We start from the raw sequence: 72,089 nt of genomic DNA on the forward strand, positions 1-72,089 counted from the left end.
TCTTGGGTTTGGTGACCTGCGTGGCTTGGTTGAGTTGGAGAGATTCAGTCCTAATGGCTTGGTTGTGCAAATGGATTCCAAAGTATTCTTGATGGTTTCTACCGGTGTGGAGAACGTGTTGTGTATTGTGATTTCCTCCTGGAAAGAAGCAAGAGAAAGGTTTCTAACTAAAAGGGTATGCAAAATATTGGTGACTCAAAGTTGATAATGGGATTCTTGTGCTTGTCACATGATGGCATAATGGATGTGGTGTGTTGTGTGGGATTAAGGTTGGCATGTGCAAGGTCATGGTTTGGCTTTTAAAGGGAGGTCGTAAATTCTTAGAAGGCATAAACAGTTTCAATGTTTAGATGAATGCTATAATTATTTTGTATTGCGTGAGTAGAGTGCACATTTCAAAAGGCGCACTATGTTTTGAATTATGGATATTTCATAGGTATCGCGGCATTTTCCTGGTTGATCGACTGCTGATGTTCAAATTTTGCCTTGTGGCACAGAAGAATTTTAGAAATATTCCTCGTGGGATGATCGTGTATGAGAGATGTGTTAGACATTCGGGTGGTGGAGATGGGACCAGAAATGGTGGTGCGTGTGTTCTATGGATTTGGAAACTAGGAGTTGTCAGGAACAATTTGTTTCATGGTTGTGGACTGTGAAGTTGTGGTTGGAGCTAGCCAGATGATATAATGTATTATGATTCAGTCATTATGGATTTTTGGGGGGATTTTTATCTATTTGTGGGTAACCAGAGTGATTTGGGGGTACATTGATAGGCCCAATTAGGATGTGTATACTATACCGAGCCGGGATGGTTGGCTCCATACTACTATTATTGAGGGACGTGTCATTCGATTGATGTTGAACTTATTCGTGTTCTGAAATGATTTGTGAGTTACTCCTTTATGCTACGAGGAGTTGTGATTCATTGGTTATGTGCACAGATGGTGCGGTTCTATTTGAGCCTTATAGCGAATTTTGAGCGTGATGAGTATTTGGGTATTGCATGAGCGATAGCGTAATGGTTATGTCCTTTCAGGTTTTGTGTGGCATTTTTGTCATTTGCCTCTCCGTCGTTATTAATTTGGAGCAGGGTGGCTCAGGGTATATAATATGAACCTTGTGTTAGAATCGGGTGATGGTTCTATGGTGTATGATGAATTTTCAACGTTTCGTTGTGGCGGTACTTGTTAATCTGGCAGGGCAATTCTCTCATTTGAGTCATTTTCCATGACTGGGTACATTTGAATTGTTGCTTATTGGTGCACGAATTGCACGGGTTGTGGCTCTGAGCTATATTGGTGTGGTTTGTCTGTGGAACAATTATGTTTAGTAATATAAGGTCATTGGACCTGTAATGCGTACAATCAGGTTTAATTTTGGTATATTCGGGAGTATAATATTAAAAGTCAGCTCAGAAAGTGATTACGGTTCTCGTTGGGGCGAGAGAGCTCCGTGACTTGTTGATCTGGTAAGGGGTCATGAAATTTCGCGTGTTTCTTTTATTATCAACAGGGTTATGGTTATGGATTGATACAACATGTTCAAACTCATACATGGTGTAAATGTAAGATTCGTGTCTTGAAAGAAATTCTAAAGGTTAGAAATTAAATTCCAAGGTTTATGGGCTAAAGTTAAAACAATGATTTCAGTTGTATTCTGTTGTCAAGCTTATATGGAATAGTTGTAACGACCCGGCCGTTCATTTTGAGAACTTAAGTCTCGTTCGGTGGCATAAGGCCCTGAGCAGCTTCATATTATGTGTATCGACTTACGTGCGTGGTTGAATTCAGTTACCGGATGATTCAGAGTGTTTTGGGACACTTAGTCCCTAAAATGGAAGCTTAAGTCTTAGGATTTTGACCGTAGTCGGAACTATGTGAAGACAACTCCGGAATGGAGTTCCGTCAGTTCCATTAGCTCCGTTGGGTGATTTTGGACTTTGGAGCATTTCCGGACTGTAAATCCGAGATCTATAGCCGATTTAGGCTTGAAATGGCGAAAGTCAATTTTTTGGAGATTTGGACCGGAAGTGAACTTTTTGATATCGGGGTCGAAATGCGATTCCAAGATTTGGAACAGCTCTGATATGTTATTTGGGACTTGCCTGCAAAATTTGACGTCATTCCGGGTTGGTTCGATTGGTTTCGGCACAAGTTTTCAAAGTTGGAAGTTTTGGAAGTTCATAAATTCGATTCGTGGTGCGATTTGTATTTTTGGTGTTGTCTGATGTGATTTGAGACCTCAAGGGAGTCCGTGTTAGGTTATGGGACTTGTTGGTATGTTTAGATGGGGTCCCGGGGGCCTCGGGTGAGTTTCGGATGGGCTACGGGTCTTTTCCCCTATTTTTGAACTGCTGTTATCTGTCATCTGGTTTCCTTCATCGTGTTCGCGTCCGTGCCTTCGCATTCGCGTAGTATTATTTTGGAGGGTGAAATATTTCCTCTTCGTGTTCCCAGTCACCCTCTCGCGTTCGCAAAGTGCAAACCAGGATCTGGGCACTGGTGATCATTTTCCTCTTCGCGTTCGCGTGTCACTTACGCGTTTGCGTAGCTATTCCATTACACTCTTCGCGTTCGCGTACTACTTCACGCGTTTGTGAAGAGCAGTCGTTGGGTCATCATATTTTTCCTCTTCACGTTCGTGAACGTGTTGTCACGTTCGCGAAGAACAACTGGGCAGCTTTGTTTCTCTTCTTCGAGAACGCATCCCTTTCTCCGCGTTCGCGATGCACAAAACCCCTGGGCAAAATATAAAGTCCTATGTTCTGAGGGTTTGCCATTTTCACCATTTTTGGAGTTTAGAGCTCGATTTTGAGCGATTCCTTGTGGGGTTTTCATGAAAATTGATTGGGTAAGTATTCTTCACCTAGAATTTATTTATTTTCATGATTCTATCTTTATTTTTATCATTTAATTTGTGTTTTGAGATGAGGAAAATGGTAGTTTTTGAAAGAAAAATTCAAAATGAAAAATCACGATTTAAGGTATGAAATGGTATCGAAATTTGATGATTTTTGTTTGGTTAGACTCGTGAGTGAATGAGTGTTCATATTTTGTGACTTTTACCCGATTCCGAGACGTGGGCCCGGGTCGACCTTTAGGGCGGATTTCGGAATTTTTGTTAAAGTATTAATTTTATTAATTAGATGAGTCTATTATGGTTGTATTCATGTTATGCAATTGTGTTTGGCTAGATTTGGGCCATTCGGAGTCGGATAATTGAAAAATAAGGGCATTCTTACGGACTGGTTGAGCTTGATTTGAGGTAAATATCTTGCCTAACCTTGTGTGAGGGATTTTCCCCTTAGGATTGAGTCTTCTATATTTATTGTAGTCCATGCACGCAAGGTGACAAGTGCGTGCTCGGACTTATTTGTGAAAAGTTGGGTTTTTAGGATTCTTCATATTCACTGAATATGAAGTTGTTCTTGATATGATTAAGTTCTTATTTATTAGTTTCACCTCTACATGCTTTAATTAGAATTAATTGCTTCCAGGATTCACTCTTATTGCCTATTTGACTTAACTGAAGATTTTACCTCTTCTATTGTCATGCTATCTTTTCATAACTGCTTATCTTTATTTGAAATTATTATTATATCATCTTATAATTTGTTCAGTCTTAATTGAGGTTATGATTATCTTTTCGTTGCTTATACTTAATTAAATTGTTGAAATCCTTAGTAATTACTCAACCTTAAAAGAAGTTTTAGATATCCTATATCTTAGTCGACTCGTTTTATTTGGAATTATTTGGCTCATGTTAGTTTCCCTGTTGTTGAAATGTATATTGTAGGATCGTTGATACACATTAGTTTCCCTTTGTTGAGTTGTTCCCTTTACGCCTAGCATTCTTCATTATGGTTATTCCTTGTGAATTGGTTCTACCGTTTCTTTGTGAATTAAAGTTCTTGAGTTGATTTACTTGTCATACTTTGTATTATTGTCATTGTTGTTGTGGTACTTGTTGTGGTGATGCACGAGGTTTTTGTCATGCGGTTGTTATTATTGTGATGCACGGGATTTCTGCCGTGCGGTTGTTATTATGGGGTTGCATGAGGTTTCTGTCGTGCTATTGTTACCATTGATATTTGCACATGCGGCGTGACAAGGCGGGATATGTATATATATTTATGGGTTGCGCATATGGCGAGACAATATGGGAACATTATTATGCACGTGTGGCGAGACAAGGCGGGCATTTATGTTATTATTGCATACGTGGCGAGACAAAGTGGGCTGTGTCAGGGATTGATTTGCGATGATTTATGGCCTGGGGGCATTCTTGTTATTGATATTTGTGTAGTGGTATATATACCTGTGTGAGCTTTATCTTGTGAAAGCTGTGAGAAAATATTATATGTGTTGTCTGTTCTTCTTCTTCCTTATGCTTATTTGCTGGTACGGACTATGTTAGGACACTTGCAGAAGCATACACAGAGTTAAGCACTCTTATCGGATAAGAGGTGTTCTTGATATTGTTGAGCATAGATGCTCACCCTTGTTTACTTGCCTTCTATGTGAGAATGGCTCTATTTGGCACGTGAATCGTCAGGGCGGTTATGAGATGTTATGAGGGAACAGGATGCTAAGTATTAGAGTTCAGGTATTGAGACTCGTGAGTTGTGATTTGTCCGAGGTTCGGTACCTCGTGGAGTTGTTGACTATAACTTGATGTAAAAGTGGTTGGAGTTGCTGATTTATTAATTGTCCTTGTTGTATTTGTGATTTCGGATTTAGGTTGTGTTCCATTCACCTTTTTGCGTCATTTTCATGATATTCCGCTGATACTTGTTGTTTCCTTCCTTATTGCCATCATTGTACTGTGAGCCATAGTGCATAGTCTTTATATGACATCATACTTCTGTTGTTCATGTACTTATATATGTTCAGTTTATTAGATCAGTGAGTGTCTTGACTATTCCTCGTCACTATTCCACCGAGGTTAGTCTTGATACTTACTGGGCACCGATGTGGTGTGCTCATGCAACTCTTCTGCACATTTTTGTGCAGATCCAAGTACTTGTTCGTTAGCTAGCTGTGTGGACTGTTGCTGTGGAGACTCAAGGTACACCTGCTGCTACGTTCGTAGGCTTCGGAGTAGCCTTCAACCTTTTCGTTTTGAACTGTTTATTCTTATTCTGGAAAGTTGTATTTAGAAGTTTTCTAGAAAACACTCTATAGAGCTTATGACTTGTACTACCGGTTTTGGAAATTTTAAGAGATTCTATTTAAATAATGTTGTTTTAATTATTGTTAGGCTTACCTAGTCCCTAAGACTAGGTGTCATCACGATACCCAAACAGAGGGAAACTTGGGTCGTTACAATAGGGTGACGTGGGTTCACCCCCGAGTACGTGTGTGGTAAGATGGAATAGTGATTTGATGGCTTGGAAACAACTCTTGGCACGTTCGAGGACGAACGCATGTTTAAGTGGGGGAGAATAAAATGACCCGACCGGTCGCTTTGAGTATTACAACCTCGTTTCCCCATTTACAGCTCAAATTGGGCTTTACAGTTATTGTGTGACTTGCCGGGGCAATTGGTTCGGGTCCGGTGAGGTTTTGAATTGGAACACTTAGTTCCAAAGTTTAAAGCCTAAGTTAAAATAGTGACCGGATGTCGACTTATATGTAAACGACCTCAGAATTTAATTTTGATGATTCCAATAGCTTCGTATGGTAATTTTGGACTTAGGAGCGTGTCCGGAAAATTATTTGCAGGTCCGTAGAGGAATAAGGCTTGAAATGCCGAAAGTTTAATTTTTGAGAAGTTTGACCAGGGGGTTGACTTTTTGATATCGGGGTCGAAATCCGATTCTGAAAATTGGAATACCTCTGTTATGTCATTTATGACTTGTGTGCAAAATTTGAGATCAATCGGACGTGATTTGATAGGTTCCGGAGTCGTTTGTAGAAACTAGAAATTTCAAACTTCATTAAGCTTGAATTTGGTTGTAATTTATGGTTTTAGCATTGTTTGAGGTGATTTTAGGGTTTGACTAAGTCCGTATGATGGTTTAGGACTTATTGGTATATTTGGTTGAGGTCCCGAGGGGCTCGAGTGAGTTTTGGATGGTTAACGGATTATTTTTTACCTTTGTGGGATTGCTGATATCTGTTGCTGTATATTTTCCGGATTTTCTCTTTCGCGTTCGCGAGTGGGCCCTCGTGTTCGCGAAGAGGAATTTCAAGCTGGCAGGATTTACTCTTCGCGTTCGCGAAGCGGAGCTGGGTTGTGCATCGCATTCGCATTTGGGTATCGCGTTCTCGAAGGGAAAAATAGTGGGCATGAGTTTTTGCCTTCGCGTTCGCGAAGAAGGGCTCTCTAAAGCATCACGTTCACGAGCAGTGTCTCGCGGTAGCGAAGAGCAAATGTTGGGTAGCACATTTTGTGCTTCGCGAACGCGAGGGACCTGTCGTGTTCGCGAAGAAGAGAGGTCTGGACAGTGTGTTTAAGTTCAGAAAATGGGACTTCGTCCTATTTTTCATATTTAACGATTTGGAGCTCGGATTGAGGCAATATTTGGGTTATTTTCAGAGGGAACAATAGGGTAAGTGTACTTAACTCAATATTGGTTAAATTACCCGAATCTGTGGTTGTTTTTATCATTTAATTGGTGAATTAAGTTGGAAAAGTTTGAAAACCCTCTTAGTTTAAATTGAAGATTTGAAGGCCGAGTTGTGGTCAGATTTGAGTAATTTTGGTATGGTTGGACTCGTGGTTGAATGGGGGTTCAGATTTTGTGAGTTTTATAGGATTCCAAGATGTGGGCCCCATGGGTGATTTTTGGGGCGTAAATTTGTATTTTTGGAAAATATTAGTATTTTGATATGGAATTAATTCCTATAATATTTGTGGACTGAATCAAATTATTGTGACTAGATTCGAGCCGTTGGGAAGTTGATACGTGTAAGATGGAATTTTTGAAGCATTGCTTAGCTTGCTCAACATTGGATTTGGCGTGTTCGAGATAAGTAACTCTTCTAATCTTGGAGTTGAGGGTATGAACCCTGAATATATGTATTTTGTGAATTGTTGGGAGGTGATGCACATGCTAGGTGATGGGCGTGTGGGCGTGCACTATCGAAATTGTGACATAATTGTTTCTGTGGAATTTTATAGTTAAATAATCTTGGCATTTTCCATGCGGTTTTATGTGTTAAAGAAATTGAGCTGAAAAGCATATTAAAATCATGTTGAGGCTATGTGCTAGTATTTTTGGGAACCACAAAGGTCATATTGCTGTGAATTATTTGTTTTGAATTGAAAATTCATACTCAGTCATGTTTATACTTGTTTACCGCGTAACTCGTTTTATGACTCTATTTTGATGCATATAAATGTTTTGGGCCAAATGCCCTGTTTTACTGAAATGCCCGAGTGGCTTGAGAGGTTTATGACTGAGTGAGGCCGAGGGCCTGATTTGTGAGGATGAGTGTGGATCGGGGCTGCCCGCCTGCAGCATACTTTATTATTATAGCACGTGAGTTGCCCGTACAAATTATAACGCTTGGGCTGAAGGAGCCCCTCCGGAGTCTGTACACACCCCCAGTGAGCACATGTACCTATTGAGTGTGAGTGCCGAGTGCCGAGTGACTGGTAGGCATGAGTAATTATGAGGTATGCCCGAGTGGTAAGAGAGATTTTGAGGTATGACTGAATGGCAAGAGTGATTGTGAGGTATGCCCGAGTGGCACGAGTGACTGTGAGGCTTGCCTGAGGGGCTGTATTATGAGTGATGTTCTGCCCGAGGGGTATTTATGATTTTATCACTGAGTTGCATCGCATTGGCATGCACACATGACATACAACCATAGAGATATATTTTTCCTCATGTTGTACAACATCACATCATTCATGATTTCTCACACATTTTGACAGATGGGCAAACATTTTGACAGATGGGCATAGTGATGCATTTGTTTTACACGGGTCATCAGGAAGGAAAATGAAACATATTATTTATTATTTAAAAGATTTTTGGAGAAATTTATTGTTTTCAAACTATTCATATTATTGGTAACTTCGGCAAATGATTTGCGTTTTCACTAATGTATTTGAAAGAAAGAACTACTATTTTTGAAATCATTATTTGGATGAGTATTTTATCCCTGAGTTACTTCTGGTATTATTTGCTTTATATTGTTATGGATTGTTGTGGACTATTGGTTATGGACCCGACCTTGGTGGAAGCTCGTCACTACTTTCAACCTACAGCTAGGTTTGTTACTTACTCAGTACATGGGGTAGGTTGTACTGTTACCACACTTTTGCACATTGTGTGCAGATGTTCGCTGTTGTTGTTGCTGTGCTCGCTGGTTGCGGGACTTGAAGATATATTTGCGTTCCTGTTGTAGCTGCCTCTTGTTCAGGGTAGCCTTAGATTTTATAAAAAGCTCTGTTTATGTACTATTCAAACATACTATGTATTTATTTCATTTCCGCTTTGTATACTCTATTCTTAGAAGCTCGTGATTTGTACTACCAGTTCTTGGGGATTGTATATGATTAAGACCTTTATTTACTTAAATCTCTTTAATAATTATTATTGGAATTGGACAGTTGGTAATTGGCTTACCTAACGGGTTGGGTTAGGAGCCATCACGACTAGTTGGATTTTGGGTCGCGACACTAACCAATTTCAATAATAATTATTAAAGCAATTTAAGTGAATAAAGATCCTGATCTTATACAATCCCCAAGAACTGGTAGTACAAATCATGAGCTTCTAAGAATAGAGTATACAAAGTGAAAATAAAATAAATACATAGTCTGTTTGAATGGTACATAAACAGAGCTTATATAAATTTAAGGCTTCCATGAAAAAGAGGCAGCTACAGCAGGAACGCAGGTACATCTTCAAATCCTGCAACCATCGAGCACAGCAACAACAGCAGTCAACATCTGCACGCAATGAGCAAAAGTGTAGTATCAGTACAACCGACACCATGTACTGAGTAAGTAACAAACCTAGCCTTAGCTTGAAAGTAGTGACGAGCTTCCACCAAGGTCGGGTCCAAAACCAATAGTCTACAACAATCTATAACAACATAAAGTAAATAATACCAGAAGTAACTCAGAGATAAAATGCTCAGTCACCTCATGATTTCGGCAATAATTGTTCTTCCTTTCAAGTACATCACTGAAAATCCAAATCTTTTGCCAAAGTTACCAAAAATGTGAATAAGTTTGGAAACAGAAAGTTTTCCAAAATCCTTTCAATAATAAATAAAATATCTCATTTTATTTCCAGATAACCAGTGTAAAAAAAAATACATCACTATGCCCATGTGTCAACATGTGTGAGAAATCATGAATAATGTGATACCGTACATCATGAGGAAAACACATCTCTATGCATATATGTCATGTGTGCATGTCAATGCAATGTATCTCAGATATTCTACTCATGTACTCACACTCTCAGAGTACTCAATCTCATGGACTCGCATTCTCTCTCACTGTGCTCAGCACACTCAATCACTCGGTGATATACAATACATGCTGCGGCGTGCAGCCCGATCCCTGTTTATAGTCGACTGTGCTCACTGGGGGTGTACAGACTCATGAGGGGCTCCTACAGCCCAAGCGCTATAAGCACGGACAACTCATGTGCTGCACGGATAACTCACGTGCCATAATATAAATATCTGGATCCGCACGGCCAACTCACGTGCAATAATAATATAAGGATCCGCACGGCCAACTCACGTGCAATAAGAATATAAGGATCCGCATGTCCAACTCACGTGCTGTACGGCCAACTCACGTGCAATAATAATATAAGGACCTGCACGGCCAACTCACGTGCAATAAGAAGCCAATAAGTCCTGCTGCAAGCGGGCAGCCCCGATCCATAAAATATCCTCACAATCAGGCCCTCGGCCTCCCTCAGTCATCAATCTCTCGAGTCTCTCTCTCATGGGCTCACAATGTCACGAGAATAGCCCAAAATGATGATATGATGTATCAATAAATAACAACAGATACTGATATATGATATGCAATAAAATGAATATGACTGAGTATGAATTTTCAATTTAAACAAATAATCCAGAGCAATATGTCCTCAGTGGGCCCTAATAATACTGGCATATAGCCTCAACATGATTTTTAATATGCTTTTCAGCTCAATTTCTTTAACACATAAAACTGCATAGAAAAATACCAAGATTATTTAACTACAAAATTCCACAGAAATAATTATGTCACAATTTCTATAGTGCACGCCCACACGCCCGTCACCTAGCATGTGCGTCATCTCCCAACGATTTACATAATACATATATTCAGGGTCCATACACTCAGCTCCAAGATTAGAAGAGTTACTTACCTAGAACAAGCCAAATCCAATGCCGAGCAAGCTAAACAATGCTCCAGAAATCCCATTATGCGCGTATCAACTCCCAAATGGTTCGAAACTTCCACAATTACTTTCATTCAGTCCATACAGTTTATAGGAATTAATTCCATATCAAAATACTAATATTTTCCAAAAACCGAAATTGCGCCCTAAAAATTACCTGCGGAGCCCACGTCTCGAAATCCGACGAAACTCACAAAATACGACAACCCATCAAATTACAAGTTCAACCATACTAATTTCACTCAAATCCGACTCCAAATCGGTATTCAAACTTGAAAAATTCGTTTTGTGACATTATAGAAACTTCCTTCTATTTCTCTTGAAGATTCAATAATCTTACACCAAAAAAATGAAGAATAATTCATGGAACATAATCACAAGGGAGTTAAGAATACTTACCCCAAGTTGTGTGGAAAATTTCCTCTCCAAAATTGCCCAACCCGAGCTCCAAAATCCAAAACATGGGTGAAAATGTTGAACCCTCGAATTTAAGGTTCTGCCCCAGCGATTTCCGCATCTACGGAAAAGATTTGCGCACCTGCGCATCCGCTTGTGCGAGAAAAATGTCTCATTTGCGGACTCTACTCGCCTGCCCAGTTTCCGCTTCTACGCCCATCCGTTCGCATCTGCGCTCACGCATGTGCGGAATTTTCCCTCGCACCTGCGACCAATGCTTCACAGCCCTCTGCCAGCATCTGCGCTCCTTCTCGCGTAGGTGCGATTTCGCACCTGCGAAGCATCTTCCACACCTGTGCACCTCGCTTCAGCACACCCCTGCTCGCACTTGCGAGCTCGCACCTGCGACTACTTTTCTGCATGTGCAATTAAACCAGAAAGCTTCAGTTCCAGCAGTCTTCCAAATTCAAAAATCAGTCTGTTAACCATCCAAAACTCACCTGAGGCCCTCGGGTCCCCGTCCGAACATACCAACAAGTTCCATAATATAACACGGACCTACTTGAGGCCTCAAATCATACCTAACAACCTCAAAAATACAAACTACACACGGATACATGCCTAATAAATTTCCAAATTTCCGAATTCTACAAACGATGCCGAAACCTATCAAATCACGTCTGATTGACCTCAAATTTTGCACACAAGTCACATTACAGACCTATTCAAATTTCCAGAATCGGATTTCGACCCCGATATCAAAAAGTCAAACCCCTGGTCAAACTTCCCAAAAATTCAACTTTCAGCAATTCAATCCAAATTCCACTACGGACCTCCAAATAATTTTCCGGACATGCTCCTAAGTCCAAAATCACCATACGGAGCTATTGGAATCACCAAAATTCGAATCCGAGGTCGTTTACACATAAGTCTGCATCCGGTCACTATTTTAACTTAAGCTTTAAACCTTGGAACTAAGTGTTCCAATTTCTTCAAAAACATCACTGGACCCGAACTAATTACCCCGGCAATTCACACAACAACTGTAAAGTACAATTTGAGAAGTAAATGGGGAAACGAGGTTGTAATACGCAAAACGACCGGTCGGGTCGTTACATTCTCCCCCACTTAAACATACGTTCGTCCTCGAACGTGCCAAGAATTGTTTCCAAGCCATCAAATCACTGTTCCATCTTTCCACACACATACCCGGGGGTGAACCCACGTCACCCTATCCCACATAAGGCTTGACTACACAATGCAACTGAAAATCATTAATTTAACCTTAGCCCATAAACCTTGAAGTTTAATTTCCAACCTTTAAAATTTCTTTCAAGACACAAATCTTACATTTACACACCGTATAAGTCCGAACAAGTTGCATCGAGCTATAACTATAACCACAGATATAATCAACCAACATATTACACAACTCGCATGCTCGTAGTACCATTCCTGATCGCAGTGACTACTCCAAAACCAATCGCATACTAGTAGTAAACCCATATCGAACCAAACCTCATCCCAAAACCTTCGTACACTGTTGATAATAAAAGAAACACGCAAAATTTCATGACCACTTACCAGATCAACAAGTCACGGAGCCCTCTCACCCCAACCAGAACTATAATCCCTTTCTGAGCCGACTTTCAATATTATACTCCCGAATATACCGAAATCAAACCTGATAGTACCCATTCTAGGTCCAATGACCTTATATTACTAAACACAATTGTTCCATAGACATGACTCACCAATATAACTCAGAGCCACAACTCGTGCCATCCATGCACTAATATGCAATAATTCAAATGTACCTAGTCATGGAAAATGACTCAAATGAAAGAACTTCCCCGCCGGATTAGCAAGTACCTCCACAACGAAACGCTAAAAATTCATCATACACCATAGAACCATCACCCAATTCTAACACGAGGTTCATCTTATATACCTCGAGCCACCCTGCTCCAAATTTATAACAACGGAGAGGCAATTGACAAAAATACCACACAAAACCTGAAAGGACATAACCATTAAGCTATTGATCATGTAATACCCAAGTACTCATCACACTCAAATTCCGCCATAAAGCTCAAATAGAACCGCACCATCTGTGCACATAACCAATGAATCACAACTCCTCGTAGCATAAAAGAGTAACTCACAGATCATTTGAGAACACAAATAAGTTCAACATCAACCGAATGACACATCCCTCAATAATAGCAGTATGGAGCCAACCATTCCGGCTCGGTGTAGAATACACATCTTAATTGGGCCTATCAATGGACCCCCAAATCAACTCTGGTCACCCACAGTAGATAACTAACCCTCCAAATATTCACCACGACTAATTCATAATACATCTTATCATCTAACTAGCTTCGGCCACGACTTCACAGTCCGCAACCATGTACAATATGTTCCTGAAACTCCAAAATTCCAAATTCATAGGACACGTAAATCACCATATTTGATTCCATCTCCACTGCCCGAATGCCTAACACCTCTCTCATACACGATCATCCCACGATAAATACTTTAAAAGTTCATCCATGCCACTTGACAGAATTTGAATATCACAGTCTATCAACCATGTGAGTATCGCAATACTAATTTATACATCTGTAAGTCAAAATACAATGCGCCTTCTGAAGTCCGCTCCTTTATCATACAACACCAAGTAGTAATAGTATTCATATAGTTATTTGAACCGTCCATGTTGTCCAACATTCGTTACCTTCTCTTCAAGACTGTACTGCCACCTTGTACATGAAAATCTAGCTTTCGTACAACACATACCATCTATTTTGCCATCATTGAAAAGCACAAAAATCTTATTATCAACTTTGAGTCACCAATAATTTACATTCCATTTTAGTTAGAAACCTTTCTCTTGCTTCTTTCCAGGAGGAAATCACAATACACAACACGTTCTCCACACCGGTAGAAACCATCAAGAATACTTTGGAATCTATTTGCACATAATCAAGACCTTAAAACTAAATTTCTCTAACTAGACCAAGCCACGCAGGTTGCCAAGTCTAGGTGTATTTCCACAAAGCACCTGTAGAAAACCCCCACATCATAAGCACCCAAAGAGCCGATCATATCCATTACCATACTGATCCAACCTACTACCCAGTTGTCATATTTTCTCCGAGTCCCTTCCTAATTTGTCTTCAGATTGATACTTCTTCTTGCTAAAATACCATGATCTTTAACCACAACTCACCCTACAAACCTTAGCATAGAACCACAACGCCCTACGGCCCATAAGCAACTATATTCTTCTTAAGCACCTTCAAAAATACCACAACTATAACACTCACTTTGAGAATACATTATGTGAATTTGAAATTGTTCTTCTTACCTTCCTTACACAAAATGTAGAATCCATAGTCATATAGAATTTCCGCAAGTCCAGGCACCATCAAATGCAAATCTTGGATGTTTATCCATACATAAGTCCGGAAACATTCTCAATTGTTATATATAATTCTCAAACCCACTGGAATTTTCTCGGGAGTCACCCACTTTTCTCACATCTAACACCGCCCAAATGGGCCAAAAGACACGTGCCCCATTAGCACAACAACACTCAAAGAAGTAACTCTACTTTAACAGCACATATCAAATTCATACTCCGTGCGCACTACATCATTCACCAATAACAACTCACTCATCCCGCGAATTTCATTTACTCATACGTGCAATATAATCCTTAACCAGGAATTTCCTTATTTGAGTCATCCTCGATCTCAATTTCTGCAAGTCATAGCTAACCCACAAGTATGCCTCAGACCAAAACTAAAATTTAATATATAACCGTGAAATTAAGTTGTCTGCAGCAGGCTCCCCCACTTGGCTCAAAACCATAAATCATTTCATTCAATAAATCACAACACCCATACCGTATTACTGCCATGATACTATAGTGAGTTCAACGAAAATCTTTCTCAAGCTCATGCAACACCAACAATAAAATACATCAATCATCAGCTAAACATGCGTTTATTTCTCTTGACAGTCAATTCAACTTTCTCAACCAAATTCAAATTCAAACCTCAACACATACCCTCTGCTGGTAGAAAATAAACTCTTCACTCAACATTATAAGGAACACAGCTACGTAGATTACTCTGCAGGAGATAACCCACCTGCTCAGCCTCAAATTGGCATCTTGTTATACCCTTTCGCAACCACAATTACTATGCAATAACTTAATCTTTTTGAGTCCAAATTCATTAACAAGACATGAGAATTTAATTTGTCCCACAATTTAACAACGTGAAAGATCCTTCAAAACATTCATTACCCTAGACTGTTCGTCACATCAAATCAAAAATCAAGCACCCAATGGCCTTTTCCTTTACATTTCAAAGAAACACTTCTCGTTATATTCCAATCATCTTAACACATCTCGCGGTTACATCATACCCATCACCCTGCATTCCACCACTCATTGAGCCACAAATTCCACTGTAGGGTCATTACCGGGCATATAAGTCCAATTGAACGAGTTACAACTGAAGCTACCAAGCTTAAGCTATGGTCTAAAATCCTCCAGACTTGCCCATCACCAGAATACAGAATACACATCTCCAACATCGTTCATGGAATCACAAGTCGGCAATGCACAGCTGATACCGAGCGCTCATGTGCGCATACGAATACACAGAAGGAATTTAAAGAGTTATGTATCAAGTTAAATCAATCCCGCACGATAAGGAAAGAAAGATGGGAAGTATATATCATAAATGCCCTGTAGCCTCTCGAAGATAAGTATGGACGTCATCATACCGATCCGCAAGACTCTACTAGACACTTGCTCATGACTTGTAGAACCTATGAACCTAGAACTCTAATACCACCTTGTCACAACCTAAAATCCAACTAGTTGTGATGGTACCTAACCCATCTCGTTAGGTAAGCCAATTTCCAACTAACCAATTTCAATAATAATTATTAAAGCAATTTAAGTGAATAAACATCCTGATCTTATACAATCCCCAAAAACCGGTAGTACAAATCATGAGCTTCTAAGAATAGAGTATACAAAGCGAAAATGAAATAAATACATAGTCTGTTTGAATGGTACATAAACAGAGCTTTTATAAATTTAAGGCTACAATGAACAAGAGGCAGCTACAACAGGAACGCAGGTACATCTTCAAATCCCGCAACCATCGAGCACATCAACAACAACAGTCAACATCTGCACACAATGTGCAGAAGTGTAGTATCAGTACAACCGACCTCATGTATTGAGTAAGTAACAAACCTAGCTTTAGTTTGAAAGTAGTGATGAGCTTCCACCAAGGTCGGATCCAAAACCAATAGTCCACAACAATCCATAACAACATAAAGCAAATAATACCAGAAGAACTCAGAGATAAAATGCTCAGTCACCTCATGATTTCGGCAATAATAGTTCTTCCTTTCAAGTACATCAGTGAAAATCCAAATCTTTTGCTAAAGTTACAAAAAATGTGAATAAGTTTGGAATCAAAAAGTTTTCCAAAATCCTTTCAATAATAAATAAAATATCTCATTTTATTTCCAGATAACCAGTGTAAAAAAAAATACATCACTATGCCCATGTGTCAACATGTGTGAGCAATCATGAATAATGTGATACCGTACATCATGAGGAAAATACATCTCTATGCATATATGTCATGTGTGCATGTCAATGCAATGTATCTCAGAGATTCTACTCATGTACTCACACTCTCAGAGTACTCAATCTCATTGTCTCGCATTCTCTCTCACTGTGCTCAGCACAATCAATCACTCAGAGATATACTTGTTGCGGCGTGTAGCCCGATCCCTGTTTATAGTCGACTGTGCTCACTAGGGGTATACAGACTCATGAGGGGATCTTACAACCCAAGCGCTATAAGCACGGACAATGCATGTGCTGCACGGACAACTCACGTTCCATAATATAAATATCTGGATCCGCACGGCCAACTCACGTGCAATAATAATATAAGGATCTGCACGGCCAACTCACGTGCTATACGGCCAACTCACGTGCAATAAGAATATAAGGATCTGCACGGCCAACTCACGTGCTGCACGGCCAAGTCATGTGCAATAAGAAGCCAATAAGGCCTGCTGCAGGCGGGCAACCCCGATCCATAAAATATCCTCACAATCAGGCCCCCGGCCTCCCTCAGTCATCAATCTCTCTAGTCTCTCTCAGGGGCTCACAATGTCATGAGAATAGCCCAAAATGATAATATGATGTATCAATAAATAACAACAGAGACTGAGATATGATATTAAATGAAATGAATATGACTGAGTATGAATTTTTAATTTAAACAAATAATCCACAACAATATGACCTTCGTGGGCCCCAATAATACTAGCACATAGCCTTAACATGATTTTAATATGCTTTTCAACTCAATTTCTTTAACACATAAAACTGCATAGAAAATGCCAAGATTATTTAACTACAAAATTTCACAGAAACAATTATGTCACAATTTCTATAGTGCACGCCCACACGCCCATCACCTAGCATGTGCGTCACCTCCCAACGATTTACATAATACATATATTCAAGGTTCATACCCTGAGCTCCAAGATTAGAAGAGTTACTTACCTCGAACAAGCCAAATCCAATGCCGAGCAAGCTAAACAATACTCCGGAAATCCCATTATGCGCGTATCAACTCCCGAATGGTTAGAATCTATCACAATTAATTTGATTCAGTGCACACACTTTATAGAAATTAATTCCATATCAAAATACTAATATTTTCCAAAAATTCGAAATTGCGCCCCAAAAATTACCTCTCAAAATCCGACGAAACTTACAAAATACGACAACCCATCCAATTACAAGTTCAACCAGACTAATTTCACTCAAATCCGACTCCAAATCGATATTCAAACTTGAAAAATTCGTTTTGTGACATTATAGAAATTTCCTTCTATTTCTCTTGAAGATTCAATAATCTTACACCGAAAATGAAGATTAATTTATGGAATATAATCACAAGGGAGTTAAGAATACTTACCCCAAGTTGTATGGAAAATTTTCTCTCCAAAATCGCCCAACCCGAGCTCCAAAATCCGAAAAATGGGTGAAAATGTTGAACCCTCGAATTTAAGGTTATGCCCCAGCGATTTCCGCATTTGCGGACAAGATCTGCGCACATGCGCATCCGCTTGTGCGAGCAAAATGTCACATTTGCGGACTCCACTCGCTTGTCCAGTTTCCGCTTCTGCGCCCATCCGTCCGCATATGCGCTCATGCAGGTGCGGAATTTTCCTTCGCACCTGCGACCAATGCCTTACAGCCCTCTGCCCGCATCTGCGCTCCTTCTCGTGCAAGTGCGGAGCGATTCCGCACCTGCGAAGCATCTTCCGCACCTGTGCACCTCACTTTAGCGCACTCGCTCCGCACCTGCGAAGCATCTTCCGCACCTGTGCACCTCACTTTAGCGCACCCCTCCTCGCAGGTGCGATTACACCAGAAAGCTTCAGTTCCAGCACTCTTCCAAATTCAAAAATCAGTCTGTTAACCATCCAAAACTCACCCGAGGCCCTCGAGTCCCCGTCCGAACATAACAACAAGTTCCATAACATAACACGGACCTACTTGAGGCCTCAAATCATACCTAACAACCTCAAAAATACGAACTACACACGGATTCATGCCTAATAAATTTCCAAATTTCCGAATTCTACAAATGACGCCGAAACCTATCAAATCTCGTCCGATTGACCTCAAATTTTGCACACAAGTCACATTTCACATTACAGACCTATTCAAATTTTTAGAATCGGATTTTGACCCCGATATCAAAAAGTCAAACCCCCGGTCAAACTTCCTAAAAATTTAACTTTCGGCAATTCAATCCAAATTCTACTACGAACCTCCAAATAATTTTTCGGACACGCTCCTAAGTCCAAAATTACCATACGGAGCTATTGGAATCATCAAAATTCGAATCCGAGGTTGTTTACACATAAGTCCGCATCCGGTCACTATTTTAACTTAAGCTTTAAGCTTTGGAACTAAGTGTTCCAATTCCTTCAAAAACCTCACTGGACCCGAACCAATTATTCCGACAATTCACACAACAACTGTAAAGTATATTTTTCAGAAGTAAATGGGGAAACGAGATTGTAATACTCAAAACGACCGACCGGGTCGTTACATGAATAATCGCGGAATAGGATTTTTATCGATGTAAGTCAATATATAAAAAGATAAATATATAAAAAAACTCAAAAGAAATATATCTTAGAAATATTATTACGACGAAAGGTTGCTCCGCCACTGATAATAATCCTAACAAGTAGTAGCGGAGCCACTTTATAGCAAGAGTCGTCGACTGACACCTCTTCGCGGGAAAAATATACGGTGTAGGTGGGGAAAAAAATTTTATATGCATATATATTATATGTTGACTCCCCTTGATTTTTTCATATATTTATTTTTATATATTTTGACACCCTTAAATGAAAATGAGGATACCAACGAGAGTTGTGAGAGAGTCCAAGAAAAAATATAGGAGTAAAATGCTTTTGAGTTCTGTGGTAGACCTATGACGTGGACCAACTTTATTCGTACATAACATGTTGAATCTGGTATCTACTTGAAAAGGGGAAAAAAAGGTCATTAAGGTCATTCTTTTTCCACGTTTGCACAAGTATTTGGTTGGTAGAAAGATATTTCCACGTTTAAATGCATAGGATTAATTTCACCATTTGGCTCCTCTCTTCTATTTTTCCTTTTTATTATATTCAAGACTTCACCTAACCCAAAATTATTGAAAAATAAAAAGAATAAGATTCTCCCACGTCTAAATGCAAACATATAGATAGAGCTAATCCAGCTATATCACTATTGTCCAAGTACACCTCAAAAAAGAGACACAAACCAATGGAAGAATCTGCATTAGAAATCAAGACTCCTCTTTGTAAGAATCTTTCTCTAACTCAATTTTTATTTTATTCGAATTCTCAAAAAGTGTCACAGCACTCGTGTCGAAATCACAAAAGGGAATACCTTTTGTAGGATCTGAGAGACACATGACGAAGGATCCGAGCAACATAGCGTAATCTAGATCTTCAAAGTTCAAAGTTTATGTTTTTTTTCTAACAAATCCAAACACAAACTCTATGTTTTTGCAGTATCAAATCTTGACCATGGCATTGCATCAAGCTCAAAATCCAAAGTCAACGACTCTCTTGAACTCAAAAAACAAGAAGAAGATGAAGAAGAAAACTCACCAATTAAACAAGTGGCACTCACAGTGCCAATTACTGATGATCCTTCACTCCCAGTTCTTACTTTTCGAATGTGGTTTTTAGGCACACTTTCGTGTGTTTTACTATCATTTTTAAACCAATTCTTTTGGTACAGAACAGAACCATTGACCATTACAGCAATTTCAGCTCAAATTGCTGTGGTTCCTTTAGGCCAACTTATGGCTGCAAAGATCACAAAAAGAGTATTCTTTCAAGGGTCTAAGTGGGAATTTACTTTAAATCCAGGGCCTTTTAATGTCAAAGAACATGTTCTTATTACCATTTTTGCAAACTCTGGAGCTGGCACTGTTTATGCTATTCATGTTGTCACTGCTGTTAAGGTTTTCTATCAGAAAAACATCACCTTCTTCGTTTCTCTTATTGTTGTTATCACAACACAGGTAAATATTTTGATTAGTATATATGTTCAAGATTCTTTTTTCATATGTAGTTGGATTAAATTGTTGATAAGATATTGAAGTTTTGAATGGTAGGTGCTAGGATTTGGATGGGCAGGAATTTTCAGAAGGTATTTGGTAGAGCCAGCAGCAATGTGGTGGCCTGCCAATCTTGTCCAAGTCTCATTATTCAGGCAAGTTTCTTGCTTATTCTAGCTGGACTCTCGTTTGGCCATAGCTGGCCTGCCAATCTTGTCCAGCAATTGGGTGAATTGTTTTTCTTCCGCTCATAAAATTTTAATTTTCTTTCAAATAATATGTATGTGCAAACACAATTTCAACTTCCAAATATTATTTTCAAAACAACTTCAAAAACTATTTGTTCAAGTTTAAACCAAATTTATGTCCAAACACTAGCTAAGATCAGCTACATAGTTTGAAGTAGTTTATTGAACCTCTTTTGCCGAAAGTTAATTTTTAATATAAATATAAATTGTTGAATCTCCTATATAGTTAAGTGTATTTATTCAATGTGCGAGTTGCATTTTTTAAAATCCTTTTGCTAGAAATTTTCGCTCCACCATTGATTATAATATAACAATAATGTAAGAAATTTTACTTGCCGTAGTATATAGGTTAAATCCTACCCTTTCTCTCTCCTTCAAAATAAAATGAACTTCTTACTATTTGAGAACTCAAACAAGATTTTATTTGACAATATTTTTTGTAAATAATTTTAAATATTATAAATTATTAACTATTGTGATTTAAAGTATCTTTTATGTAGTTTCTAAATATGTAAATTTTATTTCAAAAAATTTAAAGAATTAATGTTCGAATTCACACTGAATTAATATGACTCTCGTATTCTGAAAAAGTTCAAACAAATTAAAACGGAGGGAGTAATATTTTAACTTAAAAAAAATGCATTTCTCAGATTATTAATTTTTGGCACTGTTCTTGATTGATTTTTTCCCCTTCTTTTCATCTTTCTGCAATTTGGTCTTCGTTGATTTCGTACAATAATTAGGCGAGGCTGATAATTAAGACAGCGAAACCTGGGCCCCACAAGTTATATAAGTCGTTTTTTGGGAAAATAATATCCTTCGCAATTAGGAAGAAAATGAAATACTAGAAGATATTTATGCAGGGTTAGCAAATGCAATTTTATTATGTTAGGCAGCTAGAGATATCAATATTCTTTTCTATATAAAAATTTAATATTATCAGAACTTTGTTTTTAAGTAGCATTAATAACATGTCAGCGGGACTGCACATCTCTAGAAAAGATCCATTTACCTTAATTTACCTTAAGGACTAAACCTCTTTATTCTGTTATAAAATAATTTCCCTCAAGACAAAGTTTTTTCCACGTTTTTCACGTAGGCAAAGGATCTTATCTGGATCCAAAATATGCAATATAGACAAGTATTTTTAAAAATATTTTTGCAGTAACAGTTTAACGTATTAACCCTTATACAGCATAGTGTAAAATATTTGTTGCACTAGCAGTAACAAACTTTTACGAGTATCTGCAGAGTTTGAGTCACGATTTAAATTTAATGGGTTCAATGTTCAAAATCCTGAATATTTGAAAAAATAGTTCAATTATAAAATTTTGCTACTTCTCATGGTATTTCACATATACATCTTTGGTATAAGTTAAAAATGGTGGGTTCAATTGAACCTATACTTAACTCTAAAGGTCCCTGATTTGTCTGTGCAAACTTTTAAAATGAACCTTAACAAATCTGGTCACTTTTTGAAACAATTCTGTTTCACATACCGCAATAGTAGAACCTTCTCGTCCGGCCCTTCCCCGGACGTCGCGTATAGTGGGAGATTAGCACACCGGGCTGCCCTTTTATGCAACAATAATATACTCAGTGCGGTCCCGCAAATGGAGTCTGCGGATGGTAGTGTACGCAAACCTTACTCCTACCTTTTGAAGGGAGAGATGTTGTTTCCGATAGACACTCGGAAATACAATTTTGTTTCACATAATTAACCAAAAATTAGAGAATGGCGAACTGACAGTGGTGATCAAGAGAATGTTAGTTCAAACTCGTAATACTATGATTCAAATTATAACCTTTTTAACGACTAATCTGTTTCACAGGACTACACTTTTTCTTCTACTTTTTTCTGTCAAGAGTAAAATTTTTCATTTCTAATTGAACATATGATTTATATTGCAGGGCTTTACACGAGAAAGAAGAACGTCCAAAGTGCGGATTAACGCGTACTCAGTTCTTTCTAATAGCCTTTATCTGCAGTTTCGCTTACTATGTTTTCCCTGGCTATCTCTTTTCAATGCTGACATCTTTATCATGGATCTGTTGGATCTTTCCAAAATCAGTTTTTGCCCAACAACTTGGTTCAGGTCTAAATGGGCTTGGCATTGGTGCTATAGGCCTGGATTGGTCCTCTATTTCCTCGTACCTCGGAAGTCCATTAGCTAGTCCTTGGTTTGCTACTGCTAATGTTGCTGTTGGATTCTTCTTCATTATGTATATTTTGACTCCAATATGTTACTGGTTAGATGTCTTCAAAGCCAAAACATTTCCTATTTTCTCTGATGGACTTTTTACTTCCTCTGGCCAAGTTTACAACATATCAAGTATCATTGACTCTAATTTCCATCTTGACATTGCTGCGTATGAGCAACAAGGACATCTTTATCTTAGTACATTTTTCGTTATTACTTATGGAGTTGGCTTCGCTGCTCTCAGCGCTACTGTCATGCACGTTCTTATTTTTCACGGAAGGTACATTAATTAGTAACAACTTAGTTATTACTGTTAATAACCGGTAACATTGAAGGGGAGTCTTGGCGTAACTGGTGAAGTTGTTGCCATGTGACCAAGAGGTTACGAGTTCGAGCTCGGGAAACAGTCTCTTGCAAAAATGCAGGGTAAGACTGCGTACAATAGACTTTCGTGGTCCAGTCCTTCCACGGACTCCGCGCATAGCGGGAGCTTAGTGCACCACGCTGCCATTTTTTAGTCATTAGTCGGTACTTGTTATATGTGTTCGTGAGGATTTTTCGATTGCAGGGAAATATGGGAGCAAAGCAAATCAAGCTTCAAAGAGAAGAAAATGGACATACACACTAAACTAATGAGCAAGTATAACCAAGTACCTGAGTGGTGGTTTTGGTGCATTCTTGTGGCAAACATTACCCTCACTGTCTTTGCTTGTGAATATTACAATGAGCAACTTCAGTTACCTTGGTGGGGAGTTATTCTAGCTTGTGTCATTGCCATTTTCTTTACTCTTCCTATCGGAATCATCACTGCCATTACTAACCAGGTAATCTCATAGATCTATAGTTTTGAGTGCTAGTTACTAAGCTAATAGTCTAATTCACATTTGCTTTTTGATATTCTTGGTCATTGTAGACACCAGGGTTGAATATTATCACGGAGTATATCATAGGATACCTTTATCCAGGATATCCGGTTGCTAACATGTGTTTCAAGGTTTATGGTTATATTAGTATGAATCAAGCTATTACTTTCCTCCAAGATTTCAAGCTCGGTCATTACATGAAAATTCCACCAAGAACAATGTTTATGGCTCAGGTAAACTACTCACTTTGTCAGTTAATTTTCCGAATACAGTAGAATGAATTCAGATGATTCATATAGTCGATCTCTACTAGTTCAGGATAGAACTCATTAGTTGATTGATTAATTTTTCTATCGTTGCACGTTAAGTGTCTTTATATATGGGCTTACAATCATAGAAAATGGACAACGCAGATTGTATAGGGACCATGGGTTTAGTCGATTGATTACTTATACTCTAGTTGCACGTTAAGTATCTTTATATATATGCTCACAATCATAGAAAATGGGCAATGCAGATAGTAGGGACTCTAATAGCAGGGTTCGTGTATTTGGGAACTGCATGGTGGTTAATGGAAACAATTCCAGACATATGCAACAAAACATTGTCCAATACCGTGTGGACTTGTCCTTCAGATCATGTATTCTATGATGCATCAGTGATATGGGGTTTGATTGCGCCAAGACGGATTTTTGGAGATTTAGGAACTTATGAGATGGTCAATTGGTTCTTCTTATTTGGTGCTATTGCGCCAGTTCTTGTATGGTTAGCAGCCAGGGCTTTCCCTAAGCAAGAATGGATCAAACTCATTAACATGCCAGTGTTGATAGGAGCTACTGGGATGATGCCACCGGCCACGGCTGTGAACTACGCAACCTGGATTATTGTAGGGTTTTTGTCAGGATATGTTGTTTATCGATATAGGCCAGATTGGTGGCAGCGACATAACTATGTTCTTTCTGGTGCACTTGATGCTGGTTTGGCATTTATGGCAGTTCTTTTGTATATGTGTTTGGGATTGGAGAACGTAAGTGTTAACTGGTGGGGAAATGATCTAGATGGATGTCCTTATGCTTCTTGTCCAACAGCCAAAGGGATTGTTAAACAAGGTTGCCCTGTTGTTTATTAAATTGTGTAATGAATAAGAACCACAAAATTTGCTTGTTCTAATTTTTTATTCCATCTGAATTTGTGTAAATCATGCAACTTAATTTTATTTCATTGATTTCTCTTGAATCAGTTTCTACAAGTTTTCCATGTCAATTAGCAAGCTCAAAGACAGGCAAAACTAGCTCATCAAAATCGTACATTAAACTGTTCTGTTTTTTTTCTTTCTTTTCTTTCCTGTCGTTGTGGATTGACAAGAAAATAAACAAGACTACAGAAGAGGGATAGAAAAGAAAATGCAGTACTTTGTTCTATTTTATTATCAGTTTTTCACTAGATTGTCAAAGACCAAGGTAGCAGGATTAGCTTTTTGGCTACTCGCGCGCCTAAGCAGTAAGCACATTGCATTGAACCACACAACAAAACACTGAAGACGAAGATATATATGTGATACTATTTAAGTTATATGCATCGCCAATAATAAAGCCAATTCGACCCCAATTTTTGGCATAATCCCAATTAGCAAAGTGTGTCAATATCACCATGTAAGTACGACACTACAGTTTAATTTTTTATTTTTTTTTCTGGTTAATTTGTTTCGCTTATGTTGTTAATTAATTGCAGTCTAGAACGGTTAGGAATGATATAATTGGAAATTAGTGTCCATTTTTGCTGTTAATCGTGTATACGGTCGAAATCGGGCATACCCAATTTCGTTAGCAGGGGAGTTGCCTCGAGGGTAACCTCATAATAAATCGGGCTCGAGCTCGAAGATAGAACATCAAGCTTGGAGATCGAAGTATTCGTTGAGATCGAGGCCAGCAACAATCTAGATCAAGCATGACTGACTTCGAGTAAGGCGTAATATCGGAATGGTGAGATATCAGTAACTGGTCGAAGATCACGGTGGGAATCCCGGAACAGATCAAATCGAAGCGGTTATTAGTGCCAATCATGGGATCTACTTCCGATATTAGAGTTGTACCTTATTTAGGATTCCTATATTATATAAAGAGGGATCTCATTCACTTGTAAAGATTCATTATTCACTGATAAAATATACACATACGCTGCTTTCTTTGTTTTACTTATTGTTCATCATTGCTCATCGCTGTTTGTTCCTCCATTGTTCTTATTAACTAACCTCGAGGCTATCTCGAATCGAAGTCGAGGTATTATTTGCAGACCGGTTTGATTTATTTTATTGTCCAATTTATCTATTTAATTCGTTGTTTATCAATTGGTACTGGGTTAAATCACATATCCTTAAAACCACAATATAATTTTAATTGTTACTCAATTTTTGAAGGTAAACAGTTTGGCACCCACCGTTGGGCTAAGGATAATAGTGATTGTTCGGTAGTGATTCTGGTAAAACACACTATTTTACGCTTGTTCTTGTCAAGTATCTTTGCTTTCAGGTTAAAACATGTCAAACTCACAAAACGCATCCACACATGGTGACAATGACCTCAGATTCCACGGTGAAAATGAAAATGTGAAAGCTCCAGGAGTCGAGGTGCCACAGGCTAATCTCGGGAGAGCACCGATTGTCAACCCAGTCGATGTCAGTTCGCATGTTGCTCTAAACGCGGACCTAGGCTCAGATCTCGATGGGAGTGTACGCAGAGAAGGCCGATCTAGTAGCCAAGAAACACAAGGCAGAAGACACGAAGGAGTCAGTCTCCAAGTGATATTCGAGATGCTTCAGGCTCAGCAAGCCGCTATTGCTTAGTTACAAAATCAACATAGAGCTCCGAATAGGGTGGACCCGAAAATTACTCGCCATACCGAGTCGGTACCGGAAAGGTCGAATGGTAACGAATCGGGGACTGATCCTGCGGTAATGAAAATGCTCGAGGAGCTCACCAAAAGAATTGAATTAGGGAAAAAGAGAATCGAAGCCAACGATAAAAAAGTGGAGACATACAACTCTCTAGTTGATCAGATACCGGGGGCACCGCCAATCTTGAAAGGGATGGATTCTAAGAAATTGGTACAAAATCCGTTTCCTACAAGTGCGGCTCCGAAGCCTATTCCAAAGAAGTTTCGTATGCCAGACATACCCAAATATAATGGGATCACCGATCCCAACGAACATGTTACTTCATATACACGCGCCATCAAGGGTAACGATTTAGAAGACGATGAAATCAAATATGTGCTGTTGAAAATATTCGGAGAGACCCTTTTGAAGCGAGCAATGATTTAGTATCACAACCTGCCACCAAATTCCATCGACTCATTTGCCATGTTAGCAGATTCTTTGGTAAAGGCACAAACCGGGGCCATAAAGGTCGCAATAAGAAAATCGAATCTTTTCAAGGTAAGACAAAGGGATAATGAAATGCTGAGAGAGTTCGTGTCCCAATTTCAAATGGAACGCATGGAGTTGCCACCGATAACAGATGATTGGTCCGTTCAAGCTTTCACCCAAGGGTTGAACGAGCAGAGTTCGATAGCATAATGTCAGTTGAAATAACATTTGATCGAATATCCAGCTGTAAGTTGGGCAGATGTGCACAATCGATATCAATCGAAGATCAGGGTCGAGGACGATCAATTGGGAGCCCCTTCCGGTTCAACACATCCAAATAGGTCGGCAGTTAAAAACCAGAGGGACGTCGACAGGGAGCCAAGGTCGAACATAGACCGATATCAACCATATACCGCAGATCGAAGGAACAATGGTTCAGGACGCAATTCCGCCCGGAACGATTGGAGAAATGATCGAGGACAGAATTCTCGGGGACTTATGAGCAAAAGTGGTTTTGATAAGTATGCCGATCCCACAGAAGCACCTCGCTTATCGGAATATAACTTTAGCATTGATGCATCGGGCATTGTATCGGCAATCGGAAGGATCAAAGATACTAGGTGGCCCAGACCCATACAAACCGATCCTTCCCAAAGAAACCCAAATTTGATGTGCAAGTATCATGGCACGCATGGTCACAAAACCGAGGATTGCAGGCAATTAAGGGAGGAGGTAGCCCGTCTATTCAATGATTTCCACCTTCGAGAGTTCCTCATCAATCGAGCCAAGACTCATTTCAGAGAAAGATACGCCAACAGGAAAAATGAACAGGAGGAACCCCAACATGTCATTCATATGATCGTCGGTGGGGTTGATATTTCACAGGGACCCATATTCAAACACACTAAAGTATCAATCACTAGGAAAAAATGAACCCGAGATTAGGTGCCCGAAAGAACTTTATCATTCAACGACGAAGAAGCAGAAGGCATTTCTCAACCCCACAACGACGCTCTGGTAATTTTTATCTTATTAAATAAAGTTCAAGTTAAGCGTGTTTTAGTGGATCCATGTAGCTCGGAGAATATCATCCGATCGAGGGTCGTGGAGCAGCTCGGCCTACAAAATCAAATCGTGCCCGCAGCTTAGGTCTTAAACGGCTTCAATATGGTCAGTGAAATAACTAAAGGGGAGATTATTCTACCGGTGAACATGGCTGGAACCATTCAAGATACCAAGTTCCACATAATCGGGGGCAACATGAGGTACAATTCCCCACACGGAAGGCCTTCCACAATCTGAGGTTAGTCCCTTCGACTCTCCACCAAATGATAAAATTCCCGACGTCAGACAGTGTAAAAACAGTATACGGGAGCAGCATGCTGTAAAATAAATGTTTGCAGCCGATGAGGTAACATCAATATCGACACTATCAACCTCAGAAAGGTTGAGCATCAAAGATAAACATGAAGTCAAATAGCAATCACAACCACTAGCCTCGACCGAATAGGGGTAGCAGGAGATAGAAGAAGAAAATGAGGATTTTCTGACCCCTCGAACTTTTATTGTTCCCGAAGATTCTGACGCCACCAAATCAACAGTCGAAGATCTAGAACATGTTATATTGATCGAGTACCTGCCCGAGCAAAAGGTATACCTGGGAACAGGATTAACCCTCGAACTTAGGAAAAAGCTTATTCAATTTCTTGTTGATAACATAGATTGTTTTGCTTGGTCCCATTTAGACATGACAGGGATCCCACCAGAGATAATGACGCATCGGCTAAGCCTGGACCCTAGGTTAAAACCGGTAAAGAAAAAGAGAAGACCCCAGTCCGAAGTAAAGCACGCATTCATAAAAGACGAGGTAACTAAACTTCTCAAAATAGGGTCCATTCGGGAGATGAAATATCCTGAATGGTTAGTCAATGTAGTTGTAGTCCCTAAAAAGGGAACAAACTTAGAATTTGTGTATATTATAAGTATTTAAACAAGGCATGCCCAAAGATTCTTTTCCATTGCCTAACATCGATTGCATGATCGATGCCACGACCGGCCACTAGATCCTTACTAATCTCGATGCCTATTTCGGGTACAATCAAATCCAAATCAAGAAAAGACTTTATTTATCACCAAGTGTGGAACATATAGTTATAATGTAATGCCCTTCAGGCTAAAAAATGAAGGAACTACTTACCATCACCTAGTAAATAAAATGTTCAAAGAACAAATAGGCAAATCAATGAAAGTTTATATTGATGACATGCTAGTTAAGTCCCTACGCGCAGAGGACCATTTGTCTCATTTGCAGGAAACGTTCAAGATTTTAAGGAAATACAAAATGAAGCTCAACCCCGAGAAATGTGCTTTCGAGGTCGGTTCGGGCAAGTTCCTTGGCTTCATGGTATCAAATCGGGGGATCGAGATCAACCCCTATAAAATCAAGTCCATCGAAGATCACTGTCGCGGGCAGTGTAAAAGCGGTGCAGAGGATAAATGGACGGATAACTGCCTTAGGCCGATTCATTTCGAGGTCGTCGGATCGAAGCCACAGATTTTTCTCTCTACTAAAAAAGAAGAACGATTTTGCCCGGACCCCGGAATGCCAACAGGCATTGGAGGAATAGAAGCGATACCTATCGAGCCCACCACTGCTTTACACTCCAAAGGAAGATGAGAACCTTTACTTGTACTTGGCAGTATCGAAAATCGCGGTAAGTGGTGTCCTAGTTCGAAAAGAGCAAGGTACGCAATTTTCCGTTTATTATGTAAGTCGAACCTTAGGAGAAGCAGAAACTAGATATCCACACTTAGATAAATTGGCACTTGCACTGATAAGCACCTCTAGAAAGTTAAGACCATACTTTCAATGTTACCCCTTATGCGTATTAACCACTAACCCACTTCGTAATATTTGCACAAGCCCGAACTATTGGGTCGATTGGACAAATGGGTTGTCAAACTCAATGGGTACGATATCGAATATCAACCCCAGACAACCATCAAGTCTCAAAATTTAGCGGACATCGTGGCCGATTTCACGCCAACCCTCGTACCCGAAGTTGAAAAGGAACTCTTGTTAAAATCGGGTACATCATCGTGGGTGTGGACCCTTTTCACAAACGGTGCTTCGAATGTGAAGGGGTCCGGGCTAGGCATCGTTTTGAAGGCACCCACGGGTAGCACTATTAGGCAATCTATCAAAACTTCTAGGTTGACTAACAATGAGGTCGAGTACGAGGCCATGATTTCAGGTCTCGAGCTATCTAAAATCTTGGGAGTAGAAGTCATTGAAGCCAAGTGTGACTCTTTACTGGTGGTGAACCAAGTAAACAAAACCTTTGAAGTTTGAGAGGATAGAATGCAAAGGTATTTGGAAAAGCTACTGGTAACTTTGCACCATTTCAAGGAGTTGACTTTATAGCATGTACCTCGAGAACAAAACAGTGAGGCCGATGCACTTGCAAATTTGGGGTCATCGATCGAGGAAGATGAGATCAGCTCGGGGACTGTCGTTCAACTCATGAGATCCGTGATCAAGGAAGGTCATGCCGAGATAAACTCTACAAGCTTAACCTGGGATTGGAGGAATAAATATATTGAATACTTGAAGAACGGAAAGCTCTCATCGAACCCTAAAGAGTCAAGGGCCCTACGAACCAAAGCTGCTCGATTCATATTGGCTGAAGATGGAACACTATACAGAAGGACATTTGATGGACCATTGGCAGTATGCTTAGGACCAGGACACACTGATTATATTTTACGAGAGGTCCATGAAGGCACTTGTGGGAACCACTCTGGCGCCGAATCACTGATTCACAAAATCATTAGAGCAGGATACTACTGGGATAGCATGGACAAAGACACTAAGGAGTTTGTTCTAAAATGTGATAAATGCCAAAGGTTTGCATCGATGATCCATCAGCCCGGAGAGAAACTTCATTCAGTCCTATCACCATGGCCATTCATGAAATTGGGGATGGATATCGTCGGCCCTCTGCCATCGGCCCCAAGTAAAGCTAAGTTCATTTTATTTATGACTGATTATTTCTCTAAATGGGTTGAAGCACATGCGTTTGAGAAAGTGAGAGAAAAAAAGGTTATAGACTTTATCTGGGATCACATCGTATGTCGATTTGGGATACCCACCGAAATAGTGTGTGACAATGGGAAACAATTTATCGGCATCAAAGTGACAAAATTTCTCGAAGACCACAAAATAAAAAAGATATTATCAACGTCGTATCACCCTAGTGGGAATGGACAGGCCGAATTGACGAACAAGACCATCATTCAAAACCTAAAGAAAAGGTTGAACGACGCTAAGGGAAAATGGAGAGAAATTCTACCCGAAGTCCTTTGGGCATATCGAACAACATCAAAGTCCAGTACGGGGGCAACTCGTTCTCCTTAGTATATGGCTCTGAAGCCTTGATTCCAGTCGGAGAACCCGGTGCCATGTTTTGATATACAACAAAAGAGTCAAATCATGAGGCTATGAATACTAGCCTCGAATTATTGGATGAAAAACGAGAATCCACACTCGTTCGAATGGCTGCACAAAAGCAACAAATCGAAAGATACTACAACAGGAGAACTAACCTTTCCACTTCAGAGTCGGGGACTTAGTCCTGAGGAATGTCACCATCAACACTCGAGATCCTAATGAAGGGAAGATAGGCCCAAATTGGGAGGGACCTTACCAAGTCCTCGACATCGTCGAAAAGGGATCTTATAAGCTCGACATGATGGACGACGAACAACTGCCAAATAATTGGAACATATAGCTTCTCAAACGGTATTATTGCTAAGGTATGAATTTATCCCCTTTTTTATTTATATATTCGACACTAACTCACTGCAGGTGTTCGATCGAAGACATCGAGACCTCAAGTTTTAAAGCACGCGTTGCACTCTTTTTTCCTTTGATCGGTTTTTGTCCCAAGTGGGTTTTTCCGGTGAGATTTTTAACGAGGCAACAATTATGTGCTACTTGAGGACAATTCAACAGTATCCAAGTCTTCTTTATAATCAACCTCGAATACTGGGGGTCATCACCCTCGGATGTTATACTTTCGAGGAAAATACTTTGGATCAAAGGGTCTCGATAGAGAAACTTTGTAATGGGCCAAACGGTCGAATGAACCGTGTCCGTATAGATTTAGTCGATCCCCTATGGCAAAACATGTACGCATGTATAAATTATACAAAGAAGCATTCTTTCTATATCAAACATCTTGTGTCTTAAAGAAAATTTTCTACTATACAAGCTCCATTCTTATGATTTTGTGAGAAATGGCTCAAGGGCCAAGTGCAAATATACCTCGTACACTCGGGGACTACCGTCGACGATCGACATATTCGAGTAATCTAAACTCAAATTCATAAGACCTCAAAGAGGCACCCCTCGATCTATAGGCCATCATTCTCGGGGACTAACACTTCGAACAAGTTCAACGTGTTATTGGGAAATAAGCCCAAGAGGCATACCCAAAGGCTACGGCCAAATTAAGGCAGCTCGAAGACGTCCGAATCCCGCAATAAAAATAGGCCTTCGAATTCTTTGAAAAATCGGTTAAAAAAGGCTACCCTTGGGAAGTAATCAAAAGGGCTTCGATAAAATCAGCCCTTGAAAAATCTTAAGAGGTATCAAATTACCTTAACACAAACGTGCTAAAGCACAAAAAGCAAAGGGGTTTCAATCGACATCGAACCCTCAAAAAACCCAATGGGTAAAGAATACGTGTTAAGGCATAAAGAATTTTTTTACTAAGTCTTACTAAGCCGAAAAAGAGAAACAATAGCCATCTTTTAGAGGCCATAGCGGCCCAATCTAAAGAGCCTAAGGGCCAATAGACTTAGAGTTCGAGATTTTGTTCTCACTCAATTCGGATCTAAGGGTTCCACTATTCCGAGCTCAAATAAAATCGATTAAAATATAGCTCGAGGATTCATCATTATTTGATATAAAACCTCAAGGGCTCTATTACTGTGAAACTTACTCGAACTCAGCTATAAAAACAAGTACAATTACGGCTTCGATCAAGCCATCCGAAATCAAAATCTCGAACATATTATTGAGCTCGGAGGCTCGCCCTCGCTTAACTAAATAACCTAAGGGTTTGTTCTACTCTGAGTTCAAGCTATTGCTCACTCGATTATAGAGGCTACAGCAACCCGATTGCAACAAAGTTTTCACAAGGCAAAGGCAAAACAGAATTTATCATAAATCAGAAATCGGAGACGAAACGGAAAGAAAAGGAATCTTTCATATATGCAAAGTATTTACAAAGACCACACAGGGTCTTATACAAAACAAAAGGAGGAAAAATCCTAAGTGCCTAGTCCGCCTCAGGATCCGCATCTTCGGGAGCTTCATCTTCATCTCCTCCGCTCTCGGATCCACTCGCAGAGTCTTCATCATCGGAAAACAAAGCTCTGAACTCGTCCTCCAAAACCTTCACACTCTCGATATCAGCAGTGAGGTCGAAGCCATGAGCATGTACCTCCTCAAGAGTCTCACTCCGAGACTGGCGCCTAGCATGCTCAGCAACACGGGTCAATCTAACCTCAGCAGCATCAGAAATTTCCTTTGTCCGAGTGTTAGCGGCTTCAGAATCATCTCGATAGGAGGCCACGAGCGCCTCTGCCTCGGATGTGGCCCTTGCAAGCTCAGCGGCCAATCAGGTCTCGAGCTCTTCAACCTTTTTAGTTCGGGCCAAGTTCTCCTCCTTCACATTTTGTAGTTGACGCTCAACCGAAGACAGTTGGGCCCAAACCGCATCTTTCTCCGAAGCGAGACGATCCATGTTCTGCTTCTACTCCAAAGTCTCTGCCTCTTTCATCTTGGCCTCCTCACGAAGCTGCTCAACCAATTCAGCCTTCTGCTGAACCTGCAGGATCGAAATGTTTGTCACCAATATCATGTTAATACATAACAAGCTCCCAAATATTTACATTAGTCGTTCATTGAGCTCGGTCTAATCTTGATGAGCTCTTGTCAACTCGGCTCGAATACTCATGATCTCCTCTTCGTTTTGCACATAGAGGAGTTTGAGGGCGTCTCTCTCCTCTGTAAGCTTTTTGTGATCAGCCTCACATCGGGCCAGTTCAGCTCGATATTTGGGGGACCCTCTCAATGGAGCGTTGTAGCATGTACATAAAGGAAGGAAATCAGACTCAGAGGAATAATTACAAACACAAACATGATAACATGGGCTAAAACTCACTTGGTTCAGAAGCCGCTGAGCCTCATCAAAAGTGAGTGATGCGTCCAGGTCGGGAACATTATCGACCCCCGTGAAGCAACCGCAAAATATATCATCCCCTTGGGGGTCGTCCCCACATCGGGGATCCCCATGGACCGGGTATCCCGAAACTGCCACTCAGAGAACGTGGGGCCTGGAGGTAAATCATCAATGTTAATTGCTCCGAGCGAGTCACTCGGGCATTCTCTTCTCTTTGAAGGGCCTTAGAACTAGACCCTTCGGGCACACCCGCCGGTTGCTCGTCACGGCAAGAGGCATCATAACACCCGATGACTCGGGGACTATGCTCGGATCTTCCTTTGAGATCACCTCGGTCTGCGGCTCAACCTCCTCGACCGTCACCAGCTAAGCAGTTCTTGATGCCTCGATGCCTCCCCTCTTCTGAGCCACCAGCAGGCAGTCGACATCTTCACCCTCCTCGTCTTCATCTTGTAGTGCTTGGACTACATCAGCAGACAGAACAACGGGATAGGTCTTCGACTTTTGAGTCCTGCTTTTCCTGGGCTTTGGGGTATCTGGAGGCGAGGCCCTTCTCCTTTTCTTGTCTTTGGTCAGCTTCAGGACCTCCTCTTCCCTAGGGGGAGGCAGCCTCATGACAACATTATCTTCGAGACCTGTATGAGAAGAAATCAAGTTAAAAAAAAGTATTTCACATGAAAGTATCAAACACGAACATGGGAACTTACTATGATTTTTGGCCTCCCATCGACCCTTGGCCAAATAGCGCCACGAGCGCTCAGCATACGAAGAGGTTGAAACCAGTTGTCGAACCCAACCTGCAAGGTCCGGGACTACACCAGAAAACCAGGGGGAAGCTGCACTATAAAGAAGATTATAGATGAGAAGAGGTAAAGGAAACATAATGAGTAATAAAACGTTATCAGTGAAATTCTACATACGCTTCATGTTCCATTCTTCGGGGAATGACATCTTCTCAGCGGGGATTAAGTCGGAGGTCCTGACTCGAACAAACCGGCCCATCCATCTCCGGTTTGATTTATTTTATTGTCCAATTTATCTATTTAATTCGTTGTTTATTAATTGGTACTGGGTCAAATCACATATCCTTAAAACCACAATATAAGTTTAATTGTTACTCGATTTTTCAGGGTAAACAAATCGGAAGTGATTTTTATTATTTTTCCATGATTATTTACTTAACAAACATGTGTCATGTTCTTATTTCTCTTTTAATTTCATTCTCTCTTTATTTCTTCCTTCTCTTTATTTCTAATCAATGGGATAGGATTTGTCTCATTTGCCTTTCTTTAATTGGTTCTTTTCTTCACGATTAAGTATAAGTATTTTTCACCATCATTTTTATCTCTCTGTTTTCTGTTCTAATATGGCCACCCGTGATAATGATGGTCGGTATTTCCCTGAAAATCTAGCAATGGAGATTCTAATCAAGTTGCCGATAGAATCCTTGTTGCGATTCAAATGCGTCGGCAAGTACTGGTTCGAAAATATTACGAGCCCTAGCTTCATCAAAGAACACATGAATTGGAGCAGAAGGAACAAGCCCTCAAAAATCATGATTTATGATCATATTGGATGCCCCTCAAATGATGATTCTCCTCTCAATCCCAATCCCATCACTTTGATTTCGGTCTCAGATGTTGTTGCTGTACATGAAAATCCTGATTATCTTCAGAAATTCAGAGGTATGACGTACCTTTTAGGTTCTGTGGATGGCTTGTTTTTATTGGAGCGAGTAATTGATGGCAGCATATTCAACGTCTTCTTGGCTTTGTGGAATCCTGCCATCAGGGAAGTGATATTGTGAACTCTGTGAGTGACTTGGTGAAGGGCATATTTGGAAATTTGAATAAGTATGTGTGAGACCCAGGTTCAGTGCAGGAAGGTGCTAAGTTCGTGAAAGGGCAACATAGAAAAAAATACAGTTATAAATATAGCAAAGGGCGTAGAGTATTCTTTATGCTGAAATTGTCAAGTGTTAGCACTATTTTCCCATCTATGTTCTTCTTTTGATACTTATCATCTCTTTCTGGATATCCCTCCTTTATCCCTTTAATGTTCAGCTAATTGTTGTTCTTCTTTCCGTCAATACTTCCCATTTTGTGTAATTCAATTTAGTGATTATATATATATAATATATATATATATATATATATAAGTATGTGTTTGTGTTAAAAATTTGGTTTGTTTCATGGGTGCTTTCATCCAGAGGTCTCTAATGGAGGACCAAAAGTTACTCAAGGCTTTCATCGATGACTCAATTTGTGATTCACTACAAGAAATGAAGGATTCGCTTTCTATAGATTTCGCTGATATTCATTCGATGTTAATGGAGTTAGTGTGGAAAAAGGCTACGACATCCATTCTACCATGAGAGTCAGTGAAATTAGGGAGGTTCCGCGGTGGAAATCCAGAGTCTTAGATTTTACTGGCATAGAGGTATTTTGTGTTTTACTCCATTGCTGATGACCTTAAACTTTATTTAGCATCATCTTACTTGGATGGAGAAGCTTTAACATGGTTCCAGTGGCTTTATTGGAACAAACAATTTGTCGACTGGAAGCATTTTACAGAGAAATTGAAGTTGCATTATCACAAATGATCTCCCTGCTTCGATAGGGTGTTCGACTAATCTCCAATTTTATTCTAATCATCATGAAGGATTAGAACTACCAAGGACCCAGAGAAGTCCTCTTACTGCTATGAGTCATGTTTCCAGCCTCTTTGAGTTTGAATCCACATTTAAACATGGAAACTCAGAGGCCAAACATATGTTCGATGAAATGTCTACTAGCGTCTTTTCCAAAGCAGTGGAGGAAAATTCTCCTATTACAACAGTGATCCAAAGCACAGATGCAACCACTTGTGTCTCTCACTTTGCAGATGATTTTGTCATGACCAGAAATTCCCACCTTCGGGACCGTAATGGCGCCTAACATTTCACTTTCTAGGCAAGCCAACGTTAGAATAATATAATCCATTTTAAAACAATTTTTAAATTTATTAATAACAAAGAAATAATTGCGGAAGTAAAGTCTGAAATGTAATGAATAATCCATAAAAATAACGGAATCTAAATATCATCCCAGAATTTGGTGTCACAAGTGCACGAGCTTCTAGAATAATACAAATAAAGGTCTGAATAAATAAAGTTGTCTGGAAATATACACACAACAAAAGTAACATAGACGGAGACTTCAGAACTGCGGACGCCGTGCAGTTATACCTCAAGTCTCCTCTGGTAGCTGAAATCCGAGCAAGTCTATGGTACGCCGCTGGGACCAACTCCGAAATCTGTACAAGAAGTGCAGAGTGTAGTATCAGTACAACCGATCTCATGTACTGGTAAGTGCTGAGCCTAACCTCGATGAAATAGTGACGAGGCTAAGGCGGGTCACTCACATTAACCTGTACGCAATAATAGTAACAACAACAATTATAGAAATAAATCATGTAACTCATTTTTAATAGTTGAAGCCAACTCAACAGTCATAACCAATTATTATTTTAACAAATTTCCGTTGCAGCATGCAACCCGTTCCCACAATATATTCATTTTCAACCCTCCAATATATTTATTTTAATCAAGTATATATATAGACTTTTAAATAAGTTTGTTGCGGCGTACAATCTGATCCCCCAATATAGAATTTTTAATAAGTCTGTTGCGGCGTGCAACCCGATTCCCCAATATGGACTTTTAATAAGTCTGTTACGGCTAGGGCTGCTTATCGGGCGGATTGGGTGGTTAATTACTCTTAACGGTTTGGCTTAATGGTTATCGGCTTTTAAATGTATAATCCGCTAGCCACCCGATAAGATATCAGGCGGATTGGTATCAGTTTAGCTCTTATCGGGCGGTTATTGGGCGGTTTATCGGCCTAATGCAATCTATATTGCGCGCATTAATTGTTTGTTGACCGCCTAGCATACAAATTCAGAATAGAAAATTACACATTGAGTTCAGACATACATGTTTGTTAACACCTACATAAGAATGATGTAGTGTGTCATGTGTTGTAGAGTGAAAAAAGCATATCACATTGTAGTCTACATTACATCCCAAAGCAGACTACATATGAGTCCAGACATTCATGTCTGTTAACGCCTACCATTAAATCCCAAAGCAGACTACATTACATGAGTCGAGACATACATATGTCTGTTAACGCCTAGCATATTAATTCAGAATAGGAAATTCCAGTCTATATTCAAAGTGAGTCCAGAATACATATTTCAAAATGATTAATCCATAAGTGAGCAGTCTATACAGAAATGTTTGGCCTGCAGCTAACGCCTAACAGTGCTTGAATTTCTGCAGCTTCAAAGTTCAAACAACAACTTCAAATTTCTAACTTAACTACCAACCAAGTATTTCACGCTATATCATTAACCATACAAGCAACACCGAGCAAAAGGCAGTTATGTATAGAAATAGGGATGGATTATAAGCAGTAAACAATTTACAGGAAACGCAAATGCGCTCTTTCCCCAGAACATAATTCAAGACAGTACTATCGTCAATATTGTGGGATAAAAGTTGTGGTACAACACTACTGTTCTTCTATTAAACATAGACAACATGCATTAGTTTAAAAAAAACAAAAGCAGAGGTGAACCATATATAACAGTTTAAACAATCTTGTTGTAAGGTGGGAGAATAAGCTGAGCTAATACCTGGAAGAAGTGGAAGAAGTGAAAGGGTTTTTGATATTTAATATATATATATATATATATATATATATATATATATATATATATATTCTTAACGGGTTAACGGATTATCCGTTAAGAAAATTGAATAATCCGCCCATACCAATAAGCCATTAAGCTTCGATTTCGGTTCGGTTTTCGGTTTCGGTTCGGTTTTGAACACCCCTAGTTACGACGTGCAACCCGATCCCCCAATATGGACTTTTAATAAGTCTGTTGTGCGTGCAACCCGATCCCCCAATATGTTCATTTCAATCAATTCTGTTGTGGCGTGCAACCCGCTCCTACAATATATCCATTTACCAATTCTTATAGAAGAAACTGCCCAATAAATACAACAATTAAAATAATTTTTTTAAGAAAACAAGCATACAATAATTATGATTTAATTTTGAAACAAACAATGACAAATATCAATTTATTATGGAAAATCAGGAAGAAAATAGGCAGTTTACAATTTAATATACTAAATGTCAAGTAGTAATTAATGCACATAAATCAAATCAGCATGTAGCAATTATTACAGGAATTCAAGAATTAATATATGACAAAGAATAGGAGAGAAACAATTATCATAACAATTAATTCGTGTATTAAAACAAATTTAGGATTTTTAAATAATTATGCAAACAATTAATTTGAAGACGTATAGACACTCGTCACCTCGCCTATATGTCGTTCACATGCATTTTACATAACAAATAATTTAAGAGATCTATTCCCTCAAGTCAAGGTTAAACACGACACTTACCTCGCTTTGCAAATTCCAATAAATTATTTGACCACAACTTTTCCTTTTGAATTTATCTCCAAAAGCGTCAAATCTATTCACAAACAATTCGATATACTCAATACGAGTCATAGGAATTAATTCCATATGAATTTACTAATTTTTCGGATAAAAATCTGAAATTCATTTAAATATTCGACAGTGGAACCCACATCTCAAATTCAGGAAAATCTCGCGAAATCCGAACACCCGTTCCGCTACGAGTCCAACCATACAAAAATTATCCAATTCCAATGTCAAATGGACCTTCAAATCTTAAATTTTTATTTTTGGAAGATTTTATAAAAATCTATTCTTCTATAAATTCACGGATTCATGATATAAATGAGTATGGAATCACTAAATATAATCAATATAGGATAAGGAACACTTACCCCAATTTTTTTCCATGAAAATTGACCAAGAATTGCCCTACCCGAGCTCAAAAATGGAAAATGGCTGAAAATGGGACGAATCCCATTTTCTAGGACTTAAGTTCGGTTTTTTCAGACTTTTATTCCTTCGCGATCGCGGATAATTGTTTGCGATCGCGAAGCACATTTTGGCTGCCAATTTTATTAACTCTATGCGATCACGTACAGGCTTATGCGATCGCATAGCAACATTTCAGTGCTTCAACTTCTGCCTCATTCCTTCTACGCGATCGCAGCTTGGTCCAACATAACTTTTTGCTAAGCTATGTACAAATTCACCCAAAGCTAAAGGACAATGAAGATAATATTAACTGACTCCATGAATTAATAAACAAATTAAAGAAGAGCAAGTATCCAGTTAAAAAGTTCACCTACGAATCAATCCTTCGCCGAGCTAGGCCTTTCGACAATTTCACTTAATGACTATTTTTAATGATCTTCTCCAGTAATAATCAAGCTCCACTCTAATTCCTTATGAACTTAAATTCTTAATTATTATTTTTTTTCCACCATTATCAATGAATTTCTAAAATATTTTGGAGTTAATTTATGAACCATATGGTAGGGATGAACTAGATATCATACCTGATTACTTGTTAGGTTGTGAAAGAATTTTCACTCTCCAGCTTTTCTTGGTCACGTTAGATGAGAGATTGGGAAGAAGGAATACGTTTTTATTTTATTTTCCAAACCCTATTCATAAGCTATTCAAAGTCAAGTATCCTGGCCCAGCACTAGCCCATTTTCTTATAAGCCCGTTAGTTCCAAAATTCTAAGTTTAACAACTCAGGGGGCTTTACAGACCTCTTGACCACTAGATTATTTCAGAAAAGACAGGAAAAAAATTGGGCTGAAAACTAGAATTAAAAAGTAATCTCTCTTTTAAAATACCAATACTATTTATTTGTGATCTAAAGAAGCAAAACGACTTGTCAGAGAAAATAGAAGTAATTCCATCTAGAACTTCAACAAGAAACTAGAAAGTCGTAACACATATATATGGTTAACCAGTAGTATATATACGAATTTTGAATCGGTAGAGACTCCATAGTATCATACTATCATTCCTTCTTTAGATTTTCCATAAAAGTTAAAGTAAAACATAGTAGTTAGATTTGTAAATGCCTAATTCAATGCCATGTAATTTCAGCTGCAGCTCATTGCTCTGGATCACTTGCTAGAAACTGAAAATGAAATGATAAAGATTGGAGAGATTTTATGACTGTTTATCTATTAGATATTAAAATCAATATTATATTATGGACCTTTTCTCGTATTCACTTTATATATTCTGCAACAACTAACATTACATTTTTCACCCTAAAGTCGCAAAGAAGCACTTAATAATTTCTTTCTGCTCCAGAGAGCTAAACATATTTATGAGACTTTTCAAGCTATTGAAATTAATTCCTTTATTATCTGGGATTTATCAAAAGAGTTGTATAATGGAGGCCATTAACAAATGAGTATGCTGTGTGTCAAACTTCAATTTCCCATTAATTAAGTAAATACTGAAAATTTTAACTGATCGCTAATACACATGTACTTAACCTTCAATATTTATTGAAATTTTTGCAGCTACATTCATAGGTGCACGCGCTAGAATTTTGAAGTTTTGTCTTGAGTTCATCGGTAAAATAAATGGCGCATTCCTTGCTAGTACACAACTAAACAATTTTCCATCTCGATGGCTCTTTGTTTCTCTCTTTGTATTAGTGAAAAATAAACTCGCCACGTAAATAAATTATACGGAAGAATGGTGTGTAAAATACATTCGAAGCTAAACAAATTAGTACTGTAGCCATTAGTCCCGGGACTAATTATAAGATAATAGCACTGGGTCTGGTACATAGGATAGCTCATAGTTACGAATAAAGAAAGAATCAACAAATCCCGTATTATACGGAATTTGTCATTATTATGATATCAGTTACCAATTAATTATGTAACATACAAAAAATATAATAAATGGTAGTAACGGGCAAGAGCTGAACAAGGCGATCAGTTACGAATAGGATTACTATTTAAACCCCTATTCTTTACGTTGTATTCCCATCTGGCAATTATTCACTTATTCTCGCAATCACAATATTCAATCTAAGTCTTCTATTTCCGGCAATTTTCTTTTTTGGATCTGTGATTTCATCCTTACGTTGACTCTGCCCAGATTTGCTCTGATGATGTTGCTAGTATTGAAGGTTGAAATTGGTAAAAAAACAACTGGTTTGGATAAAGATTGGTGGCTGATTATACGCTAGATGAAATGCATTGTTAACCATGAATAGAGTTATACTCTTTTTTTAATTAGGAGTCTTAAGTTGCGTGAAATCTCAAATACTTGTTTATATAATATTTTACAGGGTGACGAGAGGGGTGAGTGACAAAGAAATATATCGTGCGCGCCTAATAGCACATTGCATTGAACCACACAACAAAACACCAAGGAGTCGTTTGGTTACAGGGATTATGATTTTAGTTCTGGTAATAAATTAGGATTATCTTTTTCCACTGTTTTATCACCGGTATTGGCTAGTAATGTTATACTTCCTCCGTTCACTTTTACTTGGCACGTTTTGACTTTTCACGCCCTTAAGAAGAATGAAGTGTATAATTTACAATGATACTCATATTAATTGATGCATATTTTATTGGGTTTGAGAAAATAATTTAGTAATAAATACCGTGGGTATAACTGGGAAACAAATTTGTCTTCTCTTGATATGCGTAAAGTGACAAGTAAAAATAAAAATTTATTTTTAGTATACATGTCAAGTAAAAGTGAATGGATGGAGTAAATTTTATACCAAAAGTATTGTATTTGTACCCAAGACAAAGGCATCAAGTTTTGTGCATTATGGCATCCGTGTACCCTCTCAATATGCACATCCACCGCACACATTTATTGAAGCGAATATATTAATGTGATAGGAATTAAGTTATATACAGTGCTAATAATAAAGCCATCTCGACCCCAATTTTTGGCATTTCGGGTAATCATCTTAGTTTTCCAATAGGATAGTGATGAGTTGATTTGAGGGTTTAAAGTGGCTTTCTTTCGTTCTATCTCTCACTTGTATAAATTTATTACTCAAAATAATGTCTTTTAAAAAAAATGATCCCGACTATTGGACCAAGTTATCCAAATTCCAAGACATAGCAGATCTATACAAGAAAATTGTGAGCCTTCCGAGTAGATAGATCAATTGTAGTCTTGTCGAACAATAGAACTAATGAAGGAAATAATGAATACTGTAGTATGGTATTTGAACTAAATATTACAATTTTATCTAAATGAGATTATATTTTAATAAATAAATTGAAATAATGAAGGAAATGCAAAATAAATAGAATTAGAAATAAATTCAGAATTTAATGGTAGTAAAATACTCCCTCCGTTCACTTTTACTTGTCATGTTTTGACTTTTTATGCCCCTTAAGAAATAATAAATAAAGTGCATAATTTACCATGATACCCATATTAATTGATGCATATTTTTAATGATTTTGAGAAAATAATGTGAAATGAGTAATTAATATTGTGGGTATAACAGGAAAAAGGAAATTGTTTTCTCTTGATATGCGAAAGTGGACAAGTAAAACTGAAAATCTATTTTTAGAATAGTAGACAATTAAAAGTGAACGGAGGGAATAGTAATTAAATTACTTATAAGGTAATCATAATACTGTAGTAGTAATTATAGAAAATCATTAAAGAGTTAAAAACTGGGGGATTGTTATAAAATAAAAACAATTTAGTCAAACATGAACAAGACATGTTGTTATGAAATAAAAGCAATTTAGTAAAACATGAACAAGAAATTGAGATAGAGAGAAGGAAGAGATTTTCTTCTTCAATTGTGTGTATTTTTTTATCTATTACAATGCCTTTATATAGGCATGAAAAGTGAAGAAAAATATGTCATTGAATATGTCATTAAGCATAGAAATATGTCATTGAATATGTCATTAAGCATTTGAGAAGATCATGGAGGAAGAGTAGACATCCACAATAATTTGATTGTTCTTATAACACTCCCCCTTGGATGTCCATAGATAACGTGCCTCGTTAAAACCTTATTAGGAAAAAACCCTATGGGAAAAAAATCCTAGTGAAAAAAAAGAGTACACATGTTTAGAAATACACCTTTTGATTGCCTCGTTAAAAACCTTGCAAGGAAAATCCAGTGGGACAAAACCTTGTAAAGGAAAAAGAATACAACACGTATTAACTCCCCCTGATGAGAGCATCAATTCACATCTTTGAGTCTTCGCATCCCAATCTTGTACACTAGTTTCTTGAAGATTGACGTCGGTAGAGATTTGGTGAACAAATCAGCCATATTATCACTTGAACGGATTTACTGCACATTTATATCACCATTCTTTTGAAGATCATGTGTGAAAAATAACTTTGGTGAAATTTGCTTTGTCCTATCCCCTTTATGAATCCTTCATTCAATTTGGCTATGCATGTTGCATTGTCTCCATACAAATTTGTGGGTAGTTTATCACACTTCAAACCACATTTGTCTCGAATAAGGTGTATTATAGACCTCAACCATACACATTCTCGACTTGCTTCATGAATAGCAATTATCTTAGCATGATTAGATGAAGTAGCCACGATTGATTGCTTAGTCGATCGCCAAGATATGGCAGTGCCTCCATATATAAACACATAGCTTGTTTGAGATCGAGCCTTGTGTGGGTCATATAAATACCCAGCATTGGCATAACCAACAAGATCGGGACTGCAATCATTGCCATAAAATAATCCCATATCGGTAGTCCCTTTTAGATACCGCAATATGTGTTTAATTACATTCCAATATCTCCTTGTAGGAGTATCGCTATATCTTGTTAAGACATTAGCTGAAAAAGTTATGTCAGACCTTGTAATGTTAGAAAGATACATTAGTGCACCAATTTCACTAAGATATGGTACTTCGGGACCAAGAAGCTCTTCATTATTTTCATGAGGTTGGGATGGATGTGTTTTATCCATATATAATCGCTTTAAAATCATTTTAGTGTATGTTGATTTATGGACAAAAATTCCATCTTTCATATGAGTTGCTCTAGTGGTGAGCACACTCCACTTCCAACCAAGAGGTTGTGAGTTCGAGTCACCCCAAGAGCAAGGTGGAGAGTTTTTGGAGGGAGGGAGCCGAGGGTCTATCGGAAACAGCTCCTCTACCCTAGGGTAGGGGTAAGGTCTGCGTACACACTACCTTCTCCAGACCCCACTAATGGGATTATATTGGGTTGTTGTTGTTGTTGTTGTTGTTGTTGTTATATACTCAATTTGTAGACCAAGATAAAATTTTATCTTTCTAAGATCTTTCATTTCAAATTTTTTCTTTAAATAGTCTATTGCTTTAGGAAGCTCCTTAGGAGTTCCAATGATATTTAAATCATCAACATACACAGTGATTATAAAAAATTTAGATCCAGATCTTTTTTATAAAGACACAAGGACAAATTGAATCATTATTTTACCCTCCTTTCAACAGGTACTCACTCAGGCGATTATACCACATGTGCCCTGATTGTTTCAATCCGTATAAGGATTTTTGAAGCTTTATTTAATAAATTTCTTGGAAACCTTAATATGCTTCAAAACAATTTAAATCCTTCAATGATTTTCACTATACACATATCACATTTTTCTTGTATTGCCAGATTAAAACCTGAAATGGTGACATCCACCACAGGAGAACATGTCTCTATATAATCAATACCAGGATATTTACAAATTTTCTTGTGACATAAGTCGTCTTTATGTTTATCGACTTGACCTTTTTTTTCGCACAAGAACACATTTATACCTCCACTGGCTTTATACTTTCAGGTGTTGGGACTATCTGTCCAACTTCATATTTTTCAGGTGAAATTAATTTTCATTGCGTATTTTTCATTTGGCCAATCATTTATCTGTCCAAATTTCATGACAGATTTGAGCTCAAGATGCTCTTCAATATTAATAATATTGAGCGCTACATTATATTAACAATATCGTCAACGATCATTTTATATCGGTTCTACTATTACCCAATAAAGACATAACTTATTGAGATCTCTTTATCTTATTATTTTAAGGTATCTGAGCCTCTCTCCTGAGGTCTTATGAAGTGTTATGTCGTGGTGCTCTTTTAGAGCACTTGCTTCCTTATTATGACCATCTTGAACATTTGCTCCTCTCCTTCTTCAAGGAGTTTTATCTTTGGAACCGATTAGTCTATTATGCTTCATGCATGCTATAGACTCTATTCATTATGAACTTTATTTTATTTGGAGCATTAGCAGCTGAATATGACATTTAGCTTTGGGTCAGCAAATACGCCTGGCAATATTTTGCAAATGAATTATCACTTGAATTTCAAGTTCACATTTTCTCGTACGAGGATCTAGATGTACTCATAATAATTCATTACATGCATTACTTTTTCAGGTGCCCATTTTCTCTCCCTATTGTTGGGATCACCAACACATATCCCTAACCTTATTTGGGGATCCATCTTTGTGTATTGTGGTGGAACAATTAAATCATATAGCACATTCATATTTCTAGATGGAAATTATTTGGTTCCTGATCCTGAACCGATTGTGATAGGGATAACTTATCATAACTTGGCTAGATGCGTACAAGTGCTGTTGTATATTAAATAATACATCACATACCTAATTTTATTTTTGGCAATTTTGTTCTCATAAACAATGGTTTAGATATAATTGGAGGCATATAATTTCTGCTAAACCAACTTGGAGTTAAACCAGTATTATCAAGATAAATCATCATAATTTATATTCTGGAACTGTGCTCTAATAATTTGAGCAATCAATCTTGCAAAAGCCAAACTGCAAGTTGATAACAAATGCACATGTGACCATAGAATAGATACATCTATTAAAATCATATAACAGTAAACGGTCCACATGGAAGGTGACTGGGCCCATATATTTATCACCTTTTATTCGTTCCATAAATCAAGGGATTCAATCCCAACCTTAACTGGTATATCATGAGAATAAGCAGCAGAAGAGAATTCTTGAATAATCTTATATTTCTTCAATATATGCCAATGTAATTCTCAATTAATTTTTCGCATCATAATTGAACCGAGATGATTATAGTAATATAAAGATATTCAATCTTCTTTTCATTTATAGTCTCAATATGCCAACCATTTTGGCTAATATATTTGTAAATCAAAATGTTTCTTTTGAGACTTACTACAATATTAATGTCATGAACAATTTCATTTATCCAGGTAGTAACAAATTAGTTCTTTCAGAATTCTTAACTGCTTTTGTACTACAAGATCTTTTGTCACACCATCTATATAATGAATGTCTCTTTCACAAAGAGAATCATATCGTAATAATTGTCATGTTCAAAATCATCATAAGCAAAATAATTTCTTGCTTTAATTTTGCTTTTAATAACTTTCATAAGGCTTGACAAAATATTTGGCGTATCACATGTATGCGACCAATGATATATTCATGTAACTACACAATAATATTCAGTATCTTTCTTTGTCTCAAACCTCCCTTAGAGGTGAGTTGTAGTATTTATCCAACCATGCATAAGTACATTATTAGGCATAATCTTTATCACATATATATTTTCACATTCACTTTTAGGAATGAGTATGCATTCTCAATGTTTATCACAAGTCACATTCTCTTCAAAGAATGGAGTATAATCATACAATGTGCTTTATTTTTTTTCAAATTATTTTGATGGTAAACATTGTCTTGTTCTCCCTTTTTATAATTAGCATAGTGATAACTATTATTATTTTTTCTTTAGTTAATATTATTATCAATATGGTGCATTAGGACTCAAACCCAATGCCTTACACATATAAAGGCATGCTAGGCCATAATACTTTAGAACATGAATCCAACGTCTTTTCATCAACATAATGCGTTGGGACTTGAACCCATCGTCTTACCCTCAATCTTTGGCATAATAGGCCAAAATTCACTAGGACTCGCACTCGAGCCTTTAAAATATTATTACTTCATAATTATAGGCATAAGTAAATTAACTTTCAAGAAGACATATATAACTATTTCAATCTTGAAACAGTTCCTCTGCAACAAAAATGCTAGTTAGGATATATGCCTTTTTTTTTAAAATGATACAATCACTTTTACACTTTAATAAATTAATTAGAGGAAAAGTGGAGATAACCTATAACCCACTTATATATCAAAGACTATAAGAACTTCACCAAACAAAATTCAATACAGAGGAATGAGCCTTATGCTTCCAGCAACAAGGCTTAATGCATAACCGTGATTATTATAAATTATAACTATAATGAGTTTATATTGATTGTATATTCGAATGCCAAATTTGCAAGGTACTATAAAATCGCCTACATATTTGATAATTTTGCTTTCAATGAAATACATCATGTGATGGTAAAAATATTATTACTAAATTACCTTAATAATTATCTATCATAGTATGTAAAAGGTCAGAACATATATATACGTTGGACTATTATCTTTGTCCTATAAGAGATGTAGCAAATAAAGACATACCTTTTCAGTTCTTTATTTCAGTGGATACAATTGAAAAAAATATTTTAACCAAATACTGCACATAAAATTTATGCAAAGATATGAAAGTATGAATGGGTTTAGATGGATGTAAAACTTATCTTTGTATTATCATCTAAGACATTTTTCATTTTGATCTCATTGTTTGCTTATAATTTACATACTCTTAACGTAGAAGATCATGAAATGAGCAATTCGTGTTGATAACGTGTTATAAAATAAAAACAATTTAGTCAAACATGAACAAGACATGTTGTTATGAAATAAAAGTAATTTAGTAAAACATGAACAAGAAATTGAGATAGAGAGAAGGAAGAGATTTTCTTCTTCAATTGTGTGTATTTTCTTATCTATTACAATGCCTTTATATAGGCATGAAAAGTAAAGAAAAATATGTCATTGAATATGTCATTAAGCATAGAAATATGTCATTGAATATGTCATTAAGCATTTGAGAAAATCATGGAGGAAGAATAGATATCCACAATAATTTGATTGTTCTGATAACATGAATGTATTAAAAGAGGAAGTGCCCCATAATTCACTCAATCCTTCCATCGGTTCTTTTCTTCACAATTAAGTATAGGTATTTTTCACCATCATTTTTACCTCTCTGTTTTCTGTTCTAATATGGCCACCCGTGATAATGATGGTCGACCTTTCCCTGAAGATCTAGCAGTAGAGATTCTAATCAGGTTGCCGGTCGAATCCTTGTTGCGATTCAAATGCGTCGGCAAGTACTTGTACGAAACAATTACGATAGCTTCATCAAAGAACACATGAATTGGAGCAGAAAGAACAAGCCCCCAAAAATCATGACTTATGATCATGTTGGATGCCCCTCAAATGATGATTCTCCTCTCAATCCCAATCCCATCACTTTGATTTCGGTCTCAAATGTTGTTGCCGTATATGAAAATCCTGATTATCTTTCGGAATTCAGAGGTATGACGTACCTTTTAGGTTATATGGATGGCTTGTTTTTATTGGAGCGAGTAATTGATGGCAACATATTCAACATCTTCTTAGCTTTGTGGAATCCTGCCACCCAGGAAGTGAGGCCCCTTCCTTCACCCGATTTCAATCTTCCACCATCTTTCAGGGATTAAACCTTATGACTAATGACTACAAGGTTATTTGGTTTCGGATCTTCTGGGATAAAATCATAAATTATAAGGTCCATCAACCTTATGCAGCCGTCTATTCATGCTCTAAGGACTCATGGAGAATCCTTCAACCTGAAAACACTGACATCTTCCTATTTAAACATGGTATAGAAGCCCTTTGTACTGCTTATCTGAATGGAGCTTATTACTGGCTACTGACGTGTGAAATATGTAACTGTAGATTTCTTTCCTTTGACTTTGGCAATGAGGTGTTTACAGAGATTGAAGGGACAGATGCTCCGCGCCCTTTCGATCAGTGGCATCTGAAACTGATATTGCTTGATGACTCCCTTGCCCTCTTGAATGAAGTTGTAGCTGACAGATTTGAATATGACATATGGGTAATGATCCAACCTGGTGTTTTGGAATAAAATGATTACGTTTCAATGCTCTGCATATTTTGCATATATCAAGTCTTGGAATCTTAACATAGTCATTTTCGTTAGCAATCGTTGTCGCCTGGTCTCTTATGATGTTACGACCCAGGTGACAAGGAGCCTTGGATTTCGTCATCCGGGCCTCAGGATAAATGACTATGGTGATTGTTCGGTTCATTGTTACAAGGAGAGCTTAGTAACGATCAAATGAGGGAATGGTGATCTGGACCATTGCCGCTTACTAGTGTATGGGTCTAAAATCTGCCTAAGAGCTTTTAACACGAATCGACGTCGCCACAGGTAATTTGGCTGAGGCCGACTAGTAACTAATGAGATTCATGGCCGAGCAATCAGTTATGGACGAGGTCAAGTATTAGAGAGCAGTTAACGACTAGTTTAGTATAAGGGCCTTTAAGAGAATATTCTATTAGACATCCTTTATATTTGTACATTTAGGGTTAATCGAAGGCCCGCCCCTATAAATAGAAAGAGAGAGATCAGATGAAGGGGGCTTTCTAACAAGAACTTACTTGACAAAAATAGACTCTCTACATCTTTGGCAGCAGATCCAAGAAAGGTTCCAAAATCTTGTATTTGTAATTTATCATTGTCAGAAGAGGAACAATTTTTATCCCATTCGTAATTAGGTGAATCATTCCCTTTACATATTTTAGTGCCATTCAAGGTAATTAAATGCTATATTTTCCTCTACCATTATTGATATTCACGCATTCAATTCACATCTGAAGTTATTATTATTAGCAAACCAAACGAATGAATTAGCCTTGGCCCTCGAGTTCAGTCACCTTTGAACCAAATGAAAATCTTACTGATATCCCAACAGAATAACAAGATATTGAAAGCAAAGAGTAGGGAGTGTATTTCTTTTCTATTGTGTATCCTATATCCCCCTTTACAAGTGATCAAACCTCCCCTTTATATAGTAGGAATGTTCTACTTGTAATATAATACTAAATATAGTAGGAAATCCCATGATAGATTAATTAATTGATCTTTCCTTGATATGAGCCAGGATTTCCGCTATGATTCAGGCCCCATTACGGATATTCCAGCCTTTTGTCTCTTGGCTCGATAATCATTCCTCGGTCTCGCTCGATCTCTATTTTGTCCGGTCTCGATCTAGGACGGTCTTGGTCTCGATTGGTCTCTTCCTAACTTGGTCTTGATATTTTTTGACCTCGATCTAGGCTGATCTCGGTCTTAATCGATCCCTTCTTAGCTTGGTCCGAATCTTGGTTGATCTCGACCTTGTTCTTTCTAGGCCGATCTAGATCAGTCTCTGAATCATGAGTTAAGCAATATCTATTCATGTCATGATCCAATATAATTTGGGATCGAACCTCGGTCTGCCGTTCCAGTCTCGATTAACCATACAAAATCGGGCAAGCCCGATTTCGACCGTATACATGAATACTGTAATATGGTATTTGAACTAAACAATACTCCTTCTGTTCCATTCTAAGTGATTTTTTGGCTCTTTTTTTATGGTCCACAATATTTGTTTTTTCTGATTTCAAGAAGGAATTAAATTCTTATTTCCAAAACTGCCCTTGGAGTAAAGAATTTCCAATGAGCAAATTAAGGTAAATATAATCAATTTTATTATTAATCAAAACTAAAAGGTAAATTCCTTAATATGTATGAAAAAAGCAAAAAATAATCACTTAAAGTGGACAGGAGGGAGTATACAATTTTATCTAAATGGGATTATTTTTTAATGAATACACTGAAATAATGAAAGAAAGGTGACATAAATAGAATTGGAAATAAATGCTGAATTTAATGGTAGTAAAATACTCCCTTCGGTCCAATTGAGGGAATATATATATATATATATTTTTTGCACAGTGACGTGGCAAGTCTCACCGGCTAGGAATTGCCTTTATCTTTTACCATAATTATTTGCTTTCTCTTTCATTTAATTTTGGGATAATGCATAAAATCCTCCCCGACCTATGATTATATTACAACTACACACCTTTTCTTTTCGGGTGTCCTATTACACCCTGAACTTTTTCCCCCTGAATTTCTTTAACCTTATACGCTTAATTAAACCCGACCCCCATTTATAATACAATCGGTGTATAACACGCGATAATGGGTCCCACCCAGTTCCCTTTTATTTTCAACTAGAGCCCCTAAGTTATTCGTTCTTTCTTTTCATACTCTCTCCTCTTCTACGGTTGAAACCAAATTCCCAATCTCCCCTCTTTGTTTCCTTCAAGAAAATCACTCCAACCATAATTTTTTCTTTATTCTATTTCAAAATCGACTTTAATAGAATGTAAAGATTGGATCTTCATCGTCCATATAAAGTCCGTTCAAGTTGGTATTTGTCCATTTCATAATCCTAATATCTCATAGATAAAAATTGGGGAAGAAATTTCAAGCCCTAAAATAAAAATGTAAATTCGAATTGACTAAAGATTAGTAAGTTATAGTCTATAGTTTGAATTTACCTCTTCAATTTCAGCACCACCAGTAGAAGCTCTTCAACAGTGGCAGATACTTCATGTTTGGGAGGAGTAATAAAAGAATGGATTCAAATAAAAGAGTTGAGCTGAGTTTTACGTTTGGGAGCCTTTCTTATGGCTAATTATGCATAACACGTGGTGATTATATAGCAGCTGCTTTGGGCCTCATAATTTTTGAGGCCCCAAATTTTTCTAATAGGTTATATATTAATTTATTTTTAGAAGAATATTTAGTATTTTAAATGAGAAAGTATAAATTTTCATAGTAAAAAAGTAGGATTAAATTGTTGATCCTAAATTGAGAAAACATGTCTTTTTGCGAATCACTCTCTAGACCATAAATTGACAAAGGATTTGATTATTAATTCATAACTGAAAAAAGGTTAAAACCTTAATACAGTCCCACAACGTGTATATCTCAAGAGAAATTAAATGAATTAGATAAAATTATTAATAACTTTGCATATGAAAAACTAGAAATACAGAATTTAAATGAAATTATATATGAATTTTTTCTTTTATATATGAAAAAAGGTCCCTCATTAAAGTTTTGCTTTAGGCCTCCATATTTATTGAGCCGACCTTGGCTTGGAAGAGGTGTAGTCAGGTTTAATTAAGTGTATAAGGTTAGAGAAATTCTAGAAAAAGAAAGTTCATGGGGTAACAGGACCCCGAAAAGAAAAGGTGTGTAGTTGTTAATATGATCATAGGTTGGGGAGGATTTTATGCATTATCCCTTTAATTTTATTTGGTCTGCTACAAAATATTAACAGTCACTTCGTTACGGTTAAAAAATACCAAAAGACACTTCATTTATACTCATAATGTATCGCATCCCTTCACTAACCTTTAACACACTAAATTCTAAAATACAAATTCATTAGACAAAAGTTTTTGAATCATTGCAGAAGTGAATTTCGATTACATGCTGCAAGTTATAACATGGAGAAAATCAATAGAGTTTCCACTGTATTGTAGTATTTCCACCGCCACATTTCTTCTTTTTTTCTAGTTAATTTGTTTCGATTATGTTGTTAATTAATTGCAGTCTAGAACGGTTAGGAATGATATAATTGGAAATTGCTGTCCATTTTTGCTGTTAATCGGAAGTGATTTTTATTCTTTTTCCATGATTTCTTACTTAACAAACATGTGTCATGTTCTTAGTTCTCTTTTAATTTCATCCTCTCTTTATTTCTTCCTTCTCTTTTTCACTACATCTACGACTTTTGCTTATTTGGATTTTTGTACTACTTTCAGAATTTATATTTTAAATCTCTATCTCCTTGGCTTAACAAATGTTTTAAGTTAAAGTGTGGGAATTAATGTTTATTCCTTCCTTTCACTCATCAACGATTAATGTTTCTTTGGTGAGCGAAATATCTTCGTAATTTTATAAGTTTTAGGCTTCAAGGAATGTCTTTTATCCTCGCGCCAAGCGCGGTGTATTAAATAGGAAGAGCCCAGTAATTCACTCAATCAACAATTCATTCTACCGATTTGTCTTTCTCCATCAGTTCTTTTCTTCAGGATTAAGTATTTTTCATCATTATCTGTTTTCTGTTCAATAAATATCGGGGTTCTTTTTTTTCATTCAAGTTCTAATCAATGATATAGGATTCTGTCTCATTTGCCTTTCTTTCATAGGTTCTCTTCTTCACGATTAAGTATAAGTATTTTTCATCATCATTTTTATCTCTCTGTTTTCTGTTCTAATAATGATGGCCGGCCTTTTCCTGAAGATCTAGTAATGGTGATTCTAATCAGGTTGCCGGTCGAATCATTGTTGCTATTCAAATGCGTCGGCAAGTACTGGTACGAAACAATTACGAGCCCTAGCTTTATCAAAGAACACATGAATTGGAGCAGAAAGAACAAGCCCCCGAAAATCATGATTTATGATCATGTTGGATGCCCCTCAAATGATGATTCTCCTCTCAATCCCAATCCCATCATTTTGATTTCGGTCTCAGATGCTGTTGCCGTACATGAAAATCCTGATTATCTTCAGGAATTCAGAGGTATGACGTACCTTTTAGGTTCTGTGGATGGCTTGTTTTTATCGGAGTGAGTAATTGATGGCAGCACATTCAACATCTTCTTAGCTTTGTGGAATCCTGCCACGCGGGAAGTGAGGTCCCTTCCTTCACCCGATTTCAATCTTCCACCATCTTTCAGGGATTAAACCTTATGACTAATGACTACAAGGTTATTTGGTTTCGGATCTTCTGGGATAAAATCATAAATGATAAGGTCTATCAACCTTATGCAGCCGTCTAATCATGCTCTAAGGACTCATGGAGAATCCTTCAACCTGAAAATCAAGACATCTTTCTATTTAAATATTGTATAGAAGCCCTTGGTACTGCTTATCTGAATGGAGCTTATTACTGGCCGCTGAAGGGGGAAATATATAACTGTAGCATTCTTACCTTTGACTTTGGCAATGAGGTGTTTACAGAGATTGAAGGGCCAGATGCTCCTCGCCCTTTCACTCATTGGGAGTTGAAACTGATATTGCTTGATGACTCCATTGCCCTCTTGAGCATAGCTGATTATGACAGACCTCTTGAGCATAGCTGATTATGACAATATTTGAACATGACATATGGCCAGTGCCGGGTAAGGCTGCTAAAGCAACTTTAGGCCTCATAATTTTTGGGGGCCCCAAATTTTTCTAATAAGTTATATATTAATTTATTTTTAGAAGAATATTTAGTATTTTAAATGAGAAAGTACAAATTTTCATAGTAAAAAAGTAGGATTAAATTGTTGATCCTAAATTGAGAAAAAATGTCTTTTTGCGAATCACTCTCTAGACCATAAATTGATAAATGATTCGATTATTAATTCATAACTGAAAAAAGGTTAAAACTTTAATACAGTCCCACAACGTATATATCTCAAGAGAAATTAAATGGATTAGATAAAATTATTAATAACTTTGCATATGAAAAACTAGAAATACAAAATTTAAATAAAATTATATATGAATTTTTTCTTTTATATATGAAAAAAGGTCCCTCGTTGAAGTTTTGCTTTAGGCCTCCATATTTATTGAGCCGCCCCTGCATATGGGTAATGATCCAACCTGGGGTTTGGAACTAAATGATTACGTTTCAATGCTTTGCACATTTTCCATATATTAAGTCTTGGAATCCCAACAGAGTCATTTTTCGTTAGCAATCGTTGTCGCCTGGTCTCCTGTGATGTTACAACCCAGGAGACGAGGCGCCTTGGATTTCATCATCCGGGCCTGAGGAGAAATGACTCTGGTGGTTGTTCGGTTTATTGTCATAAGGAGAGCTTAGTAACGATCAAACGAGGGAATGAAGAGTTGGACGGTTGCAGCTTACCAGACCTATTGACTCCTTGATTGTGTTTTAGACATGAACGGATGATATGTTAAACACTCAGTGTCTTTTATATTTATAGAGAATAGACTATGTTTGAATTTTAGAGCGCATACAATAAGTTCATGAAATCCCATACACTGTGTATCCTTTGCCCCTTTTTCACCTTCAAAGTTGAGGCACTCATTACTTGGAATTACATCAGTTCTCAAGCATTCACTTATTCTTTAACCAGTTCACATTTTACTGATTGCTGTAACTGTGTACACAAAGAATGTAATTGTTGTCTTTAGATCTTTGCCCGGCCTTGGCCTGATGACATTGGTATTATGAAAGGTTGAAATTGTATCAAAATTTGGACAAAGATTACGCGTTAGATGAAATGTGTCATTATCCATGAATAGAGTTATACTTTATGTACAATAACAAAAAGAGTTATACTTTATTTACTTAGTAGCCTGAAGTTGCGTGAAATCTCAAATACTTGTTTACATGACATTTTACAGGGTGGTGAGAGAGGGGCGTGAACAAAGAAATATAAGGCCTGGACTGGTCCTCTATTTCCTCGTACCTAGGAAGCCCATTAGCTAGTCCTTGGTTTGCTTCCGCTAGTGTTGCTGTTGGATTCTTCTTCATTATGTATATTTTGACTCCAATATGTTACTGGTTAGATGTTTTCAAAGCCAAAACATTCCCTCTTTTCTCTTCTGGACTCTTCACTTCCTCTGGCAAAGTTTACAACATATCCATCTTGACATTGCTGCCTATGAGCAACAAGGACATTTTTATCTTTAGTACATTTTCGTTATTAATTACTTATGGAGTTGGCTTCGCTTCTCTCTGCGCTACTGTAATGCACGTCCTTTTATTTCACGGAAGGTACATTAATTAGTAGTAACAACTTAGTTATTAATTGGTAGATGTTATATGTGTTATGTGGAAAGTTATGTCATGAAGATTTTTCGATTTCAGGGAAATATGGGAGCAAAGCAAATCAAGCTTTAAAGAGAAGAAAATGGACATACACACTAAACTAATGAGCAAGTATAACCAAGTACCTGAGTGGTGGTTTTGGTGCATTCTTGTGGCAAACATTACACTCACTGTCTTTGCTTGTGAATATTACAATGAGCAATTTCAGTTACCTTGGTGGGGAGTTATTCTAGCTTGTGTCATTGCCATTTTCTTTACTCTTCCTTTCGGAATCATCACTGCCATTACTAACTAGGTAATCTCATAGATCTATAGTTTTGTGTGCTAATTACTAAGTTAATAGAGTCTAATTCACATAATGTTTTATAAGTTAGCCTTTCCTTCATAATGTTTTGGGCTTATTTAGTGTTTCATGCGCTTATAATGAGAAAACATGGAGAAGCTAATCTATGAAGAAGTGTTTCATGCGCTTATAATGAGAAAGCATTGAGAAGCTAATCTATGAAGAAGTCTCAATAGCTATTCTTGACCGCAAGTCCAAGGCTGAGAATTGAAGACGAAGTTGCAGTTAAAGTCCTTGTGAGGGAGTCACACGGAGAGCCTAAAGTGATATGGCAAGTAGAGATTCTCATCAGATTCAAAGCTCAGGTATTTTAAATCTTTTTAATTCATGAAAGTTGCATATAAGGTACAAACTAATAGAGGTCATAGTTCATGTTCTTAAGTTATGCAAAGATCATAAATGAAGATGTTGCAAACTACAAATATTTCATACCCTCATGAGTTATGAAAGATGAATAAAATGCTCTTATTGTGTAAACAAGTGCTCCAACATTTGTAACATACGAGCTTCATGTGTTTATCATTATATCAAATTCATATGGCTATAGTTGATCATGGACGTCGATATCGAGAAAGATGAAAAGAGCCATGTTGGTATTTATGGCGATGTATATTGATGATATGTGTTGTTGGACACCATGGTTGGGTGTGATACTGATGATTTTGTAATTGAGCAAGTTGAATTTTTGATAGTCCTATTTTCAGGGGTGATTATGCCGAAAGTTTTAAAAATTTGGAGAGAGCCAAATTTTGAGCCGCAATATTGGAAGGATATTGGGAGTTGGAAGAAAATGGCCTGGGAACCCTCTTAGACTTCAAAAGTTACTATAGCCCAACATTCGAGGACGAATGTTCCTAGTGGGGGAGAATGTAAAGCCCCATAAGTATTATACGTTTATTCGGGCTAATTATAACTTTAGTGTCGTGTTTCTAGTGACCTTGAGGTGTACCTTGAGTCACATGGGAGTGGTGTCGACATGGAAATATGTATATATATTATGGTATTGATTAGTCGTGATTTGAAATAGTTAAATGGCCAAATGAATCAAAACTTGAGAGTTGGAGTAAATACTGCTTCAAGTGTGCATTCTTATTTAGTCATTGTATTATAAAATACACTCCAGCATAAATGTTGCGAATACTTTCACTGTGAAGCCACTAAAATAAATTGAAGTCTTGAGCTTTACACGTGGGAATTTATGGTCAAGCCCACTTAGGTGCCCACATAAGTGATAGTTAAGAAATTGGCACATTTAATATGTTAAGTGTGAACACTAAGCCTCACTTAGCTATCAAGATAATACCGTTTAACACAAATATGATAAGTGAGCTCTTAAGCTCAAACCAGACCCAAAATGATGGTGGAATCAAGCATTACAAGTGAGTTCTTAAGCTCAAAACTATACCCACTGGATGACGGACTCACGCAGACCATTCAATTTTGTAAAATGGAAGCAAGATTCTTCTTTGGGCCATTCTTGTTTAGAGAAGAAAGAGCAGCGTATCAGCTCATCTGGTATGCAATAGCGGCTGTTATATGCCAATTCAGAGAATTAATAGAGTCAGGAAGTTAGTTTGTTAGTACAAGGACATATTTGTCATTTACTATGAAATGTAATTAGTTGAAAAGGGGTTAAGGGCTACGGGAGTACCAGTTTCTGTTACACTTTCAGTTAGGAGAGTTAGGGCATTTCAATTCATTCAATTGCTACGTATAAAGTAGGGGAATCTTGTATCATTGGGAATTATCGGAAATAATATCATCTCGATCCTTCTCGATTCATCTTCTATTCAGTTTTCTTCAGCAATTCTTGTTCAGGAGCTATTCTTTTCATTTGGTTCCTTAAAGATTTGCAACTATTTCCTGCGACTCAGTTTTGGTACTAATAATTTGGTATCAGAGCTAGCGATTCTTGGCAAAGCACAATGCCGGAGACGACGAGAAATAGTGAGGTGCGCTGTGAATTAGATGAAATCAGAGAGCAAGTTTGTATCTTGGGTGAACGACATGACGATGTGATTAGAGAAATCCGACAACTGATAACAACCATGGCTGTTAACAATCAAGCCTAGGCAGTTCCTCCGGCGGTACCCGCAGCTCCAGCACCGGCGGTTCCGGCAGAGGATGGGGAAATTCCAGCGAATGGCGGTGGTCATCAGATATATGGGGCTGGAAATCGTAATCATATGAATACTCGATATTCAAGAGTGGAATTTCCCATATTTGGTGGTGATGATTTGTGAGGCTGGGTGTATCGACGCGACCAGTTTTTTTATGTTGATGGAACCCAGAGGATATGAAGGTGAAATTGGCCTCGATTCACATGAAAGGTAGAGCTCTTCAATGGCACCAAACGTATTGAAGTCAAGATTTGGTAGGGAACTGCCAAACTGGAACGATTATGTTCGAGCTTTGAATCTTAGGTTTGGGCATACTCTGCACGCAGATCCAATGTCTGAACTAGTGGGGTTAAAACAAAATGGGAGTGTTCAGGAATTCTTAGATGAATTTGATGAGCTGTTGAACCAGGTTGATTTTACAGAGGAATATTCCATCAGTTGTTTTCTGAAGGGACTAAAACCTGAGATCGAGGTTTAAGTTCGTATGCTGGCGTCAAGAACCTTAATGAAAGCTAACAGTTTGGCGAAATTGGCTGAGCAATCTTTAAAGTTACAGAGAGGATATAATCAGTCAAGTATAAGGAATTCTCTACCTTTACTTCTTGCGCCAAATTCATCGTGGAATTCAAATTTGAGAAGTTATCTTCATAGCCAAATTCCTGAGGGCAGTAGAGGATCTGTGAAAACATCAAGAAGATTGACAGCGGCAGAGATGGATGAAAAAGGGCCAAGGGGTTGTGTTATTGGTGTGATGAAAGATACACCCCTAACCATAACTGCAAGAAGGGGAAGCAGTTATTCATTCTCGAAGTGGACGACGTGGTTGGAGAGTTGAATTTTGAAGAGAATTGGGTGGAGAATGATAACCTTGAAGAACCCGCATTGAACCCTCAAATGTCAGTTCATGCAATGGACGGAACAATGGATTACAGAACTATGAGGGTCAAGGGATCTGTCAAAGGTAAAATGGTTAATATTTTAATAGATTCTGGATCAACACACAATTTTATGAATGTAAATGTTGCGAAAAGGCTAGGAATTCAGCTAGAAATAATCCCACCCTTTTTCTGTGGCTGTTGCTAATGGGAGTAGGGTTAACAGTTATTTTATGAGCAAAAAAGTCAAATGGAGAATGCAGGGGGTAGATTTTATGGCTGACATGTTAGTTATACCGTTGGGAGGAGATGATGTGGTGTTAGGAATCCAATGGCTTGTCATTTTAGGGGATATTAGATGGAATTTCAAACAGCTTAAGATGGAATTCCAAATAGGCGGGAAGAAGATTTCACTAAGGGGAAGTCCACCTAGAGAGTCTAAAGTGATCAATGGTGAAAAGATGCAAAAATTGTTGAATAAAAGTGCCCAACTATATATGATGACAGTGACCTTTGTGAAGCACACAGCTGTTCAGAATTTGAATTTATCATAAATGCAGTTGGATTTAAATGGTAAGAATTTACCATCTGATTTACAACAATTACTTGATAAGTATTCTCCTATTTTTTATATTCCTGGTGAATTGCCACCTCGTAGAAGACATGACCACAAAATTGTATTAAAAGATAGGGTTTCTCCCATTAATATGAGGCCCTATAGATACTCTGCCACCCTAAAAGATGAAATAGAGAAAATGATAAAAGAGCTATTGCAGTCTGGGGTTATTAGTCTTAGTGTGAGTCCCTATTCCTCTCCTATTGTGATGGTTAAGAAGAAAGATGGGTCTTGGAGGATGTGGATTGATTATAGGGAATTAAACAAAGGGACAATGAAAGATAAATTTCCTATCCCAGTAATTGAAGAGTAGTTGGATGAACTAGGTGGAGCAAAATTCTTTTCTAAACTGGATCTTAGGTCCGGATATCATCAAATTAGAATGTGTCCCACCGATATTGAGAAAACTGCATTCTGATCACACCATGGTCATTATGAGTTTGTTGTAATGCCTTTTGATCTCACAAATGCCCCTTTCACATTCCAAAGTTTAATGAACCATATTTTCCAGTCACATTTGAGGAAATTCATCTTAGTTTTCTTTGATGATATCCTTATCTATAGTCCGTGTTGGTCCAGTTAACTGGCCCATTTGGAGATAACTTTTCAAATTCTGAAAATCAACAGTTTATATATGAAGATGAGCAAATATTCTTTTGGGGGGAGAGAGGTGGAATACTTGGGTCATACTAAGAGTGGGACTGGGGTGGTTGCAGATCCAAAAAAGTTAGAAGTTATATGGAAGTGGCCATCTCCTAAATCTGTCAAAGAGCTGAGAGGATTTTTGGGACTAACAGGGTACTATAGAAGATTCATTAAGGGCTATGGATTGTTAGCTAGTCCTTTGAATGAGTTATTAAAGAAAGGATCCTTTCAGTGGACTAAAGTAGCCGAGCAGGCATTCTGTGAACTGAAAAATATCATGTATGTCCCTCCTGTGTTAGCCCTACCCAATTTTGCTGAAGAATTCACTATTGAATCTGATGCTTGTGGAGATGGTAATGGAGAAGTATTGATGCAGACATGCCATCCTCTAGCATTTTTCAGTAAGGCCTTGGGATCTCAGCACATTAAACTATCAGTATATGAGAAGGAAATGATGGTAATAGTTGCTGTAGTTCAGAAATGGAGATACTACCTGGTTGGGAGGCATTTCATTATCAAAAAGGATCATCAAAGTATGAAATACTTGATGGAGCAGAAAATTTCTACCCCTAGTCAACAGAGGTGGATAGCCATGTTATTGGGATATGATTTCACCATTGTGTATAAGAAAGGAAAGGAGAATCTTGTGGCAGACACTTTATCCAGGGTAGCTAACGTGACTGGTAGTCTACAAGCAATATCATTTATGACTGGCCAACTAGTACAACAACTTCAGGATTCATATAGGGAGGATCAAAAACTCTCTAAGTTGATTGTGGGTCTGAAGCTCAAGAATCATCCCAGCAAGCAACACCTATCTCTAATACAACACCACCAGCTCCGGTTCAGTTCTTTACTTCAGAACAATACAATCAAATTCTGCAAATGCTGAATAAAGGAAACGAAGGAGAGCCTATGGCTAATGCAGCTTAGATGGGAACAACAGGTATTCCTACTACCCTAATGTATAGTCTAGTTGATCATAACTGGATAGTAGACACAGGGGCGACAAACCATATGGTACACCGGCTAAGTTTGCTTCACAAATTCAAAGAACTGTCACAAATGAGTAAGAATAAGGTGCATTTACCTACTGGAAAGCAAGTTACTATCACTAAGACAGTATAGTCTCATATATTTCAGGACAAGACAATTGGAGAAGTACTATATATACCTGAATTCAAATACAACCTATTATCAGTATCAAAGATCACCAAGGAGTTACAATGCTATGCAATATTCTTTCCTGATTTCTGTTTATTTCAGGAACTCTCAAGTGGAAAGGTGATAGGGATTGGTAGAGAAGAGGATAGACTTTACATTCTAAGGAACAGAGGAAACTCAAGTTCACAACATCTCTCTGATAACAAGAATGTCACCAATCAGTCATCTGCAAATACCATTTCCAGTTCAACTAGTGACAGTGAAGATAGTTCCAAGAATAAGACTAAGATTGATGATATATCTCTTTGGCATAGAAGACTAAGGCATGCTCCTTTAAGAGTGTTTAAAAACATAGAAGGCTTGTGTAACTCTCAGCTGAAGAATCACATATGTTCTGTATGTCCTATTGCTAAACAAGCAAGACTGCCCTTTTTTCTAAGCACTATTTGTTCTGTTAATCATTTTGACCTTATGCATGCTGATTCATGGGGTACTTATAAGGTTCCCACTCATGATGGTAAGAGATATTTTTTTACTCTAGTAGATAATTTCTCTAGATATACATGGCTCTTCCTAATACCTACTAAAGCAGATTCTATTGTGGTGTTAAGGAACTTCCTAATATATGTCAAAACTCAATTTGCTTGTGGAGTAAAATGTCTTAGAACAGATTGTTCAGAGTTCTTCAATGATCAGGTGAACAATTTGCTAAAGGAGTATGGTATTGTACACCAAATCTCTTGTGTGTATACACCACAACAAAATGGTGTTGTGGAAAAGAGTCATAAATATATTCTAGACATGGCAAGAGCTTTAAGGTTTCAGGCATTTCTACCTTTAAGATTATGGGGAGAATGTGTGTCCACAGTTGTATACTTACTCAATAGATTGCCCACTGTGTTGTTGAAAGGTCGTCACCTTTCCAGAAGTTGTTTCACAGAGTTCCTTCACTACAACATCTCAGGGTATTTGGTAGTCTGTGTTATACTACCACTGTAAAGAAGGGTGATAAGTTCAGTCCACGAGCAATCCCAGCTGTTCATCTTGGATATTCCACTACTCAGAAGGGTTATTATCTCTATGATCTAACCTCCAAGGAGTTCTTTGTAACTAAAGACATTGTCTTTCAAGAAAATATTTTTCCCTTCAAGAATATGAGCACTGGTCCTTCTCTTATGTTCTCAGTATTGCAATTGGTTGAATCTGATCCACCTGCTGTATCTGCTCCATTGCATTCACCTTCAAACTCAACTCCTGATACTAATACCTCCCAGCTTTCCCTATCTCCTATTGTTAGAGATCCTTCTCCTCAGCCAGTATAACTAAGAAGATCTTTAAGGGAATCTAAACCACCTGTCTGGATGAGAGATTATGTTGTCCAACAGAAGTCCTCTTGTCTATATCCACTATCCAACTATGTGGTGTATGATCACCTCACTCCTGCCTACAGGTCTTCATTAGCTGCTTATTCGGCAATTGTAGAACCCAAGACTTATGTAGAAGCCAATACCAATCCACTGTGGGTGGCTGCTATGAAGTCTGAGATCTCAGCTCTTGAGAGCAATAATACTTGGACAGTTGTAGACCTTCCTCCAGACAAGGTTCCTATAGGATACAAGTGAGTGTTTAAGGTCAAGCACAAATCCACATGAGAGGTGGAGAGATATAAAGTAAGACTTGTAGCCAAAGGCTACAGCCAACAAGAAGGTTTGGACTATACTGAAACCTTCTCACATGTAGCTAAGATGGTCACAGTGAGGTCTGTAGTGGCTCTTGCTGCTGCTTCACACTGGTTTGTTTTTCAAATGGATGTTCATAATGCATTTTTGTAGGGTGATCTGTGTGAAGAGGTTTATATGCAAAATCTTGATGGCTTTTCAAGCCAGGGGGAGTATCAGAAGGTGTGCAAGTTGAATAAGTCTTTGTATGGACTTAAACAATCCCCTAGACAGTGGAACTTAAAACTGATAGAAGCATTGATAGATCTAGGATTTGTACAATCACTCTATGACTATTCTTTGTTCACACACAGGAATGGAGCATATTTAGTGATTGTGCTTGTCTATCTATATGATTTGTTAGTTACTAGCAATAATCTAAACCTGATTGAGAAGGCTAGAAAGGACTTGCAGAGCAAGTTTAAGATGAAAGGCTTAGGGGAATTGAAGTACTTCCTTGGCATAGAGTTTTCAAGACTAGAGAAAGGCATCCATATGTGCCAAAGGAAGTATGCCCTTGAGTTGTTATCTGAGACTGGTATATCAGGAGGAAAACCGGCACTCACTCCACTCGAATTCAATCACAAACTTACCTCTATAGAATTTGATAAGGTGTTCAACAAGGAGAATTTGTCTGATGACATGCTACTTGAAGACAGAAGTGGTCATCAAAGAATAGTGGGAAGATTACTGTATTTGGTTATGACTAGACCTGGCATAGCCTTTGTGGTACAGGTTCTAAGTCAATTCATACATGCTCCTAAGCAATCACATCTAGATGCTGCTATGAGAGTGATCAAGTACATTAAAGGAAATCCTGGTCTTGGGTTGTTCTTACCATCAGATGGCACTCAAAAGATGGTTGCCTTTTGTGATTTAGATTGGGATGCTTGTGTGGACACAAGAAAGTCAGTCACAGGTTATGCTGTGAAGTTTGGTGATGCTTTGATTTTATGGAAATCAAAGAAGCAAGGAACAGTTTCAAGAAGCTCAGCTGAGGCAGAGTTCGGAAGCATGGCCACTACTATTATAGAGATAAAATGGTTAGTTGGGTTGTTTGAGGAGTTGGGAGTAGTAGTTGAACTTCAAGTTCAACTTTACTGTGATAGTAAAGCTGCAATTCAAATTGCAGCTCATCCTATATTTCATGAGAGAACCAAACACATTGTCACTTTGTAAGAGAAAGAATTCAAGAGGGAATGATCAAAACTCAGCATATTGGTACAAGAGAGCAATTGACAGATATCTTTACCAAAAGTCTATGCAGTCCACAACATGATTTTTAGTACACAAGCTGGGAATGAAAAGCTTGTTTACATCCTTCAGCTTGAGGGGGAATGTATAAGGAATAGATGTGGGGTCAGTAGTTAATTTAATACAGTGTAATTAGGTGCAATTAGTTGATATAATTATTTAGTTAATCAACTATTATAAATAGGAGTTAGTTACATGTGTACAGTAGACTTCTTAAGAATGAGTTTTGGACATTTGTCTAATATACAGAAAATGGAGCTTCTTCTTCTCCATCGACCTTTTTTCCTCTTCTGCCATGGCTGATCTATTCAACAAACATCCGAGTGTAAGGTTTTACCTTCAATTTCTATATCTGTTTAGCACCTCAAATTTTGTCAATTAACACATCAAAACCAAACCATTAATATTCATGACTATTTACTTTTTAAGGTGCGATTATCTAGTGAATTATTTTTCTCTTCTTTTTCTCCTTACCTTTTATTATTAGCAACAAATAAATTCTGCCGCAATAATATAGGATTTTCAGTATACTTTTACGTTTTTGATCACTAAAAAATAATTCTCTTCTTATTTTATTTTCTTACTCTAACTTTTCGACTGTCAGAACTTAAACATAAAAACTCCATATATACATTTGAACAATAATATATAAGATTAAATATTTGTAAAAAAAAAAAAAATATTTATCTTAGGTGACATTTAGCATTTGATTTTGAAAAATTGATTTTACGTCTGATTTGTGGAGAATAACTCATCAATGCTTGGATAGTTGGATTTAGTATGAAACTCATTAATGGGCAGCATTTAAAAACGTGTTTGCTGGTTAATTAGCCAAGCCAGGCCATAAAGAATACAGATATAGAGTAGGTACGACACTTAATGAGAATGGTGATTAGATAATAAATAAATTAAAGGATAATTGATCTCATTCATCCAAGACTTGTGTATCAACAATAACTTCAGGTATAGGAAAGACATTTCAATTGTTATCTCAATGTAAAGTTGGAAGATTGCAAATCTGCATGACTTAACTAATTGACCTGCAAAACTTTTTCCATTGTGAATCAATTGTTTGTATTATGTTCCGATCCCTATAAGAAGAGGCAAATTCTCAAATGTCATCTCATCCTTGCATATATATATTTTGAGTACATTAATGATATTGCTTACAAGTTAATATGGAGAGCTACTTGCTACTAATTAGTATATTATATTCATTTTGACGGCTATTATCCCAAGAACTAGCTATTAGGCACGTTACCATTTTATGGAATACGTACTGCGATGGCCCCAACATTATGTGAGATGCAACTGCAATCAAGGAAAACTCCTTGCAAATCTGGTAATCCGGAACAACTCTTTATCCATGGTCTTTGGCCATGCGACATGAGAGCAAGAAGTTTGACATGTCTATGTGTCTCACCTAGTCTCGAAGATCAAAACGTAAAAAATGTGGTAAGTGCTTGAAATTTGGATGAGCTAGCCTGAATTATATATAAACTTCCAAAATCTTATAAATGCTTTAATTTGTTATGCTTTGCACGTACAGTTGAAAAATGACAACAACTTAGAGGCGGCTCTCCACAATGTTTGGCCTAATTTGGTAGCTGGCAGACAGGATAAAACTTTCTGGAAATACCAGTGGAGAACCCACGGGTTATGTTCCAGCCCAACAGTGCAAGCTACAGATTATTTTAATGCAGCGGCAACGGTACACGCAACACTGATTGCGAAAACCCCGAACAAAAATCTAATTAACTACTTTGTTGCTGCTGGAATTAACCCTGATGGGCATACCTTTTACTCATTGCATGCCATAACCGCTGCTGTGAGAACAGTGGTGGGTAGTAATAATCATGTGTATGCCTCGTGTAAGTCAAATGGTACACAGAATCTTCTACATGAGGTATATCTTTGTTTGGACCAACAGCTACAGAACTTCATACCCTGTACCTTACGTACAGGTCAAAGAGGTTGTGGTTCGTATCTGCATAAAAGAAATATCATCCTACCAACCTTTTAATATTGGTCAGCTAGCTATAGTCCAACTGATCATTTGGAATAAATATTAATGCCTTAGTTTTTAAGTTTTTAAGTTGGTGTTTAGACGTAATAATGTTGTATTATCTCATACCATATCGGTCAAGCCCAACTTATAAATGAAGACTTGTACTCACTTCATGAAATAAAGACTTCTTCCTTAATTCATTGGTCTTTTTCTTTTTAGTGCCTTTGAACTCTAATTGAAACAATCTTGGGGTCATTTAATACGTTTGAGGTCTTACTCCTAGCTTAATCACCAGAAATTTTCATCTTTCACCCATAGTAGAAGTTCAAGATGAGATTAAGTGTATGATGGACAGCTTAACTGCTAAGGCCATGCATATAACCATGTATTTATATATATACGATCGAGAGTACAAGTTGTACAAGACGGAATAACTTGAAAAGGGTAAAGTGAGCCAACATTGTCACAGTGGAGCAACACTCGATTTGTCTTCTTGTCCTTAACAACCCTTTATTGAAGGGATAATCAGCCCTTTATATTTGAACTCAACTTCTGACTACAGCAATGTGGAAACAATGGATGAGAAAAGATTTCTTCTCATAACCGAGGAAGCTAATACAAAACTTATTAACACGCCTGATTCAAATATTTGTAGAAATAACAAATAACAGTAGCCTCTGACAAACGCTATTCTTCTGTCAAACGATTCATCTCTTCGGTCGATCATGTAAATCCTAATGATGTGGTGTATTCAAATATTATAAAGGTTCAGCAACGCTAAAAGAAAAAAGACAATCATATATATATTCAAACAAGTGAAGATTGTGATCTCCAAGAAAGAAATTAGTAACCGTAAAGTTATATCTGAAACAAAGCAACAATAATAATAACATGATTGTGATCTTTAAACCAGAAAGCTTTATTGACACGAGACAAACTTAGCTAGGGAAACTTGAGGCTGAGTGGTAACATACTATCCACTCTTCTTTAAAGTTTAATAAGGAGTCAAATATGGCAGTAAGCTTCAATGGTTCGGCTCTCCATTCTCTAGTTTAATTGTTACTAAGCTCTCCTTATAAAAATGGACGGAACAACCATCTGTGGTTTTCCAGATGGCTCTCCCAGGCATGGACGATGAAATCCGAGATTCCTCGTCTTCTGAGTCCTAACATCATATGAGAATAGGCGGGAACATTTATTTACAGAAATGAGAGTGCTAGAATACCAAGACTTCATATACAAAGTGCATTGAAAGGTAAATTGTTTGTTCCAAACACGTGGTCGGATCATTACTCATATATCATAAACAAATCCTTCAACAACGGTCATGAGGGCAATGAAGTCATCAAGCAATACCAGTCTCACATTGCGATGATTGAAATCGCGCCCAACATCTAGCCCTCCGATCTCTACAAACACCTCATTGCAATTATTAGAAGTACAACTCCCGCCACATAGCAGCCAATAATAAGTTCCATTTAAATAAGCAATACCAACGGCTTCTACACAGAATTCATGTATGAGATTTGCAGGTTCAAGGATTCTCCATGAATCCCTAGAACAAGAATAGACGGTTGCATATTGTCGAGGGATAGTATGATTTCTGATGTCATCCCAGAAGGACCGAAACCAAACAACCTTGTAGTCATTAGTCATGGGGTCTAATCCGAACCCAAACTGACGGTCCATTTGAGTGAAATATGATTTTTTGTATGAAATTTCCCAGTTTAGTGGGGAGAGTTGTATTCATTTGAGAAGGAACAAGAGGGGGACTTGACCTTACCTCTTATGATACAATACATAAAGAATATCATTGTCCAGCAATCCAAACAAAATGATGGCCAAAAATAAATTATTACATATGTAAGCACGTAATTTTTGATCTGACACGTTTTTGAGCTATTTTAGTGTTTAAAATATTTATTTAGCTTAACTTTAATTTTTATAGAGTTTCAATCAATTTTTACTTCAAATTACAATTTAAAAAAAACTCAAAAATATTTTCATTTTTAGTTTAAGGTCAGTTAGTATATTTATGTTTATAGTATTTTAATTTTACCATGACTTTAGCCTATTTTCTCTATTTTTACTTTATTATAACATTTAAAAATATAAAAATATAGTTTTACTTTTAATATTTAATTTTATTTTAGTAGTTTATTAGAAGTGATTTTTATAAATACAGTACATTATTTTAGTTTCTTAGCCCAAAATTAAAACCCAACAAGACCCAATCCCTTAACCCTAAGCCCCTTCTCCCTGCCTAAAGATAAATACACACTCATGACCACGGATGAAGCCCTATCTCTAAGCGACAGCCGCAAGAAATCAAAAAAAGAAACAAAAAGAGAAAAACGGCCATCTCCCAAGGAATCAGCCACACACAAAAGAGAAAGGGATGAACAAACAAGAAAAGGAAAAAACGGCAAAAAACAGTAACATACAATACAGAGGGGACGGAACAGTAGAGAGGAAAACATAACAAGATTTTGGGGGGTTTTCTTCCTTTTGATTTGAGTTTCAGAAAAAGAAAAAAATAATACAAAAATATTTGTATTCCCTCTTTCCAACTTCGATTTTGATTTTTAATTATGGAGTTTGGTTGATTCGAGTTTATCGCGGTTCAAATTCTCCATTCGAGGTGTCCATTTCCGGTAGATGTTCCTGTTGAAGCTCAAATTTCAGCACCTGTTTTCTTCCTTTCAAGTTCGTTCTTAAGTTTTCTCATGCTTGTATTCACTTTCAGCATTAATCCAAAATTTTGCGCATTCAGGTTCATCTCTTTAATCCTTATTTTATTAACGGAAGATGTTTGCGAGCTAGTTTATATACTAGTTTGTGATGCAATTTTCTCGTGAATTTGATAAGTTTTGGTGGTGGTTGAAGGTAAAGACATTTTTCTTCTATACTTGATGAGATGATTTTTATGAAGCTAAGTGTAAACATTATTATGTTTTTGTGCCTCTCCTCTTTTTGCTTGGGGATGTTTTGCTGATGAAAATAGGTAGTCAATGTGAAATCTTTAGTTTCATTTGTTTGAATCTCTACAGGCAGGAAAACAAAGCAAAGGAAAACTTATTATCTGCTCTTGCATGAATGTTTACGAAATATTGATAAAAATCTAAAAAGAAACTTGATATCGAATTGCAGATCATTTTGGTTTTTTTTTTTTGTGGTATTTATTCTTTCTTTTCTATTGTTTCTGGTAAGAGTAAATGTGGAGGATTTGGTTTAGGATAGAACTGCTAGACTGATCACACCTTTCGTTTAAGATAATTAGTCAGTTTGGTTTAATTAGTATATTGACTACCAAAAATTATTTTCATAATTCTTAAATCTTCATGCTTGATCTCAAACTTAGGAAATTAATAATTTTGAACATCGTAGTTTTGCTTTAGGCGCGATTAATAATGAATCATTGTGGTCATGGGTACGTTTCTTGTGGCATGGTCACGATACGTAAATCCCATTCGAGTGTGCGTTTCACGTGACTCGACCATAACTTTGAATAATAATAAAAAACCAATATGTCGTAAATCGCGGGTGTGTTTCACGTGGCGCGGTTCACAACGTGTACCAAAATGACAAGTGTAAGACATCATGACTTGTTCAAGAAATAATTCCATAAATACTAAAAGCGGTTAAAAGTTAAAAAATGCACAATAAGCTTCAAATATGTATTAAATCAGATAATTAGGCCAATTATTAATAATCGGGCGACCGTGCTAAAACCACGGAACTCGGGAGTGCCTCACACCTTCTCCCGGGTTAACAGAATTCCTTACCCGGTCTTCTGTGTTCGCTAACCATAAATAGGGTCAAATTTCCTCGATCTGGGATTTAAAAATAAACCGGTGACTTGGGACACTATAAATTATTTCAAGTGGCGACTCTGATAAATAAATAATCTCATTTCGAACAATGTCACTTAAATTGGAAAAACTCCCCTATCCCCCCAATTGGGAAAAAGGAGGTGTGATAGCTCTAAATTATTACATCCATCCTTACGCCCCTACAACATAAGATGGTTGAAGCTCGAAGTTAGCTGCAGGAAGGGGCCTCACTTCCCTGGTGGCAAGATTCCACAATGACAAGGAGATGTTGAATATGCTGCCATCAATT

At 37.6% G+C, this 72,089-nt stretch overlaps 4 protein-coding genes and 1 long non-coding RNA gene across 5 annotated transcripts; all 5 read left to right on the forward strand.

The window, feature by feature from the left end:
• The first annotated feature begins 19,555 nt into the window (after positions 1-19,555).
• On the forward strand, positions 19,556-25,029 carry LOC104102736 (oligopeptide transporter 7-like). The gene is made up of 7 exons (XM_009610548.4): positions 19,556-19,713; positions 19,928-20,445; positions 20,539-20,636; positions 22,641-23,210; positions 23,499-23,754; positions 23,844-24,026; positions 24,311-25,029. The coding sequence occupies exons 1-7, from the start codon at positions 19,677-19,679 to the stop codon at positions 24,920-24,922; spliced, it is 2,274 nt and encodes a 757-aa protein (XP_009608843.1). The 5' UTR covers positions 19,556-19,676; the 3' UTR covers positions 24,923-25,029.
• Positions 25,030-35,773: 10,744 nt separating this feature from the next.
• On the forward strand, positions 35,774-37,026 carry LOC104102737 (putative F-box/kelch-repeat protein At1g12870). The gene is made up of 3 exons (XM_009610549.2): positions 35,774-36,202; positions 36,617-36,741; positions 36,894-37,026. Exons 1-3 carry the CDS (start codon positions 35,774-35,776, stop codon positions 37,024-37,026), a joined length of 687 nt encoding a protein of 228 aa, XP_009608844.2.
• A 17,157-nt stretch (positions 37,027-54,183) lies between these two features.
• On the forward strand, positions 54,184-57,403 carry LOC138896993 (uncharacterized). Its single transcript, XR_011410705.1, has 3 exons — positions 54,184-55,560; positions 56,798-57,170; positions 57,264-57,403. It is a non-coding gene; the product is annotated as an uncharacterized lncRNA (long non-coding RNA).
• A 6,945-nt stretch (positions 57,404-64,348) lies between these two features.
• LOC138898274 (uncharacterized mitochondrial protein AtMg00810-like) lies at positions 64,349-65,884 on the forward strand. Its single transcript, XM_070184332.1, has 2 exons — positions 64,349-64,588; positions 64,820-65,884. Exons 1-2 carry the CDS (start codon positions 64,349-64,351, stop codon positions 65,882-65,884), a joined length of 1,305 nt encoding a protein of 434 aa, XP_070040433.1.
• Positions 65,885-67,243: 1,359 nt separating this feature from the next.
• LOC117273230 (ribonuclease S-5-like) lies at positions 67,244-68,195 on the forward strand. The gene is made up of 3 exons (XM_033652334.2): positions 67,244-67,414; positions 67,509-67,865; positions 68,187-68,195. Exons 1-3 carry the CDS (start codon positions 67,244-67,246, stop codon positions 68,193-68,195), a joined length of 537 nt encoding a protein of 178 aa, XP_033508225.2.
• Positions 68,196-72,089: the final 3,894 nt, after the last annotated feature.

The sequence above is a fragment of the Nicotiana tomentosiformis genome, chromosome 8, assembly GCF_000390325.3.
Source record: "Nicotiana tomentosiformis chromosome 8, ASM39032v3, whole genome shotgun sequence".
Classification (NCBI taxonomy): Eukaryota; Viridiplantae; Streptophyta; class Magnoliopsida; order Solanales; family Solanaceae; genus Nicotiana; species Nicotiana tomentosiformis.

Bases quoted from the DNA above. Each gene is read 5' to 3' on its own strand.
- LOC138898274 (XM_070184332.1), top strand. From the start codon at position 64,349: ATGAGAGATTATGTTGTCCAACAGAAGTCCTCTTGTCTATATCCACTA. The intron at 64,589-64,819 runs GTTCCTATAGGA...GCATTTTTGTAG, and splicing joins TAGACCTTCCTCCAGACAAG to GGTGATCTGTGTGAAGAGGT.
- LOC104102736 (XM_009610548.4), top strand. From the start codon at position 19,677: ATGGAAGAATCTGCATTAGAAATCAAGACTCCTCTTT. The intron at 20,637-22,640 runs GCAAGTTTCTTG...TTTATATTGCAG, and splicing joins GTCCAAGTCTCATTATTCAG to GGCTTTACACGAGAAAGAAG. The intron at 23,211-23,498 runs GTACATTAATTA...TTTCGATTGCAG, and splicing joins GTTCTTATTTTTCACGGAAG to GGAAATATGGGAGCAAAGCA.
- LOC104102737 (XM_009610549.2), top strand. From the start codon at position 35,774: ATGGCCACCCGTGATAATGATGGTCGGTATTTCCCTGAAAATCTAGCA. The intron at 36,203-36,616 runs GTGATATTGTGA...GCTTTCATCCAG, and splicing joins GGAATCCTGCCATCAGGGAA to AGGTCTCTAATGGAGGACCA. The intron at 36,742-36,893 runs GTTAGTGTGGAA...AACTTTATTTAG, and splicing joins ATTCATTCGATGTTAATGGA to CATCATCTTACTTGGATGGA.
- LOC117273230 (XM_033652334.2), top strand. From the start codon at position 67,244: ATGGCCCCAACATTATGTGAGATGCAACTGCAATCAAGGAAAACTCCT. The intron at 67,415-67,508 runs GTAAGTGCTTGA...TTGCACGTACAG, and splicing joins ATCAAAACGTAAAAAATGTG to TTGAAAAATGACAACAACTT.